Source organism: Schistocerca americana, chromosome 3, assembly GCF_021461395.2.
Source record: "Schistocerca americana isolate TAMUIC-IGC-003095 chromosome 3, iqSchAmer2.1, whole genome shotgun sequence".
Classification (NCBI taxonomy): Eukaryota; Metazoa; Arthropoda; class Insecta; order Orthoptera; family Acrididae; genus Schistocerca; species Schistocerca americana.
The window spans coordinates 212548277-212620365 of NC_060121.1; positions in this window are offsets into that span (position 1 = coordinate 212548277).

A 72089-nucleotide genomic window follows, 5' to 3' on the forward strand; every position below is an offset into this window, starting at 1 on the left:
TATATGTTTATTACGATTGTTTGCTTGTTTTATTGTCCTTTACTCATCCCCTAACAGCCAAACCCGCGTACATGAATACAGTCTGAAAGCCACAGTACAGTGCATGTATGCGACATCGTAGTAAGGGGTTTCCACCAAAGAAACTGCAGGCTGTGTTTTTGCCAGTATCTCTTCCTCGCAGCCCTACCAGATTTGCACTCAAGGTCATCCTATCACCTTCTTCCTTCGCTCTCACCATCTTTTCCTATCCCATCGCCATTCAGCTCCCCCAGAACAATATGGCGGTAATAGCCCAGTTGTGTGAAGGACTATGTTAGAACGTTCAGTCATGTTTAATTTCATCTGTTCTCTCTGAATTTAGATATAATTAAAAGTTAGACAATTAGTGTCATCTTGCGACTTGGTTACACCTTAGCCTTCGCCACTGCTGCCACTGCCCTCACTGTCATGAAGAACTTTGAGTGCCACCACAACCACCAGGTTGAGGAGTTGTATGTGTTGCGAGGTTCTGTGATTGAGAGGTGGTCATTTCACCCAAATTTATTAATTAAATGGTTATTAGTTAGGTTAATACAATCAACCCCTCCCTTCTTTAACTACCACAGTTCCTACCACGACGCAGACAGTATATGGAAGATTATGATATGGTCATGTTTGTGGTCAGTTTAAGAGGTGCACCTTCGATATAATTCTATTTACGATAATTTATTGGTTGATCGCTTTTATCTGGCACAGGGTCCTTATAATAATGGTTAAATTGGTATCACAAAGAGATTCAAGGATGCACTAGACCCATATATTGAATGGAATATACCGGGTGATCAAAAAGTCAGTATAAATTTGAAAACTGAATAAATCACGGAATAATGTAGATAGAGAGGTACAAATTGACACACATGCTTGCAATGACATGGGTTTCATTAGAACCAAAAAAAAAAAAAAAATACTAAAGTTCAAAAAATGTCAGACCGATGGCGCTTCATCTGGTCAGAATAGCAATAATTAGCATAACAAAGTAAGACAAAGCAAAGATGATGTTCTTTACAGGAAATGCTCAATATGTCCACCATCATTCCTCAACAATAGCTGTAGTCGAGGAATAATGTTGTGAACAGCACTGTAAAGCATGTCCGGAGTTATAATGAGGCATTGGGGTCGGATGTTGTCTTTCAGCATCCCTAGAGATGTCGGTCGATCACGATAGACTTGCGACTTCAGGTAACCCCAAAGCCTATAATCGCACGGACTGAGGTCTGGGGACCTGCAAGGACAAGCATGACGAAAGTGGCGGCTGAGCACACGATCATCACCAAACGACGCGCGCAAGAGATCTTTCACGCGTCTAGCAATATGGGGTGGAGCGCCATCCTGCATAAACATTGTACGTTCCAGCAGGTGTGAGGCGGGGGGGGGGGGGGGGATGCGATTCTGCGATTCTGAAACATGTCGGCGTACCTCTCACCCGTCACGATAGCAGTTTTTCTGTCCAGCACCATCTGTCGGACATTTTGTGAACTTAGTTTTTGTTCTAATAAAACCCCATGTCATTCCAAGCATGTGTGTCAATTTTTACCTCTCTATCTACATTATTCCGTGGTTTATTAAGTTTCAAATTTATACTGACTTTTTGAACACCCTGTAAATAAGAACGATGTAACTCGGGTAATGAGATGTTGGCTGGATACCCGCTCAGGAGTGGGATCACCTACCACTTTATAGAGCCGTACAAACTTTGTGAGTGATAGTATATCGTACCACATTACTACTGACTATTACTAACAAAATCAACCAGGAATGGTAGCGCTTGATACAGATCACACATGTAAGTTGTGGCTGTGTATGGCGACAAGCTGGTAGGGGTGAAATTAATTACTTCGTCGGTGCTGCGAATACGTAACCACCTGCAAGACAGGCCGCCCGTGACAGCTCGGAGCACAGGGATGATGTTGCAGCTGCTCGCAGTGGCGGTCCGCACCTTTGTATAAAAACGCGACCAAAATAGTGGGAGCGCGAAACGACAGACAAATCCGACTGTTGTCGCCAAGTAGTAACAGGCAGGTTCTGGCCGTACTACCGTGACAGTAATACTGGCCGGACGGTGTGGCCGAGCGGTTCTAGGCGTACAGTCTGGACCTGCGCGACCGCTACGGTCACAGGTTCGAATCCTGCCTCGGGCATGGGTGTGTGTGATGTCCTTAGGCTAGTTAGGTTTAGGTAGTTCTAAGTTCTAGGGGACTGATGACTTCAGAAGTTAAGTCCCATAGTGCTCAGAGCCATTTGAACCATTTTGAACAGTAATACTTCTGACTCCTGTGATCACCTTCACTCTGACTGATCACAAGTGAATAACTCTAACATTTGCTATGGCGATCCACAAATGAAATACGACCGATCTCTCTGGCCACCAAGAAGCGAATCACTGAACTCTTCTTTTGATCTTCATACCGAAAGATTAGCGCCTTGTCCCCAATGCGGAGGAAAATCTCCAACTATGGTAGGACTCAGAAACAGCTGCCAATCATACTATTAGATTCTGCCACTCCTTTTTCTCTCCAAAACATTACAACACATTTTCCTCCTATGACGGATCGTCTCGTCGACTTCGGAATGCGCTCTTTTGCGTCAGTACATGTCATACCGGTTCACCAATCAGATGAGGTTTGTCGTCTATGTGCAGGAGAGTGTAGACCTGAAAGTGCATGTGGCCGTTGCACAGCAGTGGTCTACGCGGGCGCCGTACTGTCGACCTCCCGTGGACGCAGACATCAAAATTCTGCGAACCGACGCAAACAATGCAGCCGTGCGGCGGTGTCCGGTAGGCGAGTGACGTGCCCCAGTGCACTAAAACGATTTGCGAGGCGCCAACCCCAATGCTGCCCACGTCGCAGACTCGTTGCTCGCCTCGCTACAAAAGGTGAAAACGCCGGGCACCTCCTGTGGGGCGACGAGAGAACCACACACTGCTCACGTTGCTCAGGTAGTCGTGCCACCACACAGCGTCCCACACCTAATAAAGTGCGACAGCCCCGTCGCCCAGTTACTACCTAAAGAAAATCAAAGTTCTCATTCCTGATATCATTAAGTCCAGTTACCTTAATTGGTTGTCACCACTCGAAAACTTAACAAGACAAAGTTGAATCAAGGCAAAAAAACTGGAAGGGGCCAAGCCACAAGAGCTTGCCATCTTTCAGTGTGTGTATATAGGACTCATCAGTTCACCTACATAGCTAGTTTGTTACATAATGCTTATATTTGCCGCTATGTATAAAGTGAGTGCTTGTGCATCAAAACATGTAAATGTTCGTTTAGCAGCTGATACAGACTGAGAGGTCATTGCACAAGTTGAAAAAGTTTTAGATACTATAGCGCAGTTCACGGATGGAATACGACCATCTATATAGCATCTCTGAAGACAGCGAGCGTCTGATAACTATAGTGTATGAAAGATGGCTCTGAGCACTATGGGACTTAACATCTATGGTCATCAGTCCCCTACAACTTTGAACTACTTAAACCTAACTAACCTAAGGACATCACACACATCCATGCCCGAGGCAGGATTCGAACCTGCGACCGTAGCAGTCGCGCGGCTCCGGACTGAGCGCCTAGAACCGCTAGACCACCGCGGCCGGCCTATAGTGTATGACCCACTTGCTCCAGACAACAGTATCTTGATCAGCAAAGCATCCTTCATCTACAGTGAGCCGTGGCGCGGCTGGCATGGCTGCCGTTGAATATAGGGTCACCATCTTTTCCTTCCGCGATTCAGGCCGGTGGTCGGGTGATTAACGTGAGGAAAAAAGAGACAGCGGAGTGGATTTTCGCAGGGTGGGAGGTGGCTTGTTGACGTTTACCGTGAGGCCTCTGGTGCGACACCTATACGCTATGGGCAGGGTCAGCGAGAGATCCCGGCAGTGACTTGATGGGACCTCGGGTTTGGTATCGCGGTGGTGCGCTGTTGTGTTTTGGGGTTTTTCTGCTGCGAGGGCATGTATAGGTTCTTGTTACTGGCCATTGAGATGTGTCTATGGCGTCCTGCCTCGGGCATGGATGTGTGTGATGCCCTAGGGCTAGTTAGGTTTTAGTAGTTCTAAGTTCTAGAGGACTCATGACCTGAGATGTTAAGTCCCACAGTGCTCAGAGCTATTTGTCTATGGCGTGACGAAGGAAATGTGTGATGCTCGCCGCTGTTGCATGTGGAAACGCTTCGTCTGCCTTGTGTCTGTGCAGGAAGTTATGTGAAGTAAATAGCTGATACCACGGCGACGTCTTGCTCTCACGCGTTGTTGAACATATTTCGGAATTACTGAATGGTGAAGATATCCCACGTGTAAAGCAAATGAAGCCATTTGCACCATACTAAGGTACTGTTTTATTCTGCTTTAATCTGTGTCGGTTATATGTGCATTTATATGCCCTTCTTTAGTTGCTGAAGTTACAGAAGTGCGTAAACAGACAGCTATGTGGAAAGGGATGTAGAGTTGAAACCCTTCTAATAGCTGAATACACTCGAACTCTGTATTACTAAAGGTGCCTTTCGATACCAGCACCTACCTTGGGTAATAAGTGTTATTCGGAGTTTGTCATGGTATGGTAAGTAATTATACACAAAATTGTTTATTCTGATTATACTATATTGGAGATGTAAGGTCTGTTGTGTGCCGCTGTAAATTACCATTGTCTCCTCTGTGTGGCAGCCTAGCATTGTCAGTGGCTTCAATCACTATTCCCGTCATATTTAGAGTTTTGTATTCGCGGGTTTGCTTAAGCTGACACTGGTGAGTTGTAAGACCTATAAACAGGCAAGTCAAACTGAGTATTCTATGAGCTCAAGACGATGTTCTATTATGTAGTACCTTAGTTTGTTATAGGTTAGAAGTATTTTACGTGTTATTAATATTCTGCTGCTTGCTTTGTCTAAAGAGGAGCTACTTCTGTGAAGTAGTCGTTTATATTTTATTTGTGTGTTACGCGTTGTGCCTTTTCATGTTGTTTTTTAAGAAGCTACAAATGACTCTGTGTATGTTGCAGGTAGCTGAAACTGACGTGTTCACGGGGGTCACGTCCTGACGGGGTTGATAGTGGTCCTTTTTACTACGGCACATCCGGCTAGCCTCCTTCAGTACATTTGTCTCGCTTATATCGTTACTACGTATGTCGAGTGGAATTACGGCTTACTGTAATCATCTTATGTGTTGAAGTTAAGTATCTCCCTTGCCAGGGCGCGAACCTTCGTGGATATAGTCGTATTCTCATCTGTAAAGATTGATAGTGTTATTCATTTGTTCTTGTCACATGTATGATTATTTATCTTGTTATATTTAATGTCAGTAAAATGGAAGCGTTAGCGAGGGCCGAATTGGGACGTTGTATTCTCCTGTTGTGAAAACAGATTTTATTGATTTTATTCCTTTTTTAAGTAGCCTTTAGATGCGTACATTTTGCCTCCATGTTTGGTGTTTTTATGGCTTCCACGTTAATTAAAATTACAATAAAGGTAAATTTGGCAATGGAGGGCTTCGTGTATTTATTAGTTGCTAAGTGGATCCTAAGTTAAGTGCAGGAAATCTACCATACATATATGGTGGTGCCACACTGAAATTAACATCTGAAGGCTCTAAGAGTGTGTATATCTAAAACATTCAGGTGCTGTAAACATGTACCTTTTTGTATAGTATAATATGAATCCTCAGAGATAGGCTCACTCAATGGCCATCACATGTCTTGACACATTTTGATATTGTATTCAAGTATGATGGAACAAAATGTTCAGGAGTATTATGAAGTATTAATAGATGGAAGTGTAACCGGTTGTATGTTTGGTTTTATACACTCAAATTCCAGTTCTGTTAGGTTTAAATGTAATATAGTACTACACACAAGCTATTATTTAAATCATATTGTGTGATGATGAATGGAGCTGGTGCAGAAAACACAAAAAATTTTAACAATAAATATTTATTTCTCACTTAAAAACATCACAAAAATGTTTGATAAAATATATGGTAATACAACAATATTTGCAAGTTGCTATATGTCTTTTTATATTGATCAATTTCATTACACATATTACATATTTTTCATGAGAATTGTGATGATGAGGCTTAGTGGGTCATGCACTTCAGTATCCCATTGTTGCTATATCAGAGGAAGTTAGCAGTTACTTCATTTTATATGAGAACATGGTTGATGAAACTTGTTTATACAATTCAGTATTCAGTCGGTGCTATGTCAGAGACAGAGTCTTAGCATTAGAAACATGTTTACAAGAGAAAATATGTATTGCTTAGTTATGATACTTGACAGTAAGTGTGACTTGTATGGCCTGCAGTATGAAAGATAACGAAGCTAATATATACACTCATGCATCAAACTGTATAAGAGCTAATTCATGTACACACACACACATGGCGTGCAAACAGGAGAAAAAAGAAAACAAACAAGTGCAAGTAGGACTCACGCTCCCAGGGTTTTGTGCAAGCTTAATGATGTACATATAGTAAACATTTCATTTACTGGTTTCGATAGGCGAGCTTGCAAGTATCAAAATATGTGCCATGATGACCGTATATTTTGATTTCCTTGGCTTAGAAGCCTGCATTTTGTACACAGCCGAGAGACTGCAGATCTTAGTATTTGACACAAATTTCAATTTGATATCTCTAGGCATCCCTGAGACAAACAGAAAAACTGACAGACAGACAGATGGACAATAAAGTGGTCCTATAATAGGTCCATTTTACCAACTCAGGAACAGAGCCCTAATAAACTAAGCAAATAATCCAGGTAATTAATTAATACATAGTAAAAAATGTAAGTGTCGTGTGACTAGGGCCTCCCGTCGGGTAGACCGTTCGCCGGGTGCAAGTCTTTCGATTTGACGCCACTTCGGCAACTTGCGCGTCGATGGGGATGAAATGATGATGATTAGGACAACCCCCAGTCCCTGAGCGGAGATATTTCCGCCCCATCCGTGAATCGAGCCCGGGCTCTTAGGATTGACAGTCTGTCGCACTGACCACTTAGATACTGGGGGCGTACATTAATTCATAATGTGCAAGTTCAAAAAACATTAATATTCCAGCTAAATCATGCACGCATAGTGTACAAATACCAAATAACTAAGTTAATAATCCACACACATGTGCATCTAACTCACAGCTTTATAGTATCCAAACACATCTAACAGCTAGATAATATTTGCACTACAATAAAGGGGTCATACTATTCCACACACACACACACACACACACACACACACACACACACACACACACACACAACATGTTTGTAGTGTGAGTACAGCAAGGTGTCAGTACCGTTATAGAAAATTCATTTATTGTCATGACGAGACAGATCAATATTCAAACGAGCTGCAGTAAGAACCCCAAGTCCTTAAGATTGAAGGTACATAATACAATATTTAACCATAAGAGTCCGTGTGGCAGCATGTCGCAAACCGTTAGCTTGCCTCAGTGTAGGACATGATCCTATATGGTATGTGTACATTTTAGATCGTTGACCCACAAACTCCACAGTCTGTCACCAAGTCGCATCATTCTTCATTAACTTGATAACCTTATCATTTTCAGGCTTTATGCTATAAGGGTTATCGATCTCATACTCAGATGTGTCGACTGCAGTGGGATGGCACCTTATCACCCGCTTTAGATCACAACCTCAACCAACAAATGAAACAATGTGTGTGCAAATAAGGGAACTTGCGGCCCTCAAAATGCAAACTCGCAATGAAAACGGTACATGTAGAGCTTTGACGGATCCAATACACATTTAACGACATAAACAAGTTTTATGTAATGTACTGAAACTTTTTTCATCTCCAGGGCCACAAATCGTCTTTGGAAGATGGTAGCTTGTTTTAAATTTGACGTGCCCCACAGCATCCATCCCAAGGAGTGACTAATTTAATATACACTCCTGGAAATTGAAATAAGAACACCGTGAATTCATTGTCCCAGGAAGGGGAAATTTTATTGACACATTCCTGGGGTCAGATACATCACATGATCACACTGACAGAACCACAGGCACATAGACACGGGCAACAGAGCATGCACAATGTCGGCACTAGTACAGTGTATATCCACCTTTCGCAGCAATGCAGGCTGCTATTCTCCCATGGAGACGATCGTAGAGATGCTGGATGTAGTCCTGTGGAACGGCTTGCCATGCCATTTCCACCTGGCGCCTCAGTTGGACCAGCGTTCGTGCTGGACGTGCAAACCGCGTGAGACGACGCTTCATCCAGTCCCAAACATGCTCAATGGGGGACAGATCCGGAGATCTTGCTGGCCAGGGTAGTTGACGTACACCTTCTAGAGCACGTTGGGTGGCACGGGATACATGCGGACGTGCATTGTCCTGTTGGAACAGCAAGTTCCCTTGCCGGTCTAGGAATGGTAGGACGATGGATGTACCGTGCACTATTCAGTGTCCCCTCGACGATCACCAGTGGTGTACGGCCAGTGTAGGAGATCGCTCCCCACACCATGATGCCGGGTGTTGGCCCTGTGTGCCTCGGTCGTATGCAGTCCTGATTGTGGCGCTCACCTGCACGGCGCCAAACACGCATGCGACCATCATTGGCACCAAGGCAGAAGCGACTCTCATCGCTGAAGACGACACGTCTCCATTCGTCCCTCCATTCACGCCTGTTGCGACACCACTGGAGGCGGGCTGCACGATGTTGGGGCGTGAGCGGAAGACGGCCTAACGGTGTGCGGGACCGTAGCCCAGCTTCATGGAGACGGTTGCGAATGGTCCTCGCCGATACCCCAGGAGCAACAGTGTCCCTAATTTGCTGGGAAGTGGCGGTGCGGTCCCCTAGGGCACTGCATAGGATCCTACGGTCTTGGCGTGCATCCGTGCGTCGCTGCGGTCCGGTCCCAGGTCGACGGGCACGTGCGCCTTCCGCCAACCACTGGCGACAACATCGATGTACTGTGGAGACCTCACGCCCCACGTGTTGAGCAATTCGGCGGTACGTCCACCCGGCCTCCCGCATGCCCACTATACGCCCTCGCTCAAAGTCCGTCAACTGCACATACGGTTCACGTCCACGCTGTCGCGGCATGCTACCAGTGTTAAAGACTGCGATGGAGCTCCGTATGCCACGGCAAACTGGCTGACACTGACGGCGGCGGTGCACAAATGCTGCGCAGCTAGCGCCATTCGACGGCCAACACCGCGGTTCCTGGTGTGTCCGCTGTGCCGTGCGTATGATCATTGCTTGTACAGCCCTCTCGCAGTGTCCGGAGCAAGTATGGTGGGTCTGACACACCGGTGTCAATGTGTTCTTTTTTCCATTTCCAGGAGTGTATGTGTTTTCCAATATTCTCCATTGTCTTTCCAAAGAAACGAGTTATTCACTATAAAGACATTTTCAAACGCACATGAGACAAATGAGCATTTACAAGTGCTTAAATCTATATACTACTTCAACCAGGGGCACTGATTGAACTGAATAACGCAGAGACATTGGCGGATGTTCCTGTAATGTGTGATGTACCTTGTTCTGTCCCATCAGCTTGGGGTGGGAACCGTGTCACGGAGTTTAGTGGTCTGGCCATAGTGGCAAATCGGTGTGCTCGTAATGCAGATTATTAGGATGCGTCAAGTCTACCTCCAAGACGTATCCCGCACAGCAATCATTTTACAGAGTTGAAAAATCCATTCATACATTTCCGCGTGAGTCAACAATCGAAACTGTTGCATAGCGAACCTTTATAAATAACTGATGTCTCAGGTACAGAAAGCAGGTTGCATCGATGAATGTTTTGTGAAGTTCACCCATTTGTTAGTTATTTGCCTTCCTGCGTCTATGAATACATTTTACGACGTCCTCCACGAATCCTGCACAATGTAACCGCATGTTGGTGTCAGTTAAAAGCTCAAATTCGACATGTTTGCTTTTGAGCACTGCATCCAACGATAATCCAGTGGTGATATGGTAGAAGGTAGGATCCTGGTTCTACGTTTCCATGCATTCCTTTGGGAATCGCCTTGTTTAATTCGACTAAACACCATTATCCTTGTATCACTTTTGTTGACATATATCTTGTAATATCTTTCCAAGACAATATACGTCTTTACATCTTATCTTCCAAGTCCACTGTTGTCTGTACCGGAGCTACAAAGTCATCATAAAACTACATAAGCTTATAATATCCCATGTAAGGCGTAAATCCGCAGCTATATTTAATATAGTGGCTTTCTGTGTGCTTCTCTTGTCTTGCAGCGACATTTAGATCACCTCCAACTCGCTTGTCTGCGCGTTCCTTGGGGCTACATGAGAGAAACACTGATTCTAGTAATATTTGCAGAACAGCGATTTCGCCCCAATTGCCCCAAGGTGGAAGCTTCTAAGCGAAGACTAGTGTTTAGAATAAAATTATCATTAAATCATCCCTTGAATAACAATGCGTAGATTACTTCAGGATGTGATGGGCTGACTTACTTATCTTGCTGAAGAAAAAACGCAAACTCTTGTTATCAATATTGCGCTGCATGGTTATGTTGCTGGATATCTGCCAGTTGACTGTCAGTTTAATTATAGGTAGAGAAACTGATATTTCAGTTGATGTTTATATTCATCATTGAGAAGACTGATAACCTAAGAGAAAACACTCAGTATTCAAGTTAGTACAGCAATGGTGCCCACAAGTGACTTAAAAATATCAACCCTGTGTAAATTATGTAGGTTTTGTTACGGCTGACACAAAGTGTTTAAGAGGTGCAGATCTAGTCTTCAGCTCTAGGGGAGGGGAGTGTCAAAGATATTTACTGTCTTTTCTCTTCCCACCGCGCTCCTTCTCCTCCTGCAAATATTATTACATGTAGGCAGCATGTTTGCTATGGATGTCTAATAGTTATGACGATAAAATACACAAAATGTTTAATATAGTAATAAAGTTGCAAGATGTTGACAATTATAGAGCTATATTCCTTTTCCAATTACTTATAAGCAATCTCAACAATATTGCTAACGGAATACAGTCCAAACATGACTGTCAATTGAGTGAATGTCAAGGTGGATTCAGAAACGGAAGATACCTTTGAGAGCAGATTTTGTACCTGGAATCCGTAATTCTTCACAAATAAATAAACTCCAAAGACATACTTGTAACAACGGTTGCTTTTAAAGAAGCTTTCAACTCTGTTCATAAGAAAACCATAGATAAACTAGTCTGTGAGTTTGAATTTAAAACTAAGTTAGTTAAACTAACCCTAGAAACTCTGGCGGACACAATCTCAATGTAAAATTTGTGGCTGAGATATCTCGACCTTCCAGAATAAATATTTATGTCAGGTAATTTTTTGCAATTGTCCACGAAGAAGATTCTAATACATTCGAACAAACAACTGAAAAGAAACAAGATGTCGCCACTCTTACTAGGAAGAAAGAACAAAACTAATGCAATAAATTGTCTAGCATTTGAGGATGATATTGCTACAACTTATCAATGCCTGACAGATGCAGCACAGCAAGTCAACCCCCTGCAATATTTTGAGGACGTGATAGATTTAAGAATCGCTGCAAAGAAGACAAGATTTATGACAAATGTAAAAACTGCTCCAAAATATATTCTAATAGATGGTGGGACAATAGCAAAAGTAAAGAGTTGACAATATTTGGGGGACAGTAATCAAGAAAACGGTTCAGAAAAAACCGCTTTACAGGAAAGGATACACAAGGAGGAAGGAGAAGATGGTATAACTATGAACACCTACAACAAAAGAGTGCTTATCTAGAATACTTCAAATAAAACTGTAACACAGTAGTGAAACCGGAGCGCCTGTATGCCAGCGAATTTCTACTTTTGTATCATAAGCTTGGTAAATCGGGAACATTAGTAGGAACGAATTACATCGGAAGTTTTAGCTCCCTGGAAAAATATAGCATTTTAGAAACTAAGAATTAGCGGTGATGTTTATCAAAAAATAAAGAACATATCAGAAAAAAATAAGGAACAGTGGGTTACCATTTTCGGATATATTTTCAGAATGTGACAATAGATTCATCAATATGAAAATCGGAAATGTTAGGGAAAAAGACATTAACAATCATGTGTATTCAAGAGGTTAGGAAATATCTGGAAATTAATACCATAAAAGAAGGCCAAGGGATAGAAAGAGAGATTTTTAGGGTAAAAGTTCTAGAACAGGAACGATTTCAAGACAGGAAGTAAAAAAAAAAAAAAAATTAAAATTAAAAGCGTTGCTGGGCTCAACTAGCAAATTATATACACAAAACATCATTGTGAATCAGACTGTCTATTAGTGTGAACGTCTCACAATCCCTGCAGTAGTTCCTGAGATTAGCGTTCACGCACAGATAGAAAAACGCGGTGGGGAATTTTAATTTACAATACGTATAGATTGTGCCGGAAAATGAATCTTTTTTTTTTTAAAGCCTTTCCTTTGAGCAAGTGCTAAACGAAAGAAAGCTTTATGCTGACGAATAATAGACCGCAGCAGCAAGCTACACAGTTAAACGGCTTTTCTTCTTATTTCTTACAAGCCCGACTTCATTTCCTTGAGGTCTGTTTTCCAGCTGCTTGGCCTCCGTACTGCCCTCCGCCCTTGCCGCACCAGTGACGTCAGTCATTTGGTCCTCGCGAAGGCAGCTCATTAATTTGTCGCATCTTGTCCGAGGGACCATTTCTCTCGGACCGCCTGCGCCGCGCATGCGCAGTGTCGGGAATGTTCCTGAGACGCCGAGATCCAAGGCCCGTCTGACCTAGAAGCCAAGCGTCTCCACCCGCTGTCCGACCTTTCATGGCTGCTTCCAGTAGACAGACGATATGATGTTACTGTGTTAATAGTGGTATGACCTTTTGTTATGATTCATTTATTTCTTAAAGGCGCAGACTACTGGAGGTAGTAAATGAAATGAAATGTCGTGTGACGAGGGCCTCCCGTCGGGTAGACCGTTCGCCTGGTGCAAGTCTTTCGATTTGACGCCATTTCGGCGACTTGCGCGTCGATGGGTTGAAATGGTAATGAGTAGGACAACACAACACCCAGTCCCTGAGCGAAGAAAATCTGCAACTCAGCCGGGAATCGAACCCGGGCCCTTTGGATTGACAGTCTGTCGCGCTGACCACTCAACTACCGGGGGCGGACACTGGAGGTAGTAATATGTAATTCAGTAAAGCTAAAATAAAAATAATGTTTTGGCACTTGAGTACGGTCTAAGCAATTGCATGACTTTTAATAAATCCATCCTAGTATCAGGAGACACGTGGTAAGGTAGTGGTTGTATTCTATTCGACGTGTAACTACTGCTAGTAGGGGAGAATGGTGTACCTGAAGGATGTTGTACCTATGAGCACATGTTGTTTCCCAGTCAGTGTTTCATTTTAGCAACCGATTATAGAATCACGTGGAGGACCAACAACTAGAGGCTGCTAAAAGCAGATTCTTGAACTGTATACCTTTTTTCTTTTCTGTTTTCTCTTTTCTTTTTTTAGTGATGCGTGGGACTGTGTTTTGTGCAGCGGTTGTAAATACACACATCAAAAAAGTTTTACATAACCTCGGTTCCGAGAGTTCCGGAACCTGTACAGAAAATTGAAATGGAGATCAACATAAATATCATTTCCACCATTTTTATTGCTCATGAAAACCACACATTGCATGTTGCACCACCATACAGCGAGACCTTCAGAGATGGTGGTCTACTTTGCTGTGCACACTGGTACCTCTAACACCCAAGAGCACGTCCTCTTGCACTGATGCACGCCTGTATTCGTCGTGGCATACTATCCACAAGTTCATCAAGGCATTGTTGGTCCAGATTGTCCCACTCCTGAACAGCGATTCTGGAGAACATGCTGGCCGATTTAGTCGAGCGATGTCATTATCCTGAAAAAAGTCGTTCACAAGATGTGCATGATGGAGAGGCGAATTGTTGTCCATGAAAACGAATGCCTCACCAATGTGCTGGCAATATGGTTGCACTATCGATCGGAGGATGGCATTCACGTATCGTATAGCCGTTACGGCGCCTTCCATGACCACCAGCGGCGAACGTCGGCTCCACATAATGCCACTCCAAAACAGCAGGGAACATCTAGCTTGCTGCACTCGCTCCACAGCGTATCTAAGGCGTGTTCAGCTTGTCCAGGTTGCCTCCAGACACGTCTCCGACGACTGTCTGGTTGAAGACACACATGCGACACTCATCGGGGAATCGAATATGATGGCAATCTTGAGCGGTCCATTGGGAATGTTGTTGGGCTCATCTGTACCGCTGTGCACGGTATCGTGGTTGCAAAGATGGATCTCGCTGTGGACGTCGGGAGTGAAGTTGCGCATCATGCAGCCCGTTGTGCACAATTCGAGACGTAACATGACGTCCTGTGGCTGCAAAAAACTGGTTGAATTGGCTCTGTGCACTATGGGACTTAACTTCTGAGGTCATCAGTCGCCTAGAACTTAGAACTAATTAAACCTAACTAACCTAAGGACATCACACACATCCATGCCCAAGGCTGGATTCGAACCTGCGACCGTAGCGGTCGCTCGGTTCCAGACTGTAGCGCCTAGAACCGCACGGCCACTACGGCCGGCCTGTGGCTCCACGAAAAGCATTATTCAACATGGTGGCGTTGCTGTCAGGGTTCCTCCGAGCCATAATCCGTAAGCAGCGGTCATCTACTGCAGTAGTAGCCCTTGGGCGGCCTGAGCGAGGCATGTCATCGACAGTTCCTGTCTCTCTGTGTCTCCTCCATATCCACAGTCAACGTCTATCTTCAGGAGATCTGGGAACCAGGATGATATAAAACTTTTTTTGATGTGTGTATAAAAAAAAGGACACTCCACGAAGGAATATTGCGAATGGAACGGAAATCGGTAGATATGACGTGCATGTACAGACAACAAATCATTACAATTCAGAAAAAAATGGGAGATTTATTGAAGAGTAAGAGTTTCACAAACTCAGAAAGTCAGTAATGCATTGGTCCACTTCTGGTCCTTATGCAAGCAGTTAATCGGTTTTACACAGATTGGTAGAGGTGTTGGATGTCCTCCTGAGGGTTATCGTGGCAAATTCTGACCAATTGGAGCGTTAGATCGTCGAAGTCTCGAGCTAGTTGGATGGCCCTGCCAAGAATGCCTCAAATGTTCTCAATTGGGGCAAGATCTGGCGACCTTGCAGACCAAGCTAGCGTTTGTCAAGCACTATGACAAGCAGTAGAAACTCTCGCCGTGTGTGGGCTGGCATTATCTTGCTGAAATATAATCCCGTGATGACTTGCCATGACGGGCAACAAAACGGGGCATAGAATATCGTAGACCTGCCACAGTGCTCTAAGGGTGCTGCGGATGTCAAGCAAGGGGCCCTGCTATGAAATAAATGGCACCCCAGACCATCACTCCCAGTAGGAGGGGTGGTAGCTAGGTTGTTATGTCGTCGTTGTCTGGGGCGTCGCCAGACACATCTTCGCTGGTCGTCGGGAGTCTGTTCAAACTGGGACTTATCGCTAAAGACAATTCCACCCTAGTCAATGAGATCCCAGCCCCCATCTGACCAGCAAAAACGTCTCTGGGGATGCCCCATACTGCAGTGGGATACCTGACTGTCACCTGTCTTATGGCCCGACAACCAAGAGTGACGATCCGAGGTGCTATTTCATTTCATAGCACCCTTTGTCATATCCGGCTACGTCCACATGTAAACAGAAGCGTGATTTATCGGGTGAGGCGACACGTTTCGACTGATCCAAGGTCCCAATCTAGATTATCCTGCGCCCACTGCAATCCTAACTGACGATGTCGTTGGGTCAGCAAGGGAACAGGGAGGGTGGTCAGCTATGGAGAATCATCTCCAACAGTGTGGTGCGTACAGTGTGCTCCAAAACACTTGTGCTTGCACCATCATTGTAGTCTGTCGTCAGATCTGTCACAGATCGCCGCCTATCCTTCTTTACATAGCAGCAAGCCTTCACCCTCTTCGTTCGTCGCCTACTTATGTTTTCATCATCTTTCAGCCAGTTTCCATAGATTTTCATGATATCAACACTTGAACAAGCGAGACAATGTTACAAAAGTGCCAGGCCATGACAGTCTGCCCTTTGGCGAAGTCGCTTAGATCGGTGCTTTCGGCGGGGACGGGGGGGGGGGGGGGGCGTTAGAATTGTCTACCCTTTCTCTGGTCATTTGTCATGTCCTGTGATCATTTCGTTAGTGTATAAGGATCCCATCCTGTCTGTCGAGCATTGTACTAATTCATTCCGTTGTTCGCAGGGAGCTAGCTTGCTATGGATCCAAAGGGTTGCCCAGGAGTTGGGGATCTAAAGAAGGAGTACTTGCAATGCGAACTTGGAATTCTGAAGCTTAGCACCAAGGGTAGTGTTCCAGAGCTGGCGGCCAGACTGCGTGTGACGTTGGGGACCCTGCTTTGCGTTTCGGTGAGAACCATTGGGGTGGTTGGTGTTTCTCTCGATAATATTTCAGCGGCGTTGAATAAGATGCCGTGGAACCTGTCCTTTCTGCAGGACGTTCAACCTACTGTTAGGCAAACTGGTAGAATTCAGGCCCACCATCGTTTGAGGACATTACCTCCAGGCCTGAAGTTATCAGGGTGAGGCAGTTGAGTGATCGAGCGAGGGATTTGCAGGTCTAAGCAGTGTCCTTAAGCTTCGAAGGTCAGGAAGCGGAAGCAATTCCAGCAGTACCCCTACGAATCAGTTCTTTGATCAGCTGTCTGGAACGCAAGGTTTAGGTATCACTCTGGTTAATCATTAGGTTAGACTACCCAACCCAATTATGAGCCTACTCAACGGTATTTCACAGTTTTCACTCTATATCTTGAGGTGTACCCAGCAGTTTTTGTGGCTGTTGGTGTAATTTGAATTTCATGCAGAAGCCTTGGGGACACCTCTCCATGTGATACTGGCATTACTTAACCCCTTGGCGAAAGGTACTCTGAGTGATTTTATACCTGAAGTTTTGAAGTGGGAGGGTTGAATATAACAACTAAGGGGGCTGACTGTCGATAAGAAGCTCTCGCCATGGATGCGAAACGAGCTTGAACGCAAATATTACTGGTGTCACCCCAAAGGAGGTTCATCAGAGAATGAAAGCAGTTTATGGTGATTGTGTTGATGTGAGTACTGTGCGTCGTTGGGCGAGTACGTTTAAAGCTACTGAGGCAGGAACATCTGACCTGCGTGACAAACAAGGAATTGGACGTCCAGTGACAGCAACCACCGAGTTTCACAAGCAAAATGTTGACAGATTGATACAGGACGATCGTCGTATCTCTGAGACAAATTGCAAGCACAATCGGCATTTCACAAGAACGTCTTGGTAACATTATTGCTTTACTTGGCTATCGGAAGATCTGTGCACGATGGGTACTCCGAATGCTCACTCCTGAAATGAAAGCGCACAGCAGAACTTCAGACACTGAACCTCACCCCGGTACGGCACCTTCCATAAAGTCCAGATTTAGTACCGTCTGACTTTCATCTGTTCCCCATAATGAAAGACGATCTGCGGGGGCATAATTATGCTTCTGATGAAGAGGTTGAGAGAACTGTGAGACTGTGGTTGCGGAAACAGAGTGTCGACTTCTTCCGCAACGGCTTCAGAAAACTTGTTCATCGTTGGCAGAAATGTGTCCAATTGGCTGGTGATTATGAAGAAAATTAAATATTAGTAATTAAAGATCACATGCTAAGGATTATTTCTGCGTCTGATTTATTAAAATATTCCCATCCAAACCCAATTAACGAAGGTGGAGGCATTACTTCTCATTCAGCCCTCATATATTCCGATGCGACAGGCTCCTTATCGCCTCTCGCAACCTGATATGAAAATCTTGAGACAGAAATTGACGACTATGTCGAAGGAGGGGTCAATAGGCCGTCTACGTCACCGATTTTCCTCAGTCCTAAATGAGCTTTAGGAACGAGAAAAATCGGCGACGCCAGGACTAGACGGCGGTGGTTGATTACAGACTCCTTAATAAAAGGGTTATAGTAGGATCTGTCCCCTTGCTGGATCTTCACAACGGCTTTATCTGGTTTTCAGGGACTAAATTGTTCAGTTTTCTTTATCTCAACCAAGTTTATCAGCTTCCTCTTATCGAGGAGTCTAAACATGGTTCAAATGGCTCTGAGCACGGCGGTTTTGTTACATCATTGTGTGACTTGAAATTTTCTTGTGTCTTTAGAGATACCTTGATGATGTCATTTATAGTCAGCCGTTTGAGGATTATATTTCCCATCTTCGGGAGGCCCCCAGCAAGTTTCAGTAAGCGGGGTTGACCGTTAAGCCACCCACGATTACACTTGCTAGGAAACAAGTGTCCTTTCTACCCCATTTAATTTCCGGGGACGACATTAGGATTGACCAGGAACGAACTAATTGCTGAAGACATTTCCTCGGCCTCGAAGTAGGAAGGAGATAGCAAGTTTTACTGGGATGGCGAATTATTTTCGTCCTTCTTATCTGCGGTGAGAGCCAACAGGCAGCTTTTGAAGCTATCAAGGCCACTATCACCAACCCGCCTGTCTTAGTTATTCCGGATTTTGGCAATAGACTTATCGTTCAAACTGATGTAACCAGTACCGGTATTGCTGCTGTGTTGTTGCAGGAGGATCAAGGTAAAAGACGCCTATTAGCCTTCGCGTATAGAAGATTGTCGGGCCTAGAAATGAATTACTCCGGTTACGAGTGCGAGGGGTTGGCTGTGCTTTTCACCTTAAAGAAATTTCAGTTCTATCTTGAGCATAGGAAGTTTGATCTCGAGACGGACAATCAAGCCCTAAGTTGCGTGTTGACTCAGAAAAACTGGTAGGATTTCCAGGTGGGCGGTCCCCATCTCCGCAGTCCAGTTCAAGATGCGACACTTAAAAGGATTTGACAACCAAGTCGCTGACGTCCTCAGTCGCATGTTTCAGCAGGAGGGGGATGTCAAGAAAAAGGGAGTTATTCTCACCCGGTTGTGTGTACCGTTTTAGCTAAAGTTCCCCAGTTTTTTATCGACCTTAAAACCGAACAGGTCAAGATCCGTTATCAGCAACTCTTATCCGGTGGTGACGTTAGCGACCACTCCATCAGGAATGGCATACATGGTGCCTCCCGTTTTCCAATATTTTAAAATTCTCCAGTGGGAGGACATTTGGGCTTCTATAAAGCCTTGGAAAAGGTTAAGGCTCACCTCACTTCACCCACGTTCTATAAGGGTAGATGGCGATTAGTGGGTAAGTATGAAGCCTGTAAGAAGACTAAACGCAGTAACAGTCCTCAGAAGAGGTTGTTACAATCAGAGCGGGAGGAGAACCCTATGGAACAACTCTTTATCGATTAAGTAGGGCCTCTTCCTCGTACTAAGACGAGGAACCGATGTATTCTGGTGGTTGTTGACGCGTTTTCCAGATTTGTATGGCTAATCCCTAGTCGTGGGGTCACGGCGGTCATTATCACTGCATATCTGACCAACATCTTCATCTGGTTTGGGCCCCTGAGGCTCTTGTTGGCGATAACGCTCCGACGTTTGTTTCTGAGCAGTTTAAGCAGTTTTGCTGTAGCAACGCTGTTAAGTGCCTATCCATCATACCACATTATCCCTAGTCATCTTTGCCGAGAAAGTGAATCGCGACCTTAAGTCAGCTTTGATCATTTACCGTCATACGTCTCCGAGTAAGTCGGATAGCACCTTGCCTTCGCTCAGTTTTGCATTTAACACAGCGGAGCACCAAGCATCGAAGGTAATTCCTTCCCCTCTCTTGTTTGTGTACCCTATCAATTCCCCTCATACAACTTGTGGTATATCAAAGACCTCCTGCCTTCATCCGTTATTCCTGAAGATCTTAGGGAAAATTGGGAGCAGGCCAGGAATATCATTATATTAGACTATCGCTGTCAGGCACAGCGATATAATAGGAATAGACGCACCTTTCGGGGCAAGGCAGGAGTTGTGGCGGTCGTGAAGAACTGTGCTGGTTTGGTGAGGGGTGATGCAAAGTTCGGCAAGTTCACTCCTCCTTTCTTAGGCCCATGCTCTATCATCAAAACTCTGGATCTGGTCAACTTGCTTGTCAGGCATCTAGTCACTGGTAAGGTTCTCATAGTGCACCTTAATCAACTTAAGCCATTTGATTAACCTTCCCCTACTTCCTCTGTAAGTTAGGCCAGGGTACATACAGGGTGTTTCAAAAGTGACCGGTATATTTGAAACGGCAATAAAAACTAAACGAGCAGTGATAGAAATACACCGTTTGTTGCAATATGCTTGGGACAACAGTACATTTTCAGGCAGACAAACTTTCGAAATTACAGTAGTTACAATTTTCAACAACAGATGGCGCTGCGGTCTGGGAAACTCTATAGTACGATATTTTCCACATATCCACCATGCGTAGCAATAATATGGCGTAGTCTCTGAATGAAATTACCCGAAACCTTTGACAACGTGTCTGGCGGAATAGCTTCACATGCAGATGAGATGTACTGCTTCAGCTGTTCAATTGTTTCTGGATTCTGGCGGTACACCTGGTCTTTCAAGTGTCCCCACAGAAAGAAGTCACAGGGGTTCATGTCTGGCGAATAGGGAGGCCAATCCACGCCGCCTCCTGTATGTTTCGGATAGTCCAAAGCAATCACACGATCATCGAAATATTCATTCAGGAAATTAAAGACGTCGGCCGTGCGATGTGGCCGGGCACCATCGTGCGTAAACCACGAGGTGTTCGCAGTGTCGTCTAAGGCAGTTTGTACCGCCACAAATTCACGAAGAATGTCCAGATAGCGTGATGCAGTAATCGTTTCGGATCTGAAAAACGGGCCAATGATTCCTTTGGAAGAAATGGCGGCCCAGACCAGTACTTTTTGAGGATGCAGGGACGATGGGACTGCAACATGGGGCTTTTCGGTTCCCCATATGCGCCAGTTCTGTTTATTGACGAAGCCGTCCAGGTAAAAATAAGCTTCGTCAGTAAACCAAATGCTGCCCACATGCATATCGCCATCATCAATCCTGTGCACTGTATCGTTAGCGAATGTCTCTCGCGCAGCAATGGTAGCGGCGCTGAGGGGTTGCCGCGTTTGAATTTTGTATGGATAGAGGTGTAAACTCTGGCGCATGAGACGATACGTGGACGTTGGCGTCATTTGGACCGCAGCTGCAACACGGCGAACGGAAACCCGAGGCCGCTGTTGGATCACCTGCTGCACTAGCTGCGCGTTGCCCTCTGTGGTTGCCGTACGCGGTCGCCCTACCTTTCTAGCACGTTCATCCGTCACGTTCCCAGTCTGTTGAAATTTTTCAAACAGATCCTTTATTGTATCGCTTTTCAGTCCTTTGGTTACATTAAACCTCCGTTGAAAACTTCGTCTTGTTGCAACAACACTGTGTTCTAGGCGGTGGAATTCCAGCACCAGAAAAATCCTCTGTTCTAAGGAATAAACCATGTTGTCTACAGCACACTTGCACGTTGTGAACAGCACACGCTTACAGCAGAAAGACGACGTACGGAATGGCGCACCCACAGACTGCGTTGTCTTCTATATCTTTCACATCACTTGCAGCGCCATCTGTTGTTGCAAATTGTAACTACTGTAATTTCGAAAGTTTGTCCGCCTGAAAATGTACTGTTGTCCCAAGCATATTGCAACAAACGGTGTATTTCTATCGCTGCTCGTTTAGTTTTTATTGCCGTTTCAAATATACCGGTCATTTTTGAAACACCCTGTAGGTTCATTGGTTAAGGTAGGGCCGCACAAACACGGAAAACTGCACGCGTGCAAAGCGAGGTGCAGCGAGTGCCTGCACAGTGTATCGGTTCAACTCGGCATACTTCGCCTCAACTCGGCTTGCTAGGTGAGGCCGACGCTGTGCGCTGCCGAATGCGCTGCCAGACGGCTTAGCCAACATTGGAATACGTAAGCGCAAGGCAATTACCGGAATAATGGAACCATCTGCTCCAAAAAAAGGGAAAATTGCCGAAAGTCAATTTAATCCGGAATGGGAACTCTCCTACTTTTTTGTGCGTTGTGACGATAAAGCCAAATGTCTAATCTGCGGTACACTAATTATGTGTGTCAGAAAATCGTCTATTGAAAGGCACTACAGCAAATTGCATTCAGAAAAGCATAGTGATATAACAGGGGATGCCACAGAGGAAGAATTACGGAAGTTGCAAACTCTTGCGGAAGAGAATTCTGTATCTACAAACGAGGTTTGTTGCAAGTACTTTAGCATGTAATTTTGGTTAAAGGTCATGCGAAACGAAATAACATTTGTTTAGATTCCTTAGTTTTCGTTTTCGCATAAATTATTTATATCTTTTTTCTCTACTTTACGGTGAAGAAGATGAGGGGTGTTGCGAAAGGACTCTCAGAGCTAGTTACAAAGTTGCTCTATGTTTAGCAAGAGCTGGGAGGCCATTTATGGACGGGCCATTAATAAAAAACATTATGTTGGACGTAGTAGAGACAATGAATCCGACATTAGCTCCCGCGTACAGCGGAATACCACTTTTCAGAATGACAATACATCGGAGAATCAACGACATTGCTGAGAATTTGCGTGAACGACTGGCAGCCAAAACTGAAAACTTCCTAGCGTACTTCATCGCACTTGATGAGTCCACGGATTTTAACGACACGGCTCAGTTAGCAATATTTTTGCGTGGCGTGGACGACGACCTACATGTAACGGAAGAGCTCCTGGATATGATTTCGTTGAAGGACACTGTTACAGGGCAGATATTTTAGCAGCTGTTGAAATGGCAGCTGAAGGAATAGGACTCGCTTGGGAAAAGCTGTTTTCCGTAACCACAGACGGGGCACCAGCAATGTGCGGTAAAGCAAAAGGGTTTATTGGCCTACTGCGGAAAAAACATGCCGAATTTACCTTCCGTTCAGTGTTTTGCACACCAAAAGGCTCTTTGTGCGAAAGTTATCGGTCTTCAAGATGTGATGAAGGTAGTGGTGCGTATCGTGAACTACATTCGTTCTCATGGACTGACTCATCGTCAATTCAAAGAATTTTTGATTTCCTTTGAAGAGGAGTATCCAGATATTCCCACCGAGCGAGGTGGCACAGTGGTTAGCACACTGGACTCGCATTCGGGAGGACGACGGTTCAATCCCGTCTCCGGCCATCCTGATTTAGGTTTTCTGTGATTTCCCTAAAATCGCTTCAGGCAAATGCCGGGATGGTTCCTTTGAAAGGGCACGGCCGATTTCCTTCCCCATCCTTCCCTCACCCGAGCTTGCGCTCCGTCTCTAATGACCTCGTTGTCGACGGGACGTTAAACACTAATATCCTCCTCCTCCTCCAGATATTCCCTACCACGCTGAGGTGCGCTGGCTGAGGAAAGGGAAAGTGATTTCCCGAATTTTTCGACTACGCCACACTGTGGCTCAGTTTTTGGAGAGCAAAGGACGTCCGGAGCCACTTTTTCATGACCTTGAATGGGTAGCTGATTTAGGATTTTTAGCAGACATTATGGGTCTCCTAAATGATTTAAGTCTGAAACTCCAAAAACAAAACAATCTCATCAACGATATTATCAGCAAAATAAACGCTTTCCAGTATAAACTGAAGCTCCTCAAAAACAACCTTTCAGACAAAAATACGCAACACTTTCCTGAACTAGGTAAGTGAGATATAAATTGTACCTTTATTAAAACAGCCTGATTTTTATAACCGCTCTAATCAAAACGGTACTATGTTTTTGTTTGACAGCATCTGTGCAGGAAAGAGAGCGCTTTGAAAAATACGTCGAGGTGCTACAATCCCTTGAAAATGCGTTTAACGACCGATTCCAGGTAATGTGCCGGTATATGACATACAGCTAAATAAAGGAGATTGCGTTACATATGCAAGTGTAACATTACATTAAAACCAATAGTACAAATTACACGTTTATTAAAATCTATCGCATTTTAGTACTTCGAAACAACGGCTTACATTACTTTCATTTATTAACATTGGCTTTGTTATTGTTTCAGGAAATTACCTACCTGCAGCCAATTCTCGATGTTTTTGTGAAACCTTTTTCGTTGGATATTGAAAGTGCGCCTTCAAAAATGGTTCAAATGGCTCTGAGCACTATGGGACTCAACTGCTGTGGTCATCAGTCCCCTAGAACTTAGAACTACTTAAACCTAACTAACCTAAGGACATCACATGCACCCATGCCCGAGACAGGATTCGAACCTGCGACCGTAGGAACAGCGCTTCTTCGGACTGGAGCGCCTAGAACCGCACGGCCACCGCGGCCGGCAAAGTGCGCCTTCAGATTTACATTTCGAACTACACTCCTGGAAATGGAAAAAAGAACGCATTGACACCGGTGTGTCAGACCCACCATACTTGCTCCGGACACTGCGAGAGGGCTGTACAAGCAATGAGCTCACGCACGGCACAGCGGACACACCAGGAACCGCGGTGTTGGCCGTCGAATGGCGCTAGCTGCGCAGCATTTGTGCACCGCCGCCGTCAGTGTCAGCCACTTTGCCGTGGCATACGGAGCTCCATCGCAGTCTTTAACACTGGTAGCATGCCGCGACAGCGTGGACGTGAACCGTATGTGCAGTTGACGGACTTTGAGCGAGGGCGTATAGTGGGCATGCGGGAGGCCGGGTGGACGTACCGCCGAATTGCTCAACACGTGGGGCGTGAGGTCTCCACAGTACATCGATGTTGTCGCCAGTGGTTGGCGGAAGGTGCACGTGCCCGTCGACCTGGGACCGGGCCGCAGCGACGCACGGATGCACGCCAAGACCGTAGGATCCTACGCAGTGCCGTAGGGGACCGCACCGCCACTTCCCAGCAAATTAGGGACACTGTTGCTCCTGGGGTATCGGCGAGGACCATTCGCAACCGTCTCCATGAAGCTGGGCTACGGTCCCGCACACCGTTAGGCCGTCTTCCGCTCACGCCCCAACATCGTGCAGCCCGCCTCCAGTGGTGTCGCGACAGGCGTGAATGGAGGGACGAATGGAGACGTGTCGTCTTCAGCGATGAGAGTCGCTTCTGCCTTGGTGCCAATGATGGTCGTATGCGTGTTTGGCGCCGTGCAGGTGAGCGCCACAATCAGGACTGCATACGACCGAGGCACACAGGGCCAACACCCGGCATCATGGTGTGGGGAGCGGTCTCCTACACTGGCCGTACGCCACTGGTGATCGTCGAGGGGACACTGAATAGTGCACGGTACATCCAAACCGTCATCGAACCCATCGTTCTACCATTCCTAGACCGGCAAGGGAACTTGCTGTTCCAACAGGACAATGCACGTCCGCATGTATCCTGTGCCACCCAACGTGCTCTAGAAGGTGTAAGTCAACTACCCTGGCCAGCAAGATCTCCGGATCTGTCCCCCATTGAGCATGTTTGGGACTGGATGAAGCGTCGTCTCACGCGGTCTGCACGTCCAGCACGAACGCTGGTCCAACTGAGGCGCCAGGTGGAAATGGCATGGCAAGCCGTTGCACAGGACTACATCCAGCATCTCTACGATCGTCTCCATGGGAGAATAGCAGCCTGCATTGCTGCGAAAGGTGGATATACACTGTACTAGTGCCGACATTGTGCATGCTCTGTTGCCTGTGTCTATGTGCCTGTGGTTCTGTCAGTGTGATCATGTGATGTATCTGACCCCAGGAATGTGTCAATAAAGTTTCCCCTTCCTGGGACAATGAATTCACGGTGTTCTTATTTCAATTTCCAGGAGTGTAATTCATTTGCAAAGTGATGTTCACCGAAAGGATGTGTGTTACAATACAAAAGGTTTGCTCCGATTCTACCAGAATTTGCCGAAGGAAGAATTTCCCAAGTTACACAGAGAAGCAAAAAAAAAAAAAATGGTTCAAATGGCTCTGAGCACTATGGGACTTAACATCTGTGGTCATCAGTCCCATAGAACTTAGAACTACTTAAACCTAACTAACCTAAGGACATCACACACATCCATGTCCGAGGCAGGATTCGAACCTGCGACCGTAGCAGTCACGCGGCTCCGGACAGAGCGCCTACAACCGCGAGACCACCGCGGCCGGCACACAGAGAAGCAGCGAAGATTATTTCTATGTTTGGTTCCACTTGTGTATGGGAAAGATTTTTTTTCTGTTTTGTCTTGTACAAAAACTAGATTGCGTGCGAGTATTTCTAATTGTGATTTAAAAAATTCTCTCAGAATTGCTGTCAGCCAATCTCTTGTTCCAGATCTTAGTAGCATAATTGCAAATAAAATAAAGAGCACACAGGAAGATACATTTGTGTTGAAACCAAATTTAAAATTGTTACTATTACAGTTATTATATAAATCTCTTTTGTGCCGGTACACCAAACTAAGCTCTCCACCTGGTGTACATTAGTATTTGGCAATGACGAAGACAACAGGGTAAAAGCTTTGAAACAGGTCGAGACAGGCGGCGCGAGCGACACAAGCTAAGGAAGTGAGAGGCAGCGCTGTTGCGCAAAGCCGAGGAGTGGGGGGTCTGCACCGTCGTCAACATAGCGCAGCCGTCTTCTGCACTCTGCACTGTGAGATGCACCGGTGCGTGCACCTTATGCGGCCCTGGTTTAAGGGGTGGGTGGGGGGGAGTTTGAGCCGTGGCAGGGTTGCTGGCGTCGCCTTTCGAATTCCTGGCGCAACTAGCTCGATCTTTCATGTGATGTCCCTCTGGTTTGAAGCCACTAAGAACTTTGCTCGAAGTCGTTGATGGGGACGGCGCATGTTGTGGCGTAGGGTTGGGGAGCGGTAACGGAGCAAGGAGGATGGTGTGAGAAGTTCTCCCGGCGAGTAAGGCAAGCACTTGCGCGAGGGTATTGGGCACGGAGTCCGGAGAATGGTTGCTGGGCATATTTGTGGGCCGATTTGAATCCGTGTCTGACTTCGGGTGCGGTCTTCGTGTGTAATCTGGCCAGCCAGCTCTGGGGTGTCGCACACCAGTGAGAGAGTTGACACCAGCTTCGCTGAGCTGAATTCTGGCCCCCCTTTGGAAACAGCAAACTCGATTCGTGAACTTCAGTTAAGTTTTGGATTTTGAGGGCTTAACTGTTATTTTCTTATTGATACCTATAGGTCTGTTGCGATCAATGCGATTTCTTAGCTGATCTATTTCACCAAAATTTGATTTCTTGAATTGTGGCTGTTTGCTTTTCCCTATTCCCGATTCGATACTGACCTTGGTTGTTTGTTAACAGAATATCTTAAAGTGCGTAAGCCGATGGTGTTTCCTGAGCCGGAGCGATAACGTGTTTCCTTTAAGCTGTGGCCGGAATCCCACCTCCCATCGTCAGGCAGTACCTAGATGGTTAGGTTGTAGCCGAACTCCTGGCCAAATGTTTTAGATCATCAGCTAAGTACCTTTCTCTCGTAATATGGCCAGGTGCCGGTTTCGGGACATCTTCGAGCATTGCAGATGTCATCGTTCTGATAATTATATTGGCTTAGAAGATGCCTGGATCTCAAAATATGCGATTTCAGATGCTATGTATTTGGGATTGGTAGCCTGGTTTTCTTTCGAGCGTTTCGCTGTCGTTATAGAACCAGTATCTTGCAGTGATGCGGGTATACCGTTTGGCTAGTTATTGTTACTTTCAGGTAATTAACATTGCTTTATTAAATTTCTTTTGCCGGTCTGTATCCAATGAACAGGGCCTTGGAGGGCCGGTCCTCCCTTTGTAACATATGTTGGCCTTCCTATTTGGGGGCAGTCCTGTGCTCCTTCCGTATAAGCCCTCTGGTGCACCCCTTGCGAGGGGGCAATTCAACCTCTTCGTTACTTAACTGAAGCTGTTATTATTCAAGGTCTGCATGTTTTCCATTTGGTAGTCTTACTTAACTAATACTGTTATAATAAAGGGCCTGCCTTTTTTCTGTTTGGTAATGTTACTTAACTGAACCTGTTATCATTGAAGGCCTGCATGTTTTCTATTTGGCAACTTTGCTTAACTGAAGCTGTTATTGCCGGCCTGAGTGGCCGAGCGGTTCTAGGCGCTTCAGTCCGGAACCGAGCGACTGCTAAGGTCGCAGGTTCGAATCCTGCCTCGGGCATGGATGTGTGTGATGTCCCTAGGTTAGTTAGGTTTAAGTAGTTCTAAGTTCTAGGGGACTGATGACCTCAGAAGTTAAGTCACATAGTGCTCAGAGCCAATTAAACCATTTGAAGTTGTTATTATCGAAGGCCTGGCTGTTCTCTTTTAATTAAATTATGAGCTATTTCATTATTTGGGTTAGTTGAAACACTTATTATTTAAGGTCTTCCTGTTTTTATTGCCCTATTATTGAGATCTGATATCTCATTCAATCCGTGTTGCAATTAACTAGAAATGTGATTGCCAAAGGCCTACGTGTTTCAGAGGTATTTCTGTCAATAAGGTAGTAACAGGAAATGAGACAAGATGGTACATCAGCCCAAACCTTTCGCCTTACATCCCTTTATCCACAATTGTAGGTTTTAAGGACATTACTATCCAATACTTTATGTACTGTAGATGTATATTACAATTATCTTATTTTTAGTACCACCAGATACTGGTAACAGTCCGTACTTCAGATGTGGATGTCTTCAGTTTTCTGGATAGCACTTGGTGGTGTTGAAATACTATAAAAATAGGAAAAAACAGATGATCTACAGCCAAGAGAATAACGAAAGATCAGTATTTGCTTAAGCAAGTTGGTTTCACCGAAAAACGCAGTTTTATGATAATGCATACTGTGAAAATGCTTGCCATTTTCACCAACAGATAGTGCTGATGCTATTAACATTGGTCATTCGAAAAGATCTGCTGACTATCACTATTCACGATTTTACATTTTTTAAATTCTGAGAAGCGATTGCTATGGTTTTATGCTCAACAATTAACCAACAAAAATTCAGAATGTACAGGACGCGAAACCAATCCATTCCACAAGATATCAGTAAAGTGTAATAGTATTACTTTACGAAAATACAATTACGCGTTATCTGAAATGTGTTCCATGTACATATGAGATAAACTTTCACACCTTTTATTTAACAGAAGAGACAAACAACTGCTGGATCTGGCCGTTGATAATGGAAACGTCTTTGCTTTAGAAAATATGGATATGATCGTTCGGATTGTTTCGTCACACGTTTCTACTTCTGTGAGAAATACCACAGAAGCATATTTCCAAATTTATTCTGCGTTTTGTAAGGATTAAGCACTGAGACAACATTATTCTCTCTCTACAGCAAAAAGCAAGTTTCATACAGTGTAAAATTCATGCGAGTTGAGTGCTTCTACACACCGAACACCCTGTCCAGCACCTGGTGCTATCGACATTTGACGTTGATAACGTCATCATATCCTCCTTCCGGCTCAAATTAGCTCCAACGTCTCCAGTCTTTATACTTCGTAGTTTTTTTTATGGAGTTACTAAAAGGTGTAGGTGTATAGAAGTCACTGGCTGTGCCAAAATAAACTTTTAGCTGCTAAAATAAACTTTTAATTGCCATATATCACAATTATCCTGAAGAGCCAAAGAAACCGGTCCACCTGTGCAATATCGTGTAGGATCCCCGCTAGCACGCAGAAATGCCGCAACACGACGTGGCATGGACTCGAATATTGTCCGAAATAGTGCTGGAGGGAAATGGCAATATTAATCCTGCACGGCTGTCCATAAATCCGTAAGAGTACGATGGAGTGGAAATCTCTTCTGAACAGCACGTTGCAAGGTATCCCAGATATGATCGATGTTCATGTCTGGGGAGTTCAATAGATACCGGAAGTGTCTAAACTTAGAAGAGTGTTCCTGGGGCCACTCTGTAGCAATTCGGGATGTGTGGGGTGTCGCATTGTCCTGCTGGAATTGTCCAAGTCCGTCGGAATGCGCAATGGACATGAATGGATGCAGGTGATCAGACGGGAGGCTTACGTAAGTGTCACTTAAGAGTCGTATCTAGGCGTATTAGGGCTCCCGTATCATTCCAACTGCACACGCCTCACACCTTTACAGAGCCTTCACCAGCTTGAACCATCCCTTGTTGACATGCAGGGTTCATGGATTCATGAGGTTGTCTCCATACCCGTACACGTCCGTTCGCTATATAGAATTTGAAACGAGACTCGTCCGACCAGGCAACATTTTTCCAGTCATCAATCTCCCAGTCTCGGTGTTGACGGGCCCAGGCGAGGCGTAAAGCTTTGTGTCGTGCAGTCATCAAGGGAACACGAGTGGCCCTTCGGCTCCGAAAGGCCATATCGATGATGTTTCGTTGAATGGTTCTCATGCTGACACTTGATAGCCCAGCATTGAAATCTGCAGCAGTTGGCGGCAGGGTTGCACTTCTGTCACGTTGAACGATTCTCTTCAGTCGTCGTTGGTTCCGTTCTCGCAGGATCTTTTTCCGGCCGAAATGACGTGGGAGATTTGATGTTTTACCGATTTCTGATATTCACGGCACACTCGTGGAATGGTCGTACGGGAAAATCCCCACTTCATCGCTACCTCGGAGATGCTGTGTCCCTTTGCTCGTGCGCTGACTGTATCACCACATTCAAACTCACCTACATCTTGATAACCTGCCATTTTAGCAGCAGTAAGCGGTCTAACAACTATATCAGACCATTGTTGTCTTATATATCCGTTACCAACCAGACTTCCGTAATCTTCCTGTTTACATATCTCTATATTTGAATACGCGTACCTATAACAATTGTTATGGCTCTTCAGTGTAGTAACTTAAAACCTCTTCAGTTCTGTTCAGGCTATTGTGTCTCTTCTCACGTCTTTTCTCTCAACAGAGGCCCAGGAAGTGGCACAGCCGTTGAGAAACTGTGTCCGCATTCTGGAGGGCCGGCGTTCAGTGTTTTTTCCTGCCGTATAGATTCGGGTTTCCCGTCGTTTCTCTAAGTCGAGTATGGTAAATTCCGGGATGTTGCTTTTGGCGAGAAGTTACCGATTTCATTGGCATTTCGAGCTCGTAAATCTTCCCAAATAATTATCTTACTCGACGGGACGTCAAATGCCTTGATGTCCCATTCCACAACGGCTCACGTTGAACATTTGTTACGACAACAACCATTTTGAAATTGATGCTACGCCACTACAGAAACTATTGGTTAATTTGAGGCGTCGTATATAGGCAAAATTGTTGTCTCATTGTTAATACGTGGTCCAGTCCCATTGTCACCACCGTCTTTCTTCGACGTCAACGAGCAATTATCTCTCACAGAGGGCAGGTGGCAGCACGAGCGATGGAGGGTATTTAAGGCCTGTCGAGGTGACGCGGAAACACTGCAGTCGTTGTCGAAAGCGGAAACGGAGTGATATGTCTGACGTTGAAGAAAGCATGACCATTCACTTTCGGGATAACGGTGGAAACATTTCAAAATGTCTGTGAAGTATTCGCGTGGCAACTCGGATAAGCATTCAGTAAGTCGTAAAATGGCGCTAACCAAAACTTCTACGGCGCAGCACGGGCATTAGATGACACGTGTGAATAACGGTTGCGAAGATGTTTATGGGCGTACAGACGTGGAACTGCTGTGCACCTGCAGCCCAGACGAACCAAGAGGCTACCAACAATATCTTCGCAAAGACCATTCACCGAACATTGTTGTGTATGGACCACCACAGCAGGCGCCCGGTTCGTGCACCCAAAATGGTTCAAATGGCTCTGAGCACTATGAGACTTAACTTCTGAGGTCAGCAGTCCCCTAGAACCTAGAACTACTCAAAACCTAACTAACCTAAGGACATCACACACACCCATGCCCGAGGCAGGATTCGAACCAGCCGCCGTGGCGGTCGCGCGGTTCCAGACTTTAGCGCCTAGAACAGCTCGGCCACCCCGGCCGGCTAATGCACCCAAGCTGACTGCTGTTCATCGGTGATGAAGGCTGGAAGTTGCACGTAATTACCAAGACTGGACGTCCATTAAGTGGCCACAGGAGGCCTTTCAGATTAATTACGTTCTAAGCTCCATCGGGCATGAAGCGTCTGAAAGCAAACACTCTGCAACGATTGTCGGAAGGTTCCAGGCCGGAGGAGGGAGCTTTATGGTCTGGGAAATGTTTTCGTGATATTCCGTGGGCGATCCCGTCATTCTGAAATATACAAGTGATCAACACAAGTAGGGTTCTATCCTAGGGCTTCACGTCCGGCCCTACATGCAGCTTCTTTCTCCTCGGAACGGTGGTTTCTACCAGCAGGACAATGCAACGTGTCACACGGCCCGCAGAGTACGTGCGTGGTTCCAAGAGCACCAGGATGAGTTTACCGTACTCACCTGCCGACGATACTCCCTAGATGTAAACCCAATCCAGAATCTGTGAGACCCTCCCGCTCGGGCTGGGATTCTTAGCCGACAGACCTAGTGCTGCTCGTCACAGCACTGGAATCGGCGTGGCTCCACATCCCGAACCTCCCTGACTCTCGTCCCGCACGTCTCTCAGAGATCAACTCTGCTGAAGATGGCGATTCAGGCTTTCGAAAGGTGGTCACATTAAGGCGACTGGACACTGTAATGAATCTTAAGCCAGGGGACCACTTACTTCCTGTGCGGCCTTGTTCCACGTTGCTCACGCCAGAACACCAAATGTGATTAACTTATTTCCTCAGAGAATCTCTGCCATTGATGAATTCGTCTGTCAGTGAGGGGTGTTTTTGCGCTGCATCACGTGCCATGTCTTTGTCACTCGCGAAGCGTTGACCAGTAAGAGCCAATCTGGAGACTAGCCGCCAAAATTCAGTTAGACGACCACCCTCGCCTGCCTCGACTTCTACTACGAAAACTGGCTGCTGCTTCTTCGCCTAAAGGGTTTATGGAAGACGTATGTCTAGTACGTTTCGAGAGGGGTGCATACAACATGCTGTTACAAAGGATTTGCTGAGAAATCTGCTTGCTTTGTGCACCCTGTGGGAATTCTACATATTTTTCAGACTATGCTGAATCGAACTAACGTCCCATGTCTGCTGATGGAACTTGGAGGTCTTTGTAGGGCAGAGTTGTTTGGGGCAGGAGACCAGCGAGTTCATCGGTCTCATCGGAGTACGGAAGGATGAGGAAGGAAGTCGGCCGTGTCGTTTTAAAGGAACCATCCAGGCATTTGCCTGGAGCATTTTAGGGAAATCACGGAAAACCTACATCAGGACGGCCGGACGCGGGATTGAACCGTCGTCCTCCCGACTGCGAGTCCAGTGTGCTAGCCACTGCGCCACCTCGCTCAGTAGTTCTTTGTGCTCCATTCGTTTTCACCTACGTACGTGGCAGCCAATATCTGATTTTTGTGCATTCATCTTTAGATAAAACTGACTTATTTTAATTGTCTCTCGTAAAATCACAACAACTAGCATTGAAATACTATTCTCAATATTTCTTGTGTGACTGTATAAATCTGTCATGTTGAATACAGTGACTGGATGTGTAGTATTCGTAAAAGAGGGGTAATTTATTGTGTGTAACCAATTGGATCATTAGAATGTTTATTCAGTACTTTTGGTGTTCGTGAATTACTTACTCTAGATACTTCACCCTGTCTCTGCTTTTGACCGTGTATCTCTCACCTTACCATAAATGGCTCTGAGCACAATGGGACTTAACACCTGAGGTCATCAGTCCCCTAGAACTACTTACGAGTAAACCCAACTAAACTACACACATACCCATGCCCGAGGCAGGATTCGAACCTGCGACCGTAGCGGTCGCGCGGTTCCAGACTGAAGCGCCTAGAACCGCTCGGCCACAGCTGCCTGCTAACCTTATCATATTTCTATGCCCGGCGACAGGGTGTCTGTGTTGTCTTCATCATTTCATCATCATCCTCACCATTCGTGACAGTGGCAAGATTGGACTATCAAAGGAAAAAAACAAAAGGTTCTGTGAAAAACTTCGCATACTTATATCGCTCTTCCTTCATTGTCTTATTTTCAGGTGCAACAGTATTTAATTAGCAGCACGTTTACTACTGTCTCCCTTAGAATGTTCGTAAGGCTGCGAGATGTCGTTCTCTGAGGCATGCAGTTGCAATATGTAGCATAATTATTCCGCAGAAAGTTTCTTCTTTATTTTAGTATTGTATCAGAGGACTCTATTCCTTGTAATCACAGAAAGCATTTCATTATCAATGTAGCGTCGGGATTTCTGTTAAACGCTTACTTAGTATCAAAGGTAACAAATGCAGAGAATGATTTTCGTTTATCTTACTTTTACGTTTGAACCTTTTACCTGTGTGAACTCTTCGAGACAGGACGTAATATATGTAACGCAAAAGCCAATAATTATTTCATTAATTACACGTAGTTTTGTTAACTATTTTCAGTTTACCTACCGTCCTTATCTCTCTGTCATGGAAGTAATTTTTATTGTTTTTCAAGAATTTTTCAGAGGCCGAATGAGATGAGATGGAAGTGTATTTTTCTATGATACAACGGCTAAACGCTAGTCGTGTTCTTTTGTGAACTATTCTTTAGTAGATGTTAGTACCCCCATGAGATTTATTTGCTGATCATTTCTTATACCTTTCATAATTTCATGCGTCAGAATTGTCCTCGATGAGCCGGTCAAGCATTGCCTAACACGTCATCGAACAATGACGTCACGCCACATATACACTGGCTCGATACAGCCCAATATTTAATAAATTTAGGTGATAGTGGATCTAAAATAAATCAGAATCTAAATCACAGATTACTGAACTGGTCTGTACTACTCGTGTTTTACGCCATCGTCATTGGCACATGTTTTCCTGTCACGATTTTTAAATCAGGAGAAGCTTTATATCCTTCGCAGTGCTTTGTAATGTCGCTTATTGCGAAACTTTAATTGGAATATCTCAATACACGAGATAGGAAATGTTTCAAGTAACACCGTTACTTGAATTCAGTCCCTCAATCACTCCAACTCATACATTATCGTGTCTTCCATGCACTGAAGATTACATATTGCATGGACAGACCCAGCACGAGCTGAGTGTATAAGGAAAGGCTTAATTATACGACGGTAGTTATTAACGCAATGTTTGTAGTCAGTGTTCAGACCAGAATCGCTTCGGAATAGCCCTTATTGCGCTTGCTGTAGTTGTGCCTCATGTGAATCAGCATTATGTAAGTTTGATTGCCTTTTCAGAAGACCTTGCCCAATAACTGCGGGGTATATTTGAGGATAAGCCATATTCAGAACTTTTCAAGAAGGTTCAGCTTAAAAGTTTCGAGATAGGCTTTCAGTGTTCCCGCTTTATTTCCGAAAAAACAGTGGCTGTGTTCTACGGATTATTGATTCTAAATGCCTCTGTGGCGGTGGAACAGCTGGGACATCGTATAATTGCTTTGGTATAATGAAAACAACAGAGTTTATGTAACATTGATATTCAAAGTATTCGTTTCGCACCCGCGACCGATTCATTGTAGAGATGTGATGATTTCAAAAGTCTTCTTGCAGTATCGGTCTCGGGGTTCTGAGATCTCATAAAATACAACACAACTACATGTAACATCACCAAACAGATTAATGATGATTAATCATCATATTACCTTTTTTGTTTCTTTATTGTATTTCATCCCTTTATACAAGGTGGGCCAGCAGCGGCTAACACATGCTGGTCTTCGGCCAATAGAAAAACAGACATCGAACATGGAGAAATAGATATGGATGAATGTTAAGAACAGATGATACACAGAGAAATGTAATGGAGGCATTCGCCAGAAGGCACTTGTTTCATAGGCGAGGTCAACAGTGTATACAAACGAAGACAAATAGTTGTACATGCGAACGACGGTGAACACCAAAGAGAACATTGAAATACAGAAATGGAGAAAACACTGTTGCACCATACACTGGTGACGATATTTGGCACAGAAAACACTGAACACACTAATGAGATAGGGGAGCCTGCCACTGGGTGTAGGAAGACAGTCAGGGTGAAAAGGAGGGGGGAAGGAGGGGGGAAGGAGGGGGGAAGGAGGGGGAAAGCCAGTGGGACAAAGGGAGGATGAGGAGAGGGGAGAGGGTAGGGTTACGAGGCCAAGCCCGGGGAGGGTGGGGGAGGGATTGAGAAACTAGGAGTGAGGAGGGGTGAGGAAGAAAGGAAGGTGAGGAGGAAGAGAAGCAGCCCTGGAGGAAAAGGGGAAGGAAGAGAAGGGGAGGATTAGATCTGATAGGAGGGGTATATGGAAGCAACGAGTACATCATCAGGAAGGGGGAGTTGGCAGAAGCCACCTTGCGCAAGGGTGTGGAGAGTGTGAAGATGGAGAGCAGGTGGGATGCAAGAGTACAGGTGTGGCAGCAGGTTGGGGTGGGATGGAAGAGAGAAGCAGGTGGGGAGGATCAAGCTTATGGGAGGTGTAAAGGATCCGCATGGGGGATGGGAGACAGATGTGATAGGCGAGGCGGAGCATATGGCGTTCAAGGATTTGAAGAGACTTATTGTAGGCAGGAGGGGAGGATATCCAGGTGGGGTTGGCATAGCAAAGGATGGGGCAAATGAGGGACTTATAAGTGTGGAGGATAGTGGAGAGGTCCAAACCCCATGTTCGGCCGGAGAGGAGTTTGAGGAGGCAGAGACCGGTTCGTGCCTCGGCTTGGACTGTTCAGAGATGGGAGGTCAGGAATGCCGGCGGTCGAGGGCGACCCCAAGATATTTGAGGGTAGGCATGAGGGCAATAGGATGGCTGTAGATGGTAAGGTAAAAATCCAGGCGATGGAAGGAAGGGATGGTGTTTCCTACAATGATTGTTTGATCATATTACCCAATTTGAACCTTTTTATATGTGGTTTATGTTGCATTTGACACTGGGACCATAGAAAAGTAAATATAAAATATGTCAAGAAGACGGTGAAAAGATTACTCTTTATACTAGTGCAAATCAGAAACTCTATGCCCCTATTTCGTTTTTTAGCGAAATTCATGCTGTAAATGTGAGTTCAGCACATTCAACACATCCATTCCCAGTGTTGGACCTTTCTTAGTTTGTGCCGGCCTGATCTGCCAGTAGCTCAGCCGTATTGTCCTGCTGTCAATCGTTAAAGATGGCGCTTGTTCCGCGGTGTTAGAGCAACGAAGTGTGAGTCGTTTTCTAAGGAGCAAGGAACGAACGCCCATCGAGATCTGCAAGGAAATGCAACTCACATATGGGAATAACTGTCTCGCTCTGAGAACTGTGAGGTGGTGGTGTTGCGAGTTCGACGAAGGCCGTGAAGTCTTGCTTGACAATGAGCGGCGGGGTAGGCCGCGTTCGTCGCTGACTGACGACAACATTTCCCGCTTGGATGCAATGGTGAAAGCAGATCAGCGTGCGGACATCACAGCCATTTCCCGGGAGCTTGGCACGTCGTAGGGGAGTGCTTACGACATCGTTCACGTGTCCTTAGCGTACCGGAATCTTTCTCGTCGGTGCGTGCCTATGCAGTTGGACGAAGTGATGAAAGACAAGCAAATGATGTCTTCACTGAGTCATCTGAAATGGTACTGCAAGAAGAGTGAAGGTTTCCTGGACCGCATTGTTACTGATGATGAAACGTGAATACTGCATTTCACGCCGGAAGCCAAGCAACAGAGTATAGTACGGAAACATCCGGGTTCGCCTGTGACAAAAGATGCAGTTCAGCGCCACTTGTTGGGAAAGTGATGTTAACGGCGTTCTGGGATAGACGTGGACCACTCCTGCTGGATTTCACGCCACAAGGTGAAACCATACATGCCAACAGTGGCAGTTCCACACTGTCACGTCTGGGGGCTGCCATCAGGTGGAAGCGTCGAGGGATCCTCATGTGGGCAACGTGATTCTGCTCCACGACAATACGAGACTGCATGTGGCAACAAGAACTGCCGAAAAGCTCTGGGCATTTCACTGGGAGATTCTGGACCGCCCACCATACAGTCCAGACCTCGCCTCTAGTAATTTTCAGTCCGCAGCTCGTGGTCTCGCGGTCGCGTTCTCGCTTCTCGAGCACGGGGTCCCGGGTTCGATTCCCGGCGGGGTCAGGGATTTTCACCTGCCTCGAGATGACTGGGTGTTTGTGTTGTCCTCCTCATTTCATCATCATTCATGCAAGTGGAAGCTTGGACTGAGAAAAGGTTGGGAATTTGTACGGGCGCTGATAACCGCGCAGTTGAGCGCCCCACAATCCAAACATCATCGTCATCATCATCTAGTGATTTTCAAGTTTTCGGTCCGCTGAAGAATATGGCAAGACAGCGATTCACAACTAACGGTGAAGCCAAGGCAGCAGTCCATCGGTTGTTCCATAGTCTGTTGGGTGGATTCTACCTCAGATGCATCTCAAATACAATGCTGCGATGGGACAAATGTGTGAGCTGGTGTGAGGACTATGTGGTAAAATAGTATAAACCATGTAGAATCGGATGTATATTTGTCATTACCTGTATGTACCTTACTTTGGCCAATAAAAAATAGGGGCAAAGACTTTGTGATTTACCCTTGTACTCCTGAGCACAGGTAATACGTACCTAAGTACAACTGCTGATATGCGACATGCTTCGTATTGCTTGTATGAGAAATAAAATTCTTTGTTATATAAACGTATTTGAGGCTAATTTCTCATTTGTACATTGACACTAAGCAATAACACTTAGCTGCTGACATGTGCCACAGAGTGATTATCGTAAGCTTCTTTTCTAGTATCAAAATCGATGACAATAATTTTCTTGCTTTTAGGTCATAACAGAAATACGGAAATTTGTTATGGTGAATAACATTTGCAGCCTATGAGAAATGGAGTGCTAGTTCTGCAAGGTTCGCAGGAGAGCTTCTGTGACGTTTGGAAAGTAGGAGACGGGGGAAGTAAAGCTGTGAGGACGGCGCGTCGGTCGTGATTGGGTAGCTCAGATGGTAGAGCACTTGCCCGCGAAAGGCAAAGGTCCCGTGTTCGAGTCTTTGTGCGGCATACTGTTTTAGTCTGCCAGGAAGTTTCATATCAGCGCACACTCTGCTGCAGAGTGAAAATCTCACTGTGTGAGAAATGTGCTTTGGGGTCAGACAGCAATCGAATGTTTTCTGTGTTACTTATATTATTAAATGTGAAGGCTATAAACGCTGATAGCAAATTGTGCAAATGAACCATAAAAAACGTGAATTTCATGTATGAGCTTGTTTCCCCAGTGGTGTTGTTACATACACTACTGGCCATTAAAATTGCTACACTAAGAAGAAACGCAGTGGATAAACGGGTATTCATTGGACAAATATATTATACTAGAACTGACATGTGATTACATTTTCACGTAATTTGGGTGGATAGATCGTGAGAAATCAGTACCGAGAACAACCACCTCTGGCCGTAATAACGGCCTTGATACGCCTGGGCATTGAGTCAAACCTTGGATAGCATGTACAGGTACAGCTGCCCATGCAGCTTCAACACGATACCACAGTTCATCAAGAGTAGTGACTGGCGTATTGTGACGAGCCAGTTGCTCGGGCGCCGTTGACCAGACGTTTTCAGTTGGTGAGAAATCCGGAGAATGTGCTGGCCAGGGCAGCAGTCGAACATTTACTGTATCCAGAAAGGCCCGTACAGGACCTACAACATGCGGTCGTGCGTTATCCTGCTGAAATGTAGGGTTTCGCAGGGATCGAATGAAAAGGTAGAGACACGGGTCGTAACACATCAATGCGAACAAGAGGTGACCGAGACGTGTAACCAATGGCACCCCATACCATCACGCCAGGTGATACGCCAATATGGCGATGACGAATACACGCTTCCAATGTGCGTTCACCGCGATGTCGCCAAACACGGATACGACCATCATAATGCTGTAAACGGAACCTGGATTCATCTGAAAAAATGACGTTCTACCATTCGTGCACCCAGGTTCGTCGTTAAGTACACCATCGCAGGCGCTCCTGTCTGTGATGCAGCGTCAAGGGTAACCGCAGCCATGGTCTCCGAGCTGATAATCCATGCTGCTGCAAAAGTCATCGAACTGTTCGTGCAGATGGTTGTCGTCTTGCAAACGTCCCCATCTGTTGCCTGAGGGATCGAGACGTGGCTGCACGATGCGTTACAAATGGTTCAAATGGCTCTGAGCACTATGGGACTCAACTGCTATGGTCATCAGTCCCCTAGAACTTAGAACTACTTAAACCTACCTAACCTAAGGACATCACACACATCCATGCCCGAGGCAGGATTCGAACCTGCGACCGTAGCAGCAGCGCGGTTCCGGACTGGAGCGCTTAGAACCGCACGGCCACCGCGGCCGGCTGATGCGTTACAGCCATGCTGATTAGATGTCTTTCATCTCGACTGGTAGTGATATGAGGCCGTTGGGATCCATCACGGCGTCCCGCATTACCCTCCTGAACCCACCGTTTCCATATTCTGCTAACAGTCGTTGGATCTCGACCGCAATGTCGCGATACGATAAACCGCAATAGTGTTTGGCTAGAATCCGACCTTTATCAAAGCCGGAAACGTGATGGTACGCATTTCTCCTCCTTACACGAGGCATCACAACAACGTTTCACCAGGCAACGCCGGTCAGCTGCCGTTTGTGTATGAGAAATCGGTTGGAAACTTTCCTCATGTCAGCACGTTGTAGGTGTCGCCACCGGCGCCAGCCTTGTGTGATTGCTCTGAAAAGCTAATCATTTGCATATCACAACATCTTCTTCCAGTCTGTTAAATTTCGTGTCTGTAGCAGGTCATCTTCGTGGTGTAGCAATTTTAATGACCAGTAGCGTATGATAGTTTCCTGCCGTTATGTAGACAGAAGTGACACCACCAGCAGTCGACCAATGGTGTAAACGCCCAGGAGATGACCCCTACGTCGGGTTGGTACCGGTTGGCGGTATAATAATAACAAATGCGATTAAGACTGTTTTTGAATAATTGATTAATCATACTAATCGCTGCTTCATTTCTACAACCATGTTTCTATCACTGCCTAAGAAATTAAAATACTAAAATATGCGGTTTCTGTCAATCTAGATATTGACACAAGACTGTAAGAGTTGTACAAAATCAAGATTGTCGACTCTGTATAACAGAGAAGCCTAGAGTACCAGATCTAGCAGCGACACAGCCGCCTGTGTACCTAGAATGGGCTGATGGAGACAGACGGCGGCAGCTTCGGAAATGGCGTCCAGGGCAGGAGGAGCTGCGAATGGGAGGCCGGTAAACACGTTGCGTGGGCGGCGGTCCGAAGCCTGCGTGGGACGGCCGATCACCGGCGATGGGCGTGAAGGACGACCTGCGGGTGACGTAGAACGCGATCAACATCATCCGCAGCTGCAGAGGGAAATGGTGAACACAGACTGACGCGATGTGTGCTGAGGGTGCAGCACTGGCGCTACAGAGGAAACACACACAGTTTCAACTGCAGAAGACTCTTACACAAGCACTGCTCTGCACTCACACCTACGTAGGTATAAAGAATGCGGGTACCCTTCTACCACTTTCTTAGTCCGAAACACTGTCAAAATACCTCTGTGCGGATTTGAATTTCTCCAGTTTTACGTTAATGATCATTCCTCGAATTTTATTTGAGAGAATGTGTTGTCCGTCTTGACTCTTCTTGGTATGTACGATCTCGGAATTTTAGTTTAAGACGACCTACAGAAATTCAGCGTGTTTCGCGACGCATAACGTCTTTCCTGTAATCTGTACCAATCTAAGGTAATGAAAAGTCTACACTGACAGAAAATACGATACGGCAGGAAAAGTATTTACTGAGGAATTTTGTATGAGTTAATGTTAAGTTTTCCTTGAGTGAATTACATATCCGAAGCAGTCTATACCAGTGTAAAACGCATCTTATGGTTTCATTTTTCTCGACGATACTCAATGGTATTTGTAGCTGTGATGGATCACATTGACAACTTGACAATGGCGAAAAGAGTATTGTTATTTTTTCGCTAGTTTACGCGCATTAAATTTGAAAGCTGTCACTTAAATTTTAACCAGTGAGTACATGATGTTACGACGTAAAGTCAAGCACCGGCACGCCATTCGGAAACGAGAGAGCAGTGCGGGATGCGAAGAAGACGACAGCCAACTGCACGCTGACCGACCCCTCCGGCATCAAGTCCTTTCCTTGCCTATTCTGCGGAGAACGTCCTCATTCCTTACCTCACCATTCAACCCAACTTTCAACATTATCTGAAGCACCACGTCTCAATTGTTTCTATTCTCTTCTTTTCCTGTTTTCCCACAGTCCATGTTTCACTACCATATAATGCAATGCTCCAAACATAAATTCCCAGAAATTTCTTCTCCAAATTAAGGCGTATGTTTGGCAGTAGTATACTTCTCTTCGCTAGGTATGCCCTTTTTGCGAGTGGTAGTCTGCCTTTGATGTTCTCCTTGCTCCATCCGTCAATGGTTATTTGGCTGCCTAGGCAGCAGAATTCCTTAACTTCATCCACTTCGTGATCGCCAACCCTGATATTAAGTTTCTTGCTGTTTTCATTTCTGCTATGTGTCTTTACTTTCGTCCTTCTTCGCTTTACTCTTATCAAATGGTTCTGAGCACTATGCGACTTAGCTTCTGAGGTCATCAGTCGCCTAGAACTTAGAACTAATTGAACCTAACTAACCTAAGGACATCACACACATCCATGCCCGAGGCAGGATTCGAACCTGCGACCGTAGCGGTCGCTCGGCTCCAGACTGTAGCGCCCAGAACCGCACGGCCACTCCGGCCGGCTTACTCTTATCCATATTCTTACTCCTTTCTATACAACTTGTAGACTTGTAGTTCTTCTTCACTTTCATTAAGCTCTACGAGTGGGGGCGTTAATGTTAGAAATTTGAATGTGGTAGTGAAGCTAGAAAATCTGAAAAGGAAAATGGCTCAGTCTATAGTTCGCATGAGTGAAGTGAAATGGAAAGAAGACAAGGATTCCTGGTCAGATGAGAATAGCAAAAAAAGTTACTGTGAACACTTCAGTGATAGGGCTGTTCTCAACAGAATTGTCAGCAAACCAACACCGACAATACAGTGTGTTTGAAAAACATCTCCCTAGTTCTAATGTGTCCTAGAATCTGTACAAAGTGGCATACACTATTCTAGTTTGTGGTGTTTGATTCATCAACTCTCCAAGTTTGGCTCCTCTGCAGTTGGCAGATCTGCTTGACCTTGAGACGACACCAGTGCTGTTTTTTTCCACTGTTCCCTCAGTTCAGTCTAGGCACGTGTGCAGTCAATGCAGAGCAATTCAGCAATAATGTGTACTCCGCAACAGAAAGCGCAGTGTGTTATTTGTTTAATCGTTATAACTGCAGAATTCGGTGGTGGTGGGGGGGGGGGGGGAGGGGGGGGGCAGAGCATCGACAGCGTCAACGTGACTCTCACAAAGTTAATGTCTGGTGCGGTTTGATGGAAGATCGTGTGATCGTCCTTTCATTTTTGTAGAAAAAACAATAAACTGGGACGTTCTCTGTGACATGTTGACAGAGAACGTCTTTCCCCAAACGGACAACATTGAGACGGAAAAGGGGCTAGTGTTTTTCCAACAAGATGGCGCTCCACCTCATTACAGTAACCATGTGCGTGCGGCTCTTAACACTCGCTTTCCAGGAAGGTGGGTAGGCAGGACTGGCCTAATACTTTGGCCACCATGAAGCCCCTACTTAACCTCACTGGAGTTTAAAGAATGTTGTGTACAGTGAAAAGATAGGGACTTCCATCATTTACGGGAAAGTACCGTCGCAGCAGTTGGGACAGTTACACCTGATATGTTGGTGAATACGTTGTGAGAAATGGAATATCGTCTCGACGTGTCCAGTGCAACAAATGGGTTCCACGTTGAAGTCTATTAATATCAAACAAAAACTTGAAGGAATTCTCTCTCATGATAAGTACTCATTGATGCAATTTTTCATTAATTTCCTCATTAAATTTATACTTAAAACCTGAGAGGTCTTTTTCAAACACCCTGCAATAGTTCTGGTATACATGCCGACGTCACAGGACGAAAGTAAAGAGACAGTGAAAGTATTATACTGAATGGGTAATTCATTACATAAAGGGAAATGAAAATCTAGTAATCATTGGAGACTGGAATGTGATTGTAGGAGGAGGAGTAGAAGAAAGAGTTATAGGAGATTAAGGACTTGGTACTACGAATGAGAGAGGAGAAAGACTAATGGAGCTCTGCAATGGATTTCAGCTAGTGTTAGCGAATACTCTGTTCTAGAATCACGAGAGGGTATGCTTGGAAAAGGCCGGGAGATACGGGAAGATTTCAGTTAGATCACATCATGGGCAAGCAGAGATTCCGAAATCTGATACTAGATTGTAAGGCGTATCCAGGAGCAGATACACAGTTTAGTAGCCTGAAGTCAGGGAGAATCATTGTGCAAACAAGTGGGATACAGAAGTACTAAGGACTGCAGAGATACGCTTGAAGTTCTCTGAGGCTTTACGTACTGCCGCAGTTCCGTTAAAGAGGAATGGACATTGCTTAAGAGGGTAGTCATAGAAGCTAGAAAGAGAAACATTGGTACAAAGAATGCAACTACAGAGACGCCATGGACAAGATAAAAAACTCTTCAGTTTATCGTTGAAAGAAGGAAGTTCAAACCTTCAGTGAATTTCAGGAACAGAGGAATAGAAGTCACCTAGGAATGAAATAATAGCAAGTGCAGGGAAGCTACACGAAAAATGAGTGCAATAGGAAAGAGTACACTGAAGGCCTCTGTGATGCGGAAGTCTTGTCTAATGATGATGATGATGATGATGATGATGATGATGATGTTTGGTTTGCAGGGCGCTCAACTGCGCGGTCATCAACGCCCATACAAACTCCCAATTTTTTACACAATCTAGTTTCTTTTCATAGTCCACGAATGACGGTGATGAAATGATGAAGACAACACAAACACACAGATTCCGGGCAGAGAAAATCCAGGAATCGAACCCGGGACCACGAGCTGCGGACATCTTGTCTGATGACGTGATAGAAGAAGAAATAAGAGTCGATTTATAAGACATACGGGCCGCAGTATTACAATCAGAGTTTAAAAGAGTTTTAGAAGACTTGAGCTCAAATAAGGCAAAAGGGACGGATAACATTCCATCAGAATTTCTAAAACCAATTGGGGAAGTGGCCACGAAACGACTGTTCACGTTGGTGTGTAGAATGTTTGAGACTGAAGATATGTCATGAGACTTTCGAAAAACAACGTCCACACAATTCCGAAGATAGCAAAAGCCGACAAGTGCGAGAATATCTCACAATCAACTAAACAATTCGTGCATCCAAGTTGCTGGCAAGAATAATATACGGAAGAATGGAAATAAAAATTGAGGATATGTTAGATAACGATCAGTTTTGGTTTAGGAAAGGTTAAGGCACCAGAGAGGCGTTTCTGACGTTGCGGTTGATAATGGAAGCAAGACTAAAGAAGAATCGCGACAGTTTCACTGGATTGGTCGACCTGCAAAAAGCGTTTGATGATGTCAAATGGTGCAACATGTTCGAAATTCTGAGAGAAATCAGGTAACATACAATACGGGTAATATACAATAAGTACAAGAGCCAAGTGAGAACAGTAAGACTGGAAGACCAAAAACGCTGTGTTCTGATTAAAAAGGGTATATGGCAGGGATTTTCTCTTTTCAATCTACACATCGAAGAAGGAATGAGGGAAATAAAAGAGTCAAGAGTGGGATTAAAATTCAGGATGAAAGGACATTGATAGTGGGTGCTGATAACGTTGCTATTCTCGTTCCGTTCTCGGCCTTGGTAGTCCCCTCCTTCAGAGATCACAATGGGATACTATCCAGAATATTTTGCCAGTGGTGAGACCATCGTAACAGTTTTTCAATTACAGGTCTTTTAACTTGACTCAGATTTCAGCCATGACCTACATTGCCAAGCCGCTTCAGCACGTTACAAGTTACAATTTTCAATACAGTCGTACCTGATAACCGAGTTTTTACGTAAAACTTTCGGGCTGATAGACCGTGGTCGATGTATAAAACTCTCCCCTGACATTTCATCTGCGACTGTGGGAGACGTACTCCGTCGTCTCCGATTGCGGGAGGCGATACGCCAGGAGAGAGTTTTATACATCGACCACGGCCTATCAGCCACGAAATTTTAAGTGAAGAAAATACAGACCGTGGAAGTCTACATTATATGATAATAGAGTTGTTCCACGTGTCGTCCTCGCATTTGGCTGCTATACTGCATTCGTCTTCACAGTGAGACAAGCTTTCTTCCAGTCACCAGTCGATCACATTGTAGAGCTTGAGACCACTGTACAGTTGGCTGCTCTAGTTCTCGAAACGTATCAGGGGGAATGATCCCAGAAGAAAAATACAGAAGACGGAGGTCAGGTGATCTTGGGGTCCACGGTACAAGCCCTGCTCGACCTATTCATCACGGACCATACTGGTGAGTTAGACGTCGTCCTATACCAGCAGCAACATGTGCTTGTGCCTCATCTCCCGTGTATCACATTCGGCAACCATGGGCAGTGGGTGATATTTGAACGCAGTTTGGTGCAACTTAATACACTCCTGGAAATTGAAATAAGAACACCGTGAATTCATTGTCCCAGGAAGGGGAAACTTTATTGACACATTCCTGGGGTCAGATACATCACATGATCACACTGACAGAACCACAGGCACATAGACACAGGCAACAGAGCATGCACAATGTCGGCACTAGTACAGTGTATACCCACCTTTCGCAGCAATTCAGGCTGCTATTCTCCCATGGAGACGATCGTAGAGATGCTGGATGTAGTCCTGTGGAACGGCTTGCCATGCCATTTCCACCTGGCGCCTCAGTTGGACCAGCGTTCGTGCTGGACGTGCAGACCGCGTGAGACGACGCTTCATCCAGTCCCAAACATGCTCAATGGGGGACAGATCCGGAGATCTTGCTGGCCAGGGTAGTTGACTTACACCTTCTAGAGCACGTTGGGTGGCACGGGACACATGCGGACGTGCATTGTCCTGTTGGAACAGCAAGTTCCCTTGCCGGTCTAGGAATGGTAGAACGATGGGTTCGATGACGGTTTGGATGTACCGTGCACTATTCAACTATTCAGTGTCCCCTCGACGATCACCAGTGGTGTACGGCCAGTGTAGGAGATCGCTCCCCACACCATGATGCCGAGTGTTGGCCCTGTGTGCCTCGGTGGTATGCAGTCCTGATTGTGGCGCTCACCTGCATGGCGCCAAACACGCATACGACCATCATTGGCACCAAGGCAGAAGCGACTCTCATCGCTGAAGACGACACGTCTCCATTCGTCCCTCCATTCACGCCTGTCGCGACACCACTGGAGGCGGGCTGCACGTTGTTGGGGCGTGAGCGGAAGACGGCCTAACGGTGTGCGGGACCGTAGCCCAGCTTCATGGAGACGGTTGCGAATGGTCCTCGCCGATACCCCAGGAGCAACAGTGTCCCTAATTTGCTGGGAAGTGGCGGTGCGGTCCCCTACGGCACTGCGTAGGATCCTACGGTCTTGGCGGGCATCCGTGCGTCGCTGCGGTCCGGTCCCAGGTCGACGGGCACGTGCACCTTCCGCCGACCACTGGCGACAACATCGATGTACTGTGGAGACCTCACGCCCCACGTGTTGAGCAATTCGGCGGTACGTCCACCCGGCCTCCCGCATGCCCACTATACGCCCTCGCTCAAAGTCCGTCAACTGCACATATGGTTCACGTCCACGCTGTCGCGGCATGCTACCAGTGTTAAAGACTGCGATGGAGCTCCGTATGCCACGGCAAAGTGGCTGACACTGACGGCGGCGGTGCACAAATGCTGCGCAGCTAGCGCCATTCGACGGCCAACACCGCGGTTCCTGGTGTGTCCGCTGTGCCGTGCGTGTGATCATTGCTTGTACAGCCCTCTCGCAGTGTCCGGAGCAAGTATGGTGGGTCTGACACACCGGTGTCAATGTGTTCTTTTTTCCATTTCCAGGAGTGTATGTGGCTATCAAAAATTTTCACTTCGAAAGCCGTACAGTCACGAATCGGTATGCTATTCAAATCACCATGAGCATTGAGGGAATCATCCCACTAACGTACCTCGCTGAAGATTACAGTTTGGTAAAACATCGTGTCCTGCTGCTTGAAGAAGTCCGTCACTTGCCTGCTGCACAGCCATGTCCGACAGTTATCCCCGTCTCCTAAACGACTCTTTTAAGGGACTGAAGTCGTGATAATCTCTTTGGGAAGAATTATGGCCTTAGGGCGGATGCTCGAGTTAGTGCTGTTGATAAAATATTGATATTTCGATATTTTTCCAAAAACTATAAATAAATATCGAAGGTTTACCTTCCCAATAAATCAATATGTAAATGGCAATATCGAGTGCAGATGTTTTTAGTTTACATTTTTTCCCAATTTTTGGTAAATATTTTAAACAGTTCTTTTGAAACTGCAGTAGAATTTAATTTTACTCTCACTGTGTGAAGGAGTCTTACTACTTTTTGAGCTTTCATCACGTCCAGTCTTTCTCTGTGACTGTGTGAAGCACAGACAAAGAAGAAGTTAGTTTGCACTGAGGGGATGGCGTTGTAAATGGAATAACAAGATTTCCGAAGTGAAGAAATAGCACATCAGTTGCATTAAAATACCATTTTTAACGCAACTAGTGTGCTATTTCTTCACATAGGCATTCTTCAGAAACAGTTGCTGAAAATGATGGACAAAATCTAAATTACAAGATTGGTCTTCGCGGTGGGCAGAGACGTGTGAGTGAAAATGCTGACGTAATCAGCGCTCGGCGCTACTAACAAAGACTGCGACGTTTAACTTAAGACAAACCCTATATGTGACGAATAAGAACGACGGACCATCGGACACCTTTTATTGTGCTACTCATACGCAGTTACCATTGTTAGCAAAGTGGTTATCGCCAAGCGTGAACTTGCATCGTTTTCCTTTCAGTTCTTGCTCTAAGTGTTATAAGCAAGCCGCTAGCTTGTTGATGTACAGAATGTCTAATAATAAATCGAAACAAATATACAGCTCTAAAACCGACAGTTATTTACAATGTGCATCAACATTCTCATAGGCCGGTATGTTGATAGTATTTTCACCGATGCATCGATACTTTTGATATATCGACAGCTTGCAATTACATTTCCATAAATATCGACATATCGGAATCTGAATATTTTTAAAAATATCAACAGTCCTAGCTCGAGTGTCTCCCACTTGAGTGGCATTAACTTCTGCGTTGCGACATTTGCGATATGAGAAGCAGTAGTGCCCCATGTCGCGCACCATTCAACAACTATGGGTCTCGACAGACGTACTGCCCGGTATTTATTTTTAACTCACCAATGGATTTCTATCGGTATTTGTCCATCGGCAGCGAAGGATCCTTTCGAACGCAGTTTGTAATAATGTCGCCACAGGTCACGTGTCCACATTTATCGCTCGCACGTCGGAAACACACGAATGCCACAATAATCCCTTGCGTACATGTTGGTGATTATATACCCGCATTGGAGTCGGATATACGCTGCAGCAACACCCTCGAACGGAAACTTCTTGATCGTCCCTTACAAAAGTTTTCCTGTCAAATACCTCGTAAATACATAAGAAATCTTGTATATTTCATTTAGCTAGGACGATATTTCATACTCGAAACAGTGTCGGCTCATTTGCTAGCCAAAAATTACTGGAATATTTTTGCTTCTGCTACCGTAAACTTCCATCCACGTCAGTTAGCGCCATTAATTACGATACACCTTGTACATTGTTTTAGCGTCATAATATATTTTCAGGATTAGTTCCAAACTTTCACTATTAACTTGATTAATTAGTTGTTCCAGTGTACCAAAGGAGTGAATCACTTCCTTGTTTCTCACTGGTCTTAGCATTGACTTCTGTGAATTTTAATCAAGTGCTTTTTAAAATCTGTAAATACTAGATAAAGTGGTAATTTACTCTAATCACTCGGTTCTGTAGTTTCGTAAATGACTTGCAAATGGTCCGTTGTGCATTATTCGTCTTTGAATACATCTTGTCCTTTTGTTTATCTGCATCTAATTATTCAGTTGTTTGTTTGGTAATAAAAGAAGTTATTATCCTTGACGTAGCACGTAGATGCTGGTAAGTCTATAGTCTTGTCTGTCTCATTTCTTGTTTCAGTTTCATAGAACTACTTTGCTATACATGCATTAAGTATATTTGGCAACGTACTTCTTATTATCTTTCCTTCTTTTTTCATTATTTCTAATATAAAACCGTTTTCTCCATAATTCTTTACTTTTCTTTTATCTCGAGTGGTGCTTCATACTTCAGCGAACATTCTTTCCGAAATGCCACTGTTTCCATCAATAACTAATCTGAGAATGAGCGTCATTTTCATCACCTGATCTTTGCAAACATTGGCAGTTGTTGTGGCATCTCCCATCATTGTGATAAAATATGTCAGCTCTACATTGTTTCTGACTTATTTTCTTCGTATCCTTATTTATTTCAGTAGTTCTGTTATTACAGTTTCACTGTTCCTCGTGACCTTTTCTACAAGACGTTTACGAATATTTTTCTTTCATTCTTCACCTTATTTTATATTCCTCCTATCGTTCCATTAAACTCTATCTATTTTCCACAGTAGTCCCTCGTTCCTTTTTACAATGTCTTTTTCTCTTTGCTGAAAATTGCTCCTTTTATTTAGAGTTTCCTTGTTACATTTGAGATTTTCTGTACTCATTAAGTATTCGCATCATTCACATATATTGTACTTTATTTGACTGTGTCTCCGAATCTGTCCCCTCGTTGGCAGTTTTATTAAAATGGTAACTCCAGTTTTATTGAACTGGAGACGTTGAAGAAATTGAAGTGGATACAGTCATTGGACATGTTAATTCACTGTGAAGTTGTTGATGCGAGAATTCATATACTTCTAAGGACATAGTAGAAGAACTGTTACAGCCTACTCTTATATAATAATAACAGGTTTCAATAACCGGATACTTGAGCCGACAGTTTGTTGGACGTATTAAATTCGTACTTACAGCATCTATGCATATGTCAAATATTCAGACATCAGTAAATAATTTCCTAAGCAAGGCTTTCGTGATGATAGCACTGCATTACAGGTGCCATCATTCATCATTAACCGGGTAATACACTTCCCATGTAGGTCACGTAATCAATTTCATTTCCGCAAATTAACGGGCACAAGAATAAGTGACTGACATTTCCCTCTGCCGCAGACATGTATGATTACATAAGCCAAGCGGTACATATTAGCGGCATTAACAGTACTAAGATCGATGACGTGCTCTACCTTGTCACCGTAAGTGGACATGCAGGTCGATCGCTCTCGTGATACCTCACTGATGACGAATTTCGTTTGCTTCAGTCTCTGGGAATACTGTAGTGCATTAATAGTACAACGGTGAGAAAATTATGATACATGACTGTTAGTGCGAAATGTATGCAGTATTATCCACCTGAAATAGCGCCATGTTACACAACAGCTATTTCTGACGCGTATTATGCTTTTATCACTGGTTCGTAAAGGTAGGTATTGAACGGTATACCAACATCACGCTTTATGCTGTTATACAGGGTGTTTATAAATGAATATCGGGGATTTGAACCTTTATAATATTTATTATATTAAACTTACAGTTATAAATGACATGTCAAATGAAAGAGCAATTCAAACAGCTTTATCAAGAACCTAATAAATATTCAATGTGAGCACCATTTTTCACACGGCATACACCACGTCTATAGCCGAGTTCTTCCCAAACGCCAGCCGGAGTGGCCGAGCGGTTCTAGGCGCTTCAATCTGTAACCGCGCGACCGCTACGGTCGCAGGTTCGAATCCTGCCTCGGGCATGGATGTGTGTGATGTCCGTAGGTTAGTTAGGTTTAAGTAGTTCTAAGTTCTAGGTGACTGATGACCTAAGCTGTCAAGTCCCATAGTGCTCAGAGCCATTTGAACCATTTTCTTCCCAAACGTTAATAAGTGTGTCTTCAGTGATTGTAGCAACATCTGCTTCAATCCGGTTTCTTAATTCAGGGAGGTCTGCTGGTAGCGGAGGCATGATGAAGCCCCAGTGGAAAAAATAGGTCGGATGAACGAGGAGACCATGCATTGGGCCTCTTGCGGCCTATCCAGAGCTTGGGTACAGTGAAGTTCAACCAATCGCTTACTTCGCTATGCCAGTACTCACACTGAACAATTATAAGGTTCTAAGTAAAACTTTGTGAGTCGCTCTTTCATTTGACATATCATTTATAACTGTAAGTTTAATGAAATAAATATCATAAAGCGTTAAAACACCGATACTAATGTATAAAAATTCTGTACAATATCAAGTTCGATCGGTGACGCTTAACAGCGGCGTATTTTTATGAAGACAAAAAATGTCAGCCATACAGAGTGGCAAACCAATTACAATTAGTTACTGTAACTAGGAGCTGCAACTATTGTCTCTGGTTGCCGTATTCGTCGTGGTGAGAAAGTAAGGGGCGCTCTGTTAGAGCGGATATCAACGGATATAATTAAAATAACTACTTCTCTAAATGAAAATAACTATGGGTTGCATTGCAAATGGTGAATAGTGAAGAGTAGACGCCGTACACAAGACTGAGAAAGCATAAGCATTTCTGAACAGCTCATTCAAACAAACATTAAAAGTATTATCTTTGTTACCAAAAGTCTCCGTTGACCCATTGTCGATCAAAAGTCGCGTACGTTGCTGCCGAAAATGTATAGAACTTCCATTCGTTACTTGTGCAATGTTAAATTCTGAGAAGGATTTACACTAAGTTCTTACAGCGCAGCAGGTTATTCCTAGCACAGATAGGCATAGATGTTTAGGTATTATGACATAAAGCACAATCCAAATTACTAGTGTAGATTTTGCATCATAGTTTAGTAAATGGTTGTGAGCAGCATGCCTGAAGTTACGCAATTTACTGCTTTTTTTTTTTAACCTCTAAAGTTACACGTGTAACGCAATAATGCAACGATTGTTTGGTAGCTATTGCATAATAGCGTAAAACAGAATCAGAATAATGCAGAATATCCAATGCAATCACTATTATGAATTAATAGGAATACATCCACTAACTCTGAGCGCCAAATAGAGAAACACGATGAACTAACCTTTATGCTATAGATCCTGCGAGAGCTCGTGAACTTACGCACGTACTGCCTCATGGGTAAGCTAATCATTAAATGACTAATTCGAAACACACAACTACACTCAAATACAGAGTGAACGTTACGGAAAGCGATAAACTGCAGGGATGAATTCCTGACTGGAAATGTAGGAAAAAAGTCCCTATGAAAATGTGCCCTGAAATGCGTCCTTGTCACGATATATGGCCCTGAAGAATGAAAGTTCCTCTGACCATGTGACGTGTATTCGCTGTATACTGCAGGCTGTGTGACTGACGCAGCGTACTGTAAGTAGCAGAATTTTCCGCTGTTCATGTCGGGAACAAGTCGAGATGGTGTCTGTGTACGGCCAAGCAGATGGACAGTCGAAATAAACCCTTGTACAAGCTCCAGACAAGTGGCCCGCCAACATGGTGTAAGCCAAAGTGCGATTATGACTATCCTGCATGACAACCGCTACTATCCCTGTCACGAGCAATCCCATGGAGGCCACTTTGAATATCTGTTGTGACGTGGATGCGATGCAGTTCTGTACTGCGTCCAGGGACGATTTGTTGTCGTTGCACGCACACCGTCCCTTTCCTGACACATGTTCATATGGCCTTTTTTCCTCCAATTCCAGTCAGTAATCCGTGCCTGCAGTTTCTGAGTTCTGTTAATGTTCACCTTGTATTTACTATGTTTCTTAGCAAAGCATTGATAGTAATTGTCATCTGAATAGGTTTAGATTCTACCCTAAACAAAAACTAAACTCCTTCCGAACAGGTCATGAAGGTCTAACGGTACTGATGTGCCGCAGTGTCATCCTCAGCTCATAGGCGTCACTGGATGCGGATATGGAGGGGCATGGGTCAGCACACTGCTCTCCCGGTCGTTTCTCAGTTTCCGAGACCGGATTAGTTTCTATCCTACTGGTATTAAAAATGAAAGACCATGAAGATGACATGCACCGAATATTAAATTGCAACGAAGTGCACCACAAGCTTGGCTATCCAAACGATTAGCATTGCAGCGCAAACACACAAAATAGAAAGAATGTCATCTATATTCTGTATGTAAGGAAACAATAAACAATGGATTTCCCATTCAGAAATCGCATTTTCATATTTGTTGCTTACCGGAATCTCGTGTTACCGCAACGTGGAAGACGAAGAACCGTCTGCCAAAGCGTTGGGTCAAATGGTTCAGATGGCTCTAAGCACTATGGGACTTAACATCTGAGGTCATCAGTCCCCTAGACTTAGAACTACTTAAACCTACTGACATCGCACACATCCATGCCCGAGACAGGATTCGAAACTGCGACCGTAGCAGCCGCGTGGTTTCGGACTCACTAAAGCGTGAGAATTCGACAGCGGCAGTATCGTTACCTGTCCAGTCTGTAGTTTACCGTTCCGCTGTTAGCGTTGGTCAGGATCCCCGACTGTTAGCGAGTAGGGAATCGATGGGGTCACGAGGGCCATACTCAACGCCATTCAGCATCGTGCTACGCGACTAGCTCCTGACAGGACGGACATATTTTTTGCCCAGTATGTGCGCCCGTATATCCCCGTCACATAACTTGTCACAAAATGGGCTTATTTGCAGCAAGACAAGTATCCTCACGGACAATACGATGACTTCTGGAGCACCATGGATTGTCAGGACGTCGGTCATTGTCGAGTCTTTGCTTGGTGCAATAGCGGAGACAGTCGCGCAGAGAGTAGCGCGTCCAACAACAATACTGGAAACACAAGCTTCACCACATCGTATTTTCCCGCGGCTCTAAGTTCTGCTTGGAGCATCACGATGGACCCATCCGCAAGTGGACGCTCCGAGGAGAACAAATGTTGAAAACTTCATTCATCAACGTCATACGGAGTGGTTGTATGTGGATCTATTGGGTACACAACGCAAGCGTTTGCGTAAAAAAATCTTCCGAAATAGAAGTCTTATTGAATGCATTATGGGAACAGCAGTGATCAATGTCTTGTAAATAATTACTATTAAAAACAGTCTTGATCACGATTTATTTTACAAGGTAACCTTGTAAAATAAATCGTGATCAAGACTGTTTTTAATAGTAATTATTTAGAAGTCTTATTGCTCAGCTCGCTGTTGATACGTATCCTGATTACTAGTTTCAACACCGTTATACAGTTTCAAAAAGAATATACGTATTACAAAGTATTATTTTGTCCAAACTAGCGATCGCTGCGCCTCGGCTCAGCTATTGGAGAAACGAATACATAGTCTAGTATATATTAATAGCCGCTAGATGTCAGTTATCCTCTGTTTTGTTAGGTAATCGTTTAGATGTTTAAAATAGCTACTCCGCAGCATAAATCATTTTGTGTTCTCGAAATGCAATTCCGTGATTAGAGTGCAAAGACGTTTCAGGTTGAAGTACCAAACTGATCCTCCGAATGGGTGGAGCATTCGCAGATGATATCTACAGCTTCTAGAAACAGAATGTATATGTAAAGGAAAGAGTCTTGGCACCTCTAGTGTTCCTGGAGAAAATGTTGCACGAATTCAAACTGCTTTCCAACGTAGTCCTACAAAATCAACTCGGCGTACTGCCTACAACAATAATTTGGCGTGTTTTGAGACGTCGGTTGATTATGAAGTCTTACAAGTTACAGCTGTTACAAGCTTTGCGTCCTGATGACAAACGCAAACGTATGGCATTTTGTAACGGGATTCTTGATGCTATTGACAATGATAACACTTCCGCACAACGCATCGTGTTCAGTGATGAAGCGACTGTCCATGTTAGTGGTCAGGTAAACAAACACAGTGTTCGAATTTGGGGCCTACTTAACCCACATGCGGCCATTGAACTTGTACGAGATTCGCCCAAAGTCAATATGTTCTACATCTACATCTACATTTATACTCCGCAAGCCGCCCAACGGTGTGTGGCGGAGGGCACTTTACGTGCCACTGTCATTACCTCCCTTTCCTGTTCCAGTCGCGTATGGTTCGCGGGAAGAACGACTGTTTGAAAGCCTCCGTGCGCGATCTAATCTCTCTAATTTTATATTCGTGATCTCCTCGGGAGGTAGAAGTAGGGGGAAGAAATATATTTTATATCTCATCCAGAAACGCACCCTCTCGAAACCTGGCGAGCAAGCTACACCGCGATGCAGAGCGCCTCTCTTGCAGAGTCTGCCACTTGAGTTTGTTAAACATCTCCGTAACGCTATCACGGTTACCAAATAACCCTGTGACGAAACGCGCCGCTCTTCTTTGGATCTTCTCTATCTCCTCCGTCAACCTGATCTGGTACGGATCCCACACTGCTGAGCAATACTCAAGTATAGGTCGAACGAGTGTTTTGTAAGCCACCTCCTTTGTTGATGGACTACATTTTCTAAGGACTCTCCCAATGAATCTCAACCTGGTACCCGCCTTACCAACAATTAATTTTATATGATCATTCCACTTCAAATCGTTCCGCACGCATACTCAAAGATATTTTACAGAAGTAACTGCTACCAGTGTTTGTTCCGCTATCATATAATCATACAATAAAGGATCCTTCTTTCTATGTATTCGCAATACATTTCATTTGTCTATGTTAAGGGTCAGTTGCTACTCCCTGCACCAAGTGCCTATCCGCTGCAGATCTTCCTGCATTTCGCTACAGTTTTCTAATGCTGCAACTTCTCTGTATACTACAGCATCATCCGCGAAAAACCGCATGGAACTTCCGACACTATCTACTAGGTCATTTATATATATTGTGAAAAGCAATGGTCCCATAACGCTCCCCTGTGGCACGCCAGAGGTTACTTTAACGTCTGTAGACGTCTCTCCATTGATAACAACATGCTGCGTTCTGTTTGCTAAAAACTCTTCAATCCAGCCACACAGCTGGTCTGATATTCCGTAGGCTCTTACTTTGTTTATCAGGCGACAGTGCGGAACTGTATCGAACGCCTTCCGGAAGTCAAGAAAAATAGAATCTACGTGGGAGCCTGTGTCTAATATTTTCTGGGTCTCATGAACAAATAAAGCGAGTTGGGTCTCACACGATCGCTGTTTCCGGAATCCATGTTGATTCCTACATAGTAGATTCTGGGTTTCCAAAAACGACATGATACTGCAGCAAATGTTTTGTGCGATGTCCCGATCATCTGTTTACGGCCCATTCTTCGTTGATGGAAACACGATTAACAATCAGCAGTATCTAGCTATATTACAAAAATTGTTGTTTCCGATGCTGCACGAAGTCAACTTAATTTTTCAACAAGACGGGGCACCCCTTCACTGGAGTTGCCAAGTGCGTGAATATCTGAATAAAACTCTACCGAACCGTTGGATTGGTCGTCAAGGAGCTGGCGACTTAGCATGTCTCAGCTGGGCTCTACGGTCATGGGATTTGACACCCTCTGACTTCTTCCTGTGGGGTCTCGTTAAAGACAGCGTTTATGTACCACCACTCCCACAGAACCTGGAAGAGTTGAAGAAGCGTATCCGTGCTGACATAACATCAATGACTAAGGACATTCATTCCTGAGTATGGAAGGAATTTGAGTATCAATGTGATGTTGTTCGTGTCATTGATGGAGGACATTTTGAACATCTGTAATCTGAACTTGAGAGGTTGCTAAATATTCGTATGTCTTAAGGCTTCATACATGTATGCAACTGAATTATGTACATTCTTTTTGGAACAATCTGTATTACCATCTTCAGATCTGTAGGTGCTGTAAATATGATACAAAGTTTACAATTATCATACGTACGAGGATGAGTCAAATGAAAACCTTAAATATTTTTTAAAATATTATTTATTCTGCAGAAGTGGTACAAAGCTGTATCACTTTTCAACATAATCTTCTCCACGCTCAATGCAAGTCCTCCAGCGCTTACAAAGTGCATAAATTCCTTTGGAAAAAATGTCGTTTGGTAGTGCGAGCAACCACTCATGCACCGCGTGGCGTACCTCTTCATCAGAACGGAACTTCTTTCCTCCCATTGCGTCTTTGAGTGGTCCAAACATATGGAAATCACTTGGGACAAGATCTGGTGAGTATGGTGGATGAGGAAGACACTCAAAATGCAGGTCTGTGATTGTTGCAACTGTTGTACGGGCAGTGTGGGGCCTTGCATTTTTATGTTGCAAAAGGACACCTGCTGACAGCAATCCACGTCACTTTGATTTGATTGCAGGCCGCAGATTATTTTTTAGGAGTTCTGGGTATGATGCATTCGTGACAGTGGTCCCTCTAGGCATGTAATGCTCCAAAATGACGACTTTTTCGTCCCAAAAGAGAGTCAGCATAACCTTCCCTGCTGAGGGTTCTGTTCGAAACTTATTTGGTTTTGATGATGAGGAATGGCGCAATTCCTTGCTCGCCCTCTTCGTTTCTAGTTGGTGGAAGTGAACCCAGGTTTCGTCCCCAGTAACAATTCTTGCAAGGAAACCATCACCTTCTCGTTCAAAGCGCCGAAGAAGTTCTTCACAAGCATCAACACGTAGTTCTCTCATTTCAGGAGTCAGCTGCCGTGGCAACCATTTTGCAGACACTTTGTGAAACTGGAGCACATCATGCACAATGTGGTGTGCTGACCCATGACTAATCTGTAAACAAGCTGCAATGTCATTCAGCGTTACTCGGGGGCTTTCCTTCATTATGGCTTCAATTGCTGCAATGTTCTGTGGAGTCACAAATCGTTGTTCCTGACCTGGACGAGGAGCATCTTCCACCGAAGTCACACCATTTGCAATCATCCTACTCCACTCGTAGACTTGCTGCTGTGACAAACATGCATCACCGTAGTGAACATTCATTCGTCGATGAATTTCAATAGGTTTCACACCTTTACTACGCAAAAACCGAGTAACAGAACTCTCTTCTACCGTGGTGCAAGTCGCAAGTGGGGCGGCCATCTTTATACTGATACTGCGACGGTGTGTGTGCATCTGCACTATGCTGCCATCTACAGGCCATTCTGCACGCTGTTTGCAGAACGCTTACCAACTTACAGGATAACGGCGCGAAGTTTCGATTTGTTAATTCAAATTTAAGGTTTTCATTTTCTCACCCTTGTAATTTCGAAAAAAAAACGTTAATTCAGTTTTACAAACTATCGGATACTTGAATTATAAAGCCACTACGTGTCGCACATTGCAATCTCGCCATTGAAAACACGTAGGTAGACTGTGATATCAAAAATATTACGTAAAGGAAAACGCTGAAAATTTTTTTTGTTAAATCGAACGTCAAAGACTAAGATAATGTTTACCTCGCAGAAAACACATTCCCAAGCAACACTAAGTACACTAAAACAAAAGCTTTAACTGTATCAGCAAGGCATAGACGTGTTAATATACCAGAAAGCGCACATACACTGCTGGCAGATACGTGTGCGTCGATAACCAGCGCCGTACTGCCGGAAGGTTGTCAAATAAACTCCATAATACTACAAAGTCCAAACAGGTGGCAGCAGTGTCGTACGAAATAAGATGTAATGTAGGGACGAAAATAAGCTGGACAACAAAGTGTAACAATTGATTTACATGAACAGGAAGCCTACAAAATGATTACAACACTATAGAGCATGCCATAATTTTTCCGATCTTACTGATCGAAAAATATTTACAGAAAATAATTTACATTATCATTATATTTAAAAGATGTGCTAGCGTCAAGGAATAACAAAATCTGAAGTTAAAATACAGTGGCAGCTATATGTACAATTACTCCTTTTAGACCCTTTTAAAGCATATTAAGGTACCTGTGTTCATACAATTACAAAATTTTTAAGCTGATAGCAGAAAAGTATTGGTAGTATAACCGTGTGTATTACAATATTGACAATATGCACTGCGGCTAGAGCTATGATTATCAGTGGTCTATATTTTATACCAGATGCTTCAAGACAGTAATAGTGACAAGACATAACCGTTTCTGTTTTGTATGGTCCATGATTTGGACAGCGGGGACTACTTTTTTGATATGTTACGACCGATGGCTGTACCTTATCTTCGAGATGCACGTGGCGTTATGTTTCAGCAGTTACGGGACAAAACTTCATTTTTCCAGTGCTGTCCTGACTTACATGTGTACAGACTATTTCGTTAGCCAGCGCCTTCTACAGATATCCACTGGAACCATCTCGTCGTGAGTGCCAGGGAGAATAGCACACTGCCATTGGCTGTGAAATGATCATCAGTGCCTGGCAACCTAGCATCCCAGAGTGGTTCCTTCAGAACAGTCTGCAAGAGACGCTGTTAGGTTGGTAATAAAATTTAGTGCCACTCTGGTTTATCGACTGTTTTTTTCGGTGCAAGAGTTTATAAGTACGAACCAGGAGGAACAGCCCAACTCACTTGTTAGATGGCGTTTGAAGTAACAAGCCGCGCTTCTGTGTGCAGCACTATCACACGCAAGGCTACATAAAGAAACATCGTAGGCGCCACGATGGTGGAAGAGAGCCTGAGAGCTGAAGTCTCAGAAGCTTATGGAACGCCATTGTTTCAACTAGCAAGAATTTCAACCGTATGATTACTTTATGAGCCGCGACGATGCGTTGGCAAATTCAAATATGTTAACTCGAATGAATGGTCGCCACCAGCGACGAGGTAATTCTTGCTGCCGCTCAGGTAACGCCAAATGTTCTACACCCGTTGTCTTTATTTCTTTCTCGCCTCATTATCTGTGGCGTTTTCTTACCTGTGCTTTCCATTAACTAATTATCTGAGCAATATTTGCTAAATATTTGCAGTTCCTATGTTGTAGGCATTCTTTGGTACCAATACCAATTCTGTAGTGTCCTGCGGTCGGTAGGAAAGAACTAATAATCAAGTCTGAACACACTTCAATAACTAAAACGCCCTGTTGGTGTGCACTTATTTCCAAACCCAAGAACAACAAGAAACACAACAATTCTTGTGGTGGCAAAAACCAGATAAGAGTACAAGACAGTGAAAAGAAAAATGATAACCAAAATACTACTCTACAAAGATACAATGCTCTACTAGATGCTGCGGCGAATGTCTGCTGTGCTAGCGCCGGCGTAGGTATTGGTCGGAGCTGTCATAGCTGTAGGTACACACTGCCGGTCTGACTCTTCTGGCGTTTTTATAACGCCGATTCGCGGAGTGTTACACATAGTCACATTAGCTTCAATTGGTGGACCTCTGTCACATGGCTCTTCACGAAACAGTTCTGGGTTTATGTGGGAAGTCTGTTGTTGTTTACATCCACTGGCGATGTTTCGATTTCTTGAAGGGAGGTCGGCAGCCCACCTTGCTTGTCTGTTGTGTGGGCCCTCCAACTAATAAGGGGCCGCTACGGCAAATCCAATGAAACTGTTCAGTTGTGTTTTTTATGTTAATTATGGAGCCATTAGCCTTCTGGTTGGTACAGTGTAGGCCACCACGAATTCCTCTCTTTTGCCAACCAGATCATCTCGCACTATCACTTGCACCATATGTGCTCAGCTACTTGTTGGCTGTATTCCAATCTCTGTCTTCCCCCACAGTTTTTACCCTGAACAGCTCCATCTATTACCATGAAAGTTACTCCCTGGTGCCTTAACACATGGCCCACCATCATTTCCTTCTTTCTTGTCAGTGTTTTCCTTATGTCACTTTATTCAATGATTCTGTGGAGAACCCCCTCATTCCTTATCTTATCAGTCCATCTAACTTTTGGCACCCTTCATTTCTAGTCCGTGATTAACCACCATAAAATGCGGTAGATGTCTGGTACTAGTAGACTTCTCTTGGCCTTGCCTGTTTTGATGTGCTTTTTATGTCGCCTTGCATCCTCTGTCATGGGTAATTTTGCTTCCAAGGTAGTGTAATTCCTTAACTTCGTCTTCAAGAGTAGCATCTTGTACTGGGTCCACAGTAGCCAGCAGGCAACTTCGTACATGTGTCATGGTTCTAACATGTCATGTGTGATGCCATCCAATTTCTGGCTGCAAGTTGTTAAGGCTGTGGCCAAACGGTGTCAGCATCTTACGGACTATGAAATCATCTGTAACTGAAGCAGCATATTTAGGAAATAAAACCGTATTTACTATGAATATTACATCCTCTATTAATATTAATGATTTCATAAGTTTAATTATTAATGTGAATAATGGTGTGAAAGGATAGTATATTGTAATGTCTTTTAACTGAGAATGTGTGAACGTTGTACACAGGTAGTACATCATAGCGTGAGGGGAATTCTGTACAGTGCATCTAGCCAGTTTATGGGACTGGAGAAACAAACATTTTAAGACAGTTCTGTTATATAAAGAAAGAGTTAGTTTGATATTTGGGATTTTGTTAATTGGTTCATTTAATTAATTGTTTATAAAAGCTATAACGCTGTGATTGGTCAAATGTAAAAGACGCGCGATTGCGCGATGTAAAAATGATATCGGGTTGTCTATTATGTATATCAGCCAACCAGAGGACAGTGCGTTCGAGCGTAATTTTTGGACTAAGAGAAGTGCTCTCTATAGTCTAAGAGTAGTTCAGAGCTCAGCTATCACGTTCACCGAGGACAGGAATGTTACGGACGATTTTTATCACTGATATTATTTCACTCTGAATTTTAATCTCACTCCCGATCGTTTCTATTATATCCATTATTGTTCCTTTTACGTATAAATTGAACAATTGAACAGTAGGAACGAAAGACTACATCTCTGTGCTACATCCTTTGTCATCTGAGCGCTTGGTTGTTGGTCTTCCATAGTATTTGTTTCTTTTTGCTTCGTTTATATACTTATATCAACCGTCCTTAGAGCTTACTTCTAATTTTGAGCACGTTGCACATTTTACAGTGTCAAATGCGTTTTCCAGTTCGACAAATCCTATGAACAAGTTTGAATTTTGTTTAAATCTTGTTTATGTTATCAATCGCAACGTCAGAACTGTCTGTTCGGTGCACTTAGCTTTCCGAAAGCCCCACTGATCTTGTTATAACTGTTCCTCAATTTTCTTCATTTTCTTCATTTGTATGTACTTTAAAGATAACAATATTTCTTTTTTCCTAAGTATATTCTTATGTGAGTAGTGCTCTAAAGTCTCCTCCTGTCCCAAATTCCGACTTCAGTATTGATCTTGTCAACTGTAATCAGACTTAATTTCACAGTGATAATAGGAAATTAAGTCTGATGCTTGATTCAGGGCTAGGACCGGAAACAGACAGGCAGATTACCCTTTACAACAAAACTTACCTGAGCGCAGGATGGAGAATTATGGCTAACCCTAAAAACTCAGACCACCATTTTACGACAGTCATAAATTTTGTCAATAACCAAAAATAGTAGCTTGCACTCCAACTCAAAACGCCAATATGTGTTATCACCACCCTTGTGACGGGACGTAGAGCAATTAGCCCATTTTCATGTCCTTAACGTCCTCGCAATTACGTTTTTGTACTTGGGTAGCTTTGTTAATTTTTATCTTCGTGGCCTTCTCTTGTGAGAGATTAAATGTCTTAGATCCTAAAAAATCATAAAAAACAAATATAAGACTTGCTTCTAGCCTGTTACTCTACAAACATGCGCAATGTAGAAAACCCGCCATTTCTGGCGATGGGAAGTCCATTAGCTCCGGTAGTAGCCAGCCACAATATCGAGCATTGCGAAGACATCGCCTTGGACACGGCTCCTGCAAAGCCGAGCTGTTTTTATCGCTACGTCGACGATACCTTCGTCGCTTGGCCACATGGGCAAGAAAAGTTAGAAGAGTTCCTGGAGCACCTCAACAGTATCCACGACCACATCAACTTCACAATGGAAGTAGAGAAGGAGCGTTCCCAGCCTTTCTTGGGCGTGCTTGCTGGCCGTAAACCCAATGGGTTTCTAGGTCATAGCATTTACCGCACGCTCACCCACACGGATCGGTATCTGCACGCCACCAGCTTCCATCAACCAGCGCAGAAACAGTCAGTTCTGAGGACCTTAGTACATCGAGCTGAAACCGTCTCAGACGCTGAAAACTTGCCGATAGAATTGAGCCACTTACACAAAGTTTTTAAGGAAAACGGTTACAACAACAAACAGATCTCACAAGCAGTTACATCCAAGCCTCAAAGGAAGAAGATCTCTGAAGAAGAACCAAGCAGGTTGCATTCTTACCGTTTTCTGGTTCGACAACAGGGAAGATTAGTCGGCTCCTGAAGAGGCCTCCGGCAAAGATCCGACAACTAATGAAATCTGTGAAAGACGATGTAGGCCTCAGAACGCCAGGAATTTACAAGATACAGTGTGGATGTGGGCAGTTCTATGTCGGCCAGAATGTTCGCACTATTGAACAAAGCCGCATAGAACATGAAAGATGTTACCGTCTGCGCTATCCCGAAAAATCAGCTGTAGCAGAACACGCTCTGGGAACGGACACCAAATTGCATTCGATGAGGCGTCTGTTAATAAATGGAGTAATGGCTTCTGGGATAGCCTGATAAACGAGGCCATAGAGATTATGATTTCTGACAACATCTTCAATAGAGACGGTTGACTGCAGCTGAGACAGCGTGGGATCCGGTGTTGAGAGAGTTGAAGCAGGCCCGACGGTCGCGAGGCCAAAACATTACCATATGTGGTGCGGCACCGAGCACCAGTCACGTCACGAGTGACGTCACGAGCGACGGCGCGACTATATAAGCACAGCAATGGCAACCAAACGACAGTCATCCACTTGACAATGGCAGAGAAGATCTCTGCCGACAGCTCGTGGGCAGTAAACCACTTGACGCGGCTTGAAACTCGAGGATGTTTTACTAACGGATATCGCCGCGAGAGAATGCATTAGTAGGTAATAAGTAACATATGACCAACGGGCCAGAGGAACAGCATAACTGTGAGCATTTGTCGGTTAGAGCTCCCGTGAGGCAGTCGGTAGAGCTTAAGCTTCTTGTACACGGGGTAGTGGTTTCGAACCCTGGTCGTGCCAGTTTTTTTACTGTATTACAAGTGAAACAATTATATGAGACAAAGTGTTCCTGACATGTAAAAGAATTATTTGGAGTTTATTCCAATGCTCTATTGCCAATTCTTTCGCTCCGTTTTTTTGAAAGAAGCAAACCTTCGGAGTACATTTGCAGTTTCACAGAATAAACATGAACGATCAGAACAGAAAAATAAGAAACAATTGCACCACACGTAGGATAATACAGGGTGATTCAAAAAGAATACCACAACTTTAAAAATGTGTATTTAATGAAAGAAACATAATATAACCTTCTGTAATACATCATTACAAAGAGTATTTAAAAAGGTTTTTTTTTCACTCAAAAACAAGTTCAGAGATGTTCAATATGGCCCCCTCCAGACACTCGAGCAATATCAACCCGATACTCCAACTCATTCCACACTCTCTGTAGCATATCAGGCGTAACAGTTTGGATAGCTGCTGTTATTTCTCGTTTCAAATCATCAATGGTGGCTGGGAGAGGTGGCCGAAACACCATATCCTTAACATACCCCCATAAGAAAAAATCGCAGGGGGTAAGATCAGGGCTTCTTGGAGGCCAGTGATGAAGTGCTCTGTCACGGGCTGCCTGGCGGCCGATCCATCGCCTCGGGTAGTTGACGTTCAGGTAGTTACGGACAGATAAGTGCCAATGTGTTGGCGCTCCATCCTGCTGAAATATGAATTGCTGTGCTTCTTGTTCGAGCTGAGGGAACAGCCAATTCTCTAACATCTCCAGATACTGTAGTCCAGTTACAGTAGCACCTTCCAAGAAAAAGGGACCAAAAACTTTATTGGCTGAAATGGCACAGAAAACGTTCACCTTAGGCGAGTCACGTTCATACTGAGTTGTTTCCCGCGGATTCTCAGTGCCCCATGTACAGACATTGTGACGGTTGACTTTCCCGTTAGTGTGGAAAGTTGCTTCATCACTAAACACAATCTTTGAAACGAAAGATTCATCCCCATTTGAGCAAGGATAAAATCACAGAAATCGATTCTTTTAATCTTATCAGCTGCAGACAGTGCTTGAACCAATTTCAGACGATAAGGTTTCATAACTAACCTTTTTCGTAGGAGTCTCCATACAGTTGATTGTGGAATTTGCAGCTCTCTGCTAGCTCTGCGAGTCGATTTTCCTGGGCTGCGAACAAATGCTTGCTGGATGCGTGCTACATTTTCATCACTCGTTCTCGGCCGTCCAGAACTTTTCCCTTTGCACAAACACCCATTCTCCGTAAACTGTTTATACCAACGTTTAATACACCACCTATCAGGAGGTTTAACACCATACTTCGTTCGAAATGCACGTTGAACAACTGTCGTCGATTCACTTCTGCCGTACTCAATAACACAAAAAGCTTTCTGTTGAGCGGTCGCCATCTTAGCATCAACTGACGCTGACGCCTAGTCAACAGCGCCTCAAGCGAACAAATGTACAACTAAATGAAACTTTATAGCTCCCTTAATTCGCCGACAGATAGTGCTTAGCTCTGCCTTTTGTCGTTGCAGAGTTTTAAATTCCTAAAGTTGTGGTATTCTTTTTGAATCACCCTGTATTAATAGTAATAACAACAATAATAAGAATAACTTATTATTAGTATTAATCTATGCAGATGTACTCTGTAGGATTGCTGCTTTCAAATAAACGAAGTGAAAGCGGACTGCCAGTTGAACATTTCTATAAACTCCAAACAGTCATTTTACTTGTCAGGAACAACTTGTCCATTAGACAGTTTCACACGTACTACAGTACAAAAACTGGCATGTACACGGAGCGACAACGGGACCCTGGTGTGACAAACTAACGTTCTACCGACTTCCCCACATGCGCTCTACGCATCTGATACTATTATGTTCTTCCTATGCTTCGTAGGTCAAATGTTACTTATTACTTACGGCAGACGCACGTGCTCCTGGGTGACAGCACTTGTTGTTGTGGTCTTCAGTCCAGAGACTGGTTTGATGCAGCTCTCCATGCTACTCTATCCGGTGCAAGCTTCTTCATCTCCCAGTACCTACTGCAACCTACATTCTTCTGGATCTGTTTAATGTATTCATCTCTTGGTCTCCCCCTACGGTTCTTCCCCTCCACGCTGCCCTCCAGTACTAAATTGGTGATCCCGTGATGCCTCGGAATGTGCCCTACCAACCGATTCCCTCTTCTAGTCAAGTTGTGCCACAAATTTCTCTTCTCTCCAATTCTATTCAATACCTCCTCATTAGTTATGTGATCTACCCATCTAATCTTCAACATTCTTCTGTAGTACCACATTTCGAAAGCTTCTATTCTCTTCTTGTCTAAACTATTTATCGCCCACGTTTCAACTCCATACATAGCTACACTCCATACAAACACTTCCAAAAACGACTTCCTAACACTTAAATCTATACTCGATGTTAACAAATTTCTCTTTTTCAGAAACGCCTTCCTTGCCATTGCCAGTCTACATTTTATATCCTCTCTACTTCGACCATCATCAGTTATTTTGCTCCGCAAATAGCAAAACTCATCCCTCAGCATCACCCGATTTAATTCGACTACATTCCATTATCCTCGTTTTGCTTTTGTTGATGTTCATCTTATATCCTCCTTTCAAGACACTGTCCATTCCGTTCAGCTGTTCTTCGAAGTCCTTTGCTGCCTCTGACAGAATTACAATGTCATCGGCGAACCTCATAGTTTTTATTTCTTCTCCATGGATTTAATTCCTACTCCGAATTTTCCTTTGTTTCCTTTACTGCTTGCTCAATATACAGATTGAATAACATCAGGGATGGGCTACAACCCTGTCTCGCTCCCTTCCCAACCACTGATTCTCTTTCATGCCCCTCGACTCTTATAACTGCTATCTGGTTTCAGCACAAATTGTAAATAGCTTTTCGCTCCCAGTATTTTATCCCTGCCACCTTCAGAATTTGAAAGAGAATATTCCAGTCAACAGTGGCGAAAGCTTTCTCTAAGTCTATAAATGCTAGAAACGTAGGTTTGCCTTTCCTTAATCTATTTTCTAAGATCAGCCGCGGGTCAGTATTGCCTCACGCGTTTCAACATTTCTACAGAATCCAAATTGATCTTCGCCGTCCGGGGTGACCCAGCGGTTCTAGGCCCTACAGTCAGGAACCGCGCGACCGCTACGGTTGTAGGTCGATTCGTGCGTCGGGCATGGGTGTGTGTGATGTCCTTAGGTTAGTTAGGTTTAAGTGGTTCTAAGTTCTAGAGGACTCATGACCTCAGAAGTTAAGTCCCGTAGTGCTCAGATCCCAAACTGATCTTCCCCGAGGTCGGCTTCAACCAGTTTTCCATTCGTCTGTAAAGAACTCGTGTTAGTATTTTGCAGCCGTGGCTTATAACATTGATAGTTCGGTAATTTTCACATCTGTCAACAGCTGCTTTCTTTGGGATTGGAATTATCATATTCTTCTTGAGGGTATTTCGCCTGTCTCATACATCTTGCTCTCCCAAGGCGTCAGTAGTTCTAATGGAATGTTGCTTAGCTCAAACTATACCGGGATTTTGGTTCATAAACCTGTCGATATGCAATGTTTGGCACCGATATGATTGTCCGGTATCTGGAAGTTTGGGTGTGAGCAGTTGTGGGTAATTGACGGACGCTTCCCTGCCAGGGGCCAGACGGGTGGCACAGAGCGGAAATATAAAAACGTGTGTGGTATACTCGAGGAGTATTTTTTTGTCAACGGATCTGTGTACAATTCGGGGTCCATGGTTGCCACGGAAATGTTGACATCCCTGTGGGCTGAACATCGCGTGAATTCGGGGGCCTTGCTTGGAGTGTGTGTTCTTGGCACCGTGAAGCCGGTAGGAATTCAAACTGTCAGCCACTCAACCATTTGGAGGAAGCAAACTTGCCATGGGAATCCGTCTGACCTAGGAATTGTGACTTTTATGGTAAGAGCCCATTTTCAGATAAAAATAGGGATTTTGAATTTGATAACAAGTGCCTTAGCCCTAGGCGTCATGGCTATGCAAACAATTTTCCATTGGCTGCCATGATTTACTGTTTATTTGTCTACTGGGCTCTCTGTAGTCCTTTCGAGCACGTTCCTTTACTTGTGGCGAACGTGGATTAGTCGTTAATTTTACTGATGAAATTTTTGGCGTTGTATTATACTGGTGAGTAACGTGACGTGGTAGTGTGGTTACAAGCTCCACGTTTTTGTATTGTTTAGGGAGCTGCATTTTCGAGAAATTGCTCTGAAACTTTCTTGGCGTTTGTACTTCTTGCGCTCGCCAAACTTACCCCAATCGGTTGTGCATTTTTTGCTTGGTGCTAGGGTCTGTGTAGTTTGTACGTTACAGGGTAGCTAATGGTCAATTCATAACTATTGTTGTACTGATTTCAGAAGGGAGCACGATAGGTATCTTATGTCTCTGTGAAACACATGACCTGCTAGTTTCATTTGTGCACTGGGCTATAAGTTGTTTACTGTTCTACTGAATTTCTGTGTCCTAGCCTCTTGTGTGACTATCACGTTCTGTGTTTGTCTCCCTCTAATGCTCCAGTGGGCTTAAGCTGATGTGTTTAGTGTCGGTATTGCTAGCTGTAGACAGCTAATAACTGTTTTAACTGTCAGTTCCTTAATGAGCATGTAACTTAAATTCGTTGCGTTAAGACGATTCTGTTTTAATTTGACTGCCTTGCTGGCAATTGATCTTTTGCTGTAGTATCTAGTTGTGCTTAAAGTTAATTTTATAGCTTTCTCAGTGATTTTAAGGGCTGGTACTAAGCTCAGTTAGTAATGACCGTTGATTTCAAACTCTTTTGCTAAAGCTGTCTGAGAAAATCTTTGATTGCGCAATCTGGAGGTGGCTTTTGGTATATTACTCCATTTGCCGATGACAGTGTGTCTGAAATTTAAAATAATTTTCTTATTCACAATGGACGTCACCTGCACCTGAGTTCAGAACATTTCGAGAGGTCTCACTTATTACAGACTCCTGACAGGGTGGGGGGGATTTAATTGTGTTAAAAAAATCGTAGCCCGTTCGACGGCAACGGCGTATTTGGTTTGACATCATAGATAGCTTTTTGGTCGGCCTTTGGTATTCAAGCGAACTATTCTGTAACAACCCGATTGTGTCTAATTCAGAAAATTAGTTGTTCAAGATTATTATTATTGTTGTTATCGCTGGACCTGAAGTTCCTAGTCGGAAGTTGCTAATGTTGTGACTCGTTTTCGTATTTTATTTTAGGCGTTACAATACTTTTACAATTGTTCAATGCTTTTAAAATTTTCGAAATTATGCATAATTGTTTCTCAGTTACATTTTTTCTTAAAGATCATTGTCTCTACCACCTTAAGCGATAACTTTTGCTGTTAAGAGATCGTTTTTTTAAGAGATAATAAACTGTTGTTTTCGGAAATATGATTTAATTTGTCCATCGAGTTACCACTTCGGAACAAGTTCCCCAACGCTTCATCCCAACACTCGTCAGGTAAGAATAGGAAAATTATTTTAATTTTGGCTTAGACTGGCGGACGGGGCTTTAACAGAACAAGTTCATCTCACTGTGTCCATTGAATTTCACTGCTCAAACGTATGACCACACTTAGGTATCTACATTTGCCAACAATACCTTTAGGAAAGACGGCATCTCACTGATGCGCCTTATTTGTAATAATGGTAATTTCACTTCTAGAATGGATACTAATAATAGAGGGAGTGAAACGGGAGACGGTTGTGCGAATGTTTATGCTCATTTTCAACTCTTTTCAAGCAGATGCCCTTTGTATTGATAAAGAACGTCTAACCTTCGGGATTCTGATGTACAGAGACATTTATAAAGTAGCGACTGTCTGCTGTGTTGCGCTGTAGCAGCGAAACTACACAAATTACATCGATGTCAATTGTATGACGACAACTGCATTGAATAAATCAAAGGCTTCTTGAATATTTTTATGATCAGACGATTCCTGAACATTTTCATACTTTTATCTAGGATTGTCATTTAAGTAAGAAAACCGAGTTTATGAAGAGTAACTTACCGGGACGCGTATTCACAGAGGAGCACTGGAGGCGAACAGAAGCAGCTACAAGTAATGCTCACAACTGCAACTGCTGCAACTGCACGTCACTCCTGCCCTGTGTTCCAGACATCTACACTACTGGTCATTGAAACCCCAACACCACAGGGCATAACGAAATTTTTCTTACTGAGCACAGGCAGATAGAATACGCGATAAATTTTGTTCGTCATTTTGGAATATACGTCTGAAATTTAGTACAATGTGCTGCCACATATGGCAGCCCCAGTCGCTACGATAGAACAGAGCTGCCCATCGAATCGAAATGGGTCTGGGTGACAGAGGTGCATCATGAAGTGGTGCGGTCCATTCCAATTTGCGTTTGCGCTGTTGAAGGTACCTACTTGATGAACTGATCCCTCACCCAGATGCTGTTTACAATCACTGTTCCATTAATTCAACTTGATGGTCGCCTTCTCCCAGTCTTCTTTAAGCAGTGGTCCAGCTGTGCAGTACCAGCAATTCTACCGTGGGACTTCTTTTCCGTTTGCACAGGGGCGAGGGCTATAAACAGCTCGTATCTACGAGGAGCGTTCGCTAAGTAATGCAAAACAATTTTTTTTAATGTGAAGCAGATTAGTTTTATTCAGAATTCAAAAACATCATAATATTCCCCAGTCTGTTGGCTACAAAACACTATTTTTCAACGTAATCCGTTAAATACACCACCATACTGGGAAGGTCTGCACGCCCGCATGGTACCACTCTACTGGTCGACGCTGGAACCTACGTTTTGCTGCATCAATAATAATCCCACCATTCACGAACTACTTCAGAGGGCATGCATCATTGCGCCGAAAAGATCTGAACAACAGGGTGGGCCGGGAAGAACAGTCAAAATGGTTCAAATGGCTCTGAACACTAACCGACTCAACTTCTGAGGTCATCAGTCGCCTAGAACTTAGAACTAATTAAACCTAACTAACCTAAGAACATCATACACATCCATGCCCGAGGCAGGATTCGAACCTGCGACCGTAGCGGTCGCTCGGTTCCAGGCTGCAGCGCCTAGAACCGCACGGCCACTCCGGCCAGCGAAGAACAGTCCAATGAAGTTTTGTGAGTTCCTCTCAGGT